Raw genomic sequence first — 72,089 nt, 5'->3', positions numbered from 1 at the left:
CATCTGTATATTCAGTAAACCTGAATGTCATCTGCATAAAAGTGACATGAAATAATAATAAAACAATCTAAACTGCAGTAAAAAAGTGAGTCAAAAATAAAAATGATATGCGCCACGTATCAGATCAACATACTCGTTCTGTTGTACATTTTGAAATAACGCTTTTAGCTTACTGTTACACTGAAATGATCTCAATCTGGTCATTTTCTGTGCCCACTTTTGTACCGGGTCTTAATGAGTAAAGAGGAATATTACATGCAACACTTTCCTTGAGGTGCACCCCTCCAATTTTTTCCCTAAACAGACAAGTGACATAACAAGTACAGAAAACTGATGTTGGGAAAACACTTTTTCTCTGATATCACTGGAAAGCTGAATGCAGTTACTGGTACACGATTCAAAATCCAAGAAATTATTTGCTAAGCACAAAAAAAAGGCATTATTTCTGCTAAATATCCAAGAATGTGATGACACCAAAACAGTTCTAGCAACATATGTGTCACAATATGCATTTTTTTCTTAATCAGGGCAAAAATATCACAGCAGAGATCTGCAGACGCCAAGCCTTAAATGCAATTATTGTCCCTGTGACTCCGATTTGTAAAGCTTTATAAACGCAGGCTCTCACCCTCCATGTGTGAACATGATGGGAAACTGCTGCACGGAGAGGCAGTATAAGAGTAAATTACATTACATATATAATTATGAGAGTTTGTTCAACATCTTAGCTGTAAATCAGTCATTTTGGCCCATGCTGGAGACTTAAAGGGTGAAAATGGACTGGCTTATTAGTTCCAGCGGGACACTGCAACAAGTGAATTGGCCATATGGAACAGTTCAGCACTTTGTTTTAATCCTGTTTGAAGCAACAATTAAAATATCTTGAAATAAATTCCACGTGAACGCCATTAAACTTCAAAAGCGCACACTTATCTGACTAAAAGCAAATTATGCAAAGAAATTAGGCAAAAGAAACCTGGAAACTTTAGATTAATCATCTCTTCAGAAACTGAACTGTTGCAGCTTCATATTAAATGTTTTCTGTTTTAGGGTTAGACCAACTGAGACTTGAGATAATATGACATTTATTGTTTTCTTAGCTGCATATTAAGTCAGACTATTTTATATGCCAGTGTAGGCTGCGCAAATTCTGCCTAACAGTTAGCAGGTGTGGCTATTTTTTAACACATGAAAACTCCTGGTGCCTTTTGCTGACTTAAATCTCTGACATTTCTCAGAACATTTTTAAAAGTGCTTATAAATATTCTGATAACTATTGTTACTCCAATTCCCAGACTTTTAAGTCGCTGCCAGGAACCCACACATTTAGGTCAAGTGTGAAGAAAATCCTGAGCAGATTTTAAAATTCAGACGGTCACGATGATGTGATGTGATGTAGAGTTCAGACAGTGAATCTACATCATAATTGGAATAAGGCTGACTCTCAGCTGGCCATCTTTGCCCCTAACATGCTCTTATTGCTAAACCAAACACCCAATCTTTTTTGACCAGTCAACTTCAATTCTAAGCTAAGACAGGACTTAAAAACAGCTGCACTCGTCTGTGTGGAGCTTAAAGTCAGGGACTGTCAATGTCAGCGAGGTGTTTAGAAATTAAATCAGCTATAAAGTTTATAGAAGCTTCAAGAAAGGACGCCGTATCATCTGCAGAGGCATGTCGTCGTTCAGTCAGTCCGGCACCAACAGGGTTGCTCTTTCATGGAACGTGCAGGATTTAGAAATGTTGGCATTTAGGAATCTCCAAACTGCAGAGCTGTGCAACACCTACTGCTCTCTCTAGCATAAACATTGTGTCACAACGGGTGTCATCTTTTGTTCCTAAATTGATAGTTAATTGTTATTTATAGTAGGGCTTCTTAAGGTTCCTGGATGATAAAGTGAATAATTTAAAATTTTTTAACATCTCCAAAACGCTGAAGCATTTTTCACCAATGTTCTGAGAAGATATGTTCAAACACGTGACAATTATGGTGCACTTCTGGGTTTTGAGGAGTGAAAGTCAGTTTCTTGTAAAAGAGTAAATAAAATATATTGTAATTTTTAGTTGTTTTTTATTTGTACACATTCCTGTATCTAATAACGTGGTGATTAGAGATTTACAGTAAAGACAGAGAGAGAGAGAAAGAGAGAGAGAGAGAGAAAGAGAGAGAGAGAGAGAGAGAGAGAAACAGCTCTCTATGTCTGAGTCAATCACTGATTTGTTTCACAGTTTTGTGTCTACAATTAAATTAGTTAATTTCTTCAAAAACACAATATATGTAAATATATTTAAAAGGTTAATATCTGTACACAAATTGAAATCAGAACAGACTAAATTCAGTATCGTCAGAGATTTACAGTATTGAAGACTGGCCAAAACATTTCCAGTCAGTCCATTTCCGGTTTAGATTGGACGTCATTTAGCTGAGAAGAAGGCAGGAACAGCTCTAGATCAAATATTTAATCATCCTGGGAACAAAGAAGCATCTTTACTGGAATAGTTATAAATATGCTGCGAAAATACCAAATTGGAACAAATCTAATATACTGGATAAAACAGGCTCCGTTTCACACTTTTTTCTTTTTTTTTTTTTTACATGTGGATGATTGTAAGCTTTCATTTTGAGATTCAAAATCCCTGTACTCAGTTGTTGACTCCATTTACTTTAGCTATGTACCATAATCAGGTGACAAAAGCAGAAACTGACAAAGTTGTTTTTGTTTTCCGTGTCGGCGCCCTTCTTATTTTACAAAGGGATTAAAAGTGCAGTAAAGTGGATTTGTTTGGAGAGCACTTGAACGACCTTTCATAAACGTTTCTCCACTTTATTCTACTGTACCTTAGTGCGATCCTGTTAATCAGCACTGACTTGACGCTAACAGGCTCTGACCCACATTAACACCTCGGTTTTTAAAACCAGCCTGGAAACATTTGGTCCTGCTCTGCACGCCCCGTGCAAATCCTCTGTTCAGCAGTCATCGACAACAGCCACTCATAATTTAGAAAAGCTTCAGTCTCTGCAAACGCAAGAACGGCCTGTCAGGAGAGTTTAGTTAAAATTCTCCAGACTGAACATGAAAGGTTGCTGCTGAAACCTGATCAAAAGCTATCATTATTTCCCCCCTCTTTGCTTTGTTACATACCTAACTGTCGGCCGCCTGGATCCTCCAGCGAGAAGCTTTTTGGCCGCCTCAAGAGAAGAGTTGAAACAGGACCAAGCTTTGCCCCAGATTGTTTTTTTTGTTTTGTTTTTTTTATTAGCCTCCTAGTTTATCTCATTTGAATCCTAATTTGTTCATAAAGTCTTACACGTGACTATCGTTGAACACAAAAAGTCCCAGAGCAGACCACAGCTATTAGTTTCCCGGGTCAATGGAAATGGTGAATAAAAGTAAAAGAAAATAAGCAAATAGTAAGTTTGGGTGTGTTAGGCTGGGAGGAAAGAGTGTGATGGTGTAATTCACTCTGTGTCCTCTGCTAGTCCTTCTCTTTGCCCAAACCTCAGTGGCTTTTGAGAAGAAAATCTCTCCAACCACCTGTTGTAATTATGCGCTGCTGCTTTGTTGCAACAACCTGAACCACATAATGGGCCTCAAACCGCATCACCTCGACAGCAATTTACCTTGAGCTGGCCCGGGAGCGTGCTGGCTCATATCCAGGGCGTCACAGAAAGTCACAGTTTGTTTCTAGCGCAGGAGGAAGTGGAAGACGGCTGCACCGATGAGCCTGAAACACTTCGGCTCTTTGATATAATGCTCACCCAGTTTTAAAACTTTGCCTCACTGTCATATCTAACAGGCCAACAGACTCAATTTTTTTTTGTCCAATACATTTTCATAGCTGGGTTGGGAGTTCTAAGTAGTTGTCAATATTTTATGACCTACCTTTAATATTTTCATTTTAGGAGAACAGTTGAGGATTGTTAACCTCATTTTATTTGCTCATTTTCTTTGCCCAAAAGTAACTTATCGCCACAGCATGTAAATTTAAATATCTGTTAGCGTTAGACAGTTATAAAAAGTAAGTTCCAGTCTTTTAAAAATAATGTTGTAACCATGGCATTCAGAAGTAAGCACTGCCATCTTGGATTGGGCATCTTGGATTGGGTCTGGAATCCCTGTCTGGGGTGTTGGACAAGGAGTTTGCATCTTCTTCCCAAACGTGTGTGTGTTCTCTCTGGGTAATCTGGCTTTCTCCACAGTACACCAACATGACTGTAAGGGTATGTGTTGACTCTAAAATTGCCCTCAGGTATGGGGAATAGACTGTGTGACTTATCCAGGATGTGCACTTCCTCTCACCCACGTACTGGTGGAGAAAGGCATCATCCACTACCCTGTAAGGATAAGCAGGAACAGACAATGGATGGATGTTTTGTGCATTAAAAAAAATAAAAAGGTGCAATTCTATTGTGTTTGTTCCACAACCGGTGGGTTTCCAGTTCGATCCCCACTCTGTCCACCCATGTTGTTGTGTCCATCGGCAAGACACTTCACCCATCGTGTCTCCTGGTGGCGCTGGTGCATGGCAGACTCACCTCTGTCAGACTGCCACAAGGCGCCTGTGGTTACTGTCCAAAAGATTGCCACCATCAGTATGTGAATGTGTGAGTGAAGGAGTGAATGACAGAATGTAAAGAGCCATTGACAGTTTTCCAGTTTGATGCTTCCATCACCACTGGTCTCCATGAATGGGTAGTTTGGTAGTCAAGGCAACTTTCGCCAATGTCCTGCAAGAAGAGATCTTATCTGCAGTAGAGATCTTATGTCCCCAAACTCTCTTGAGGTGATTAGAAACCTTCTTGGTAGCAAGGCCTTGGTGGTGGATGAGATTCACCTGGACTTCCTTAAGGGGATAGTTACCCTGGATTGGCAGATCTGGGTGGTGGTTGAGTGTTTTCCAATTGCAGCAGGATCACACTCCTAAGACACCCAGGTACGGTCTCGAAACACCACTTGCCACATGCCACTAAATATATCTTGCATTAATTAGTACCATGTGCTTTTCACCGATTGATCAGTGAAATTGTTGGCATAAAGTAGGTATACCCTGAATGGGTCACTAGTCACAAGGCTAACACATGAACAGATAACCTGAATCGTCATGTCTCACACTTTCAACCATGTCTCTCATCAGCCTAACATATTCTTTAGATGGGGGAGAAACTCGGAGTACCCAGAGAGAACCCTCGTCAGAACGCTTCTGGTCAAGACTGGAACACAGAGACTTCCTGCTGCGAGGAAGAGCCACCATGATTCCCGCATTAGAGTTCTGTTAGAGTCGTCAACACCAGAAAAGTTCAGGTAGAATTCTGATGGATTTTTATGACCGAATTGGGTTTTTGGTCAGCTCCCATGTTCGAATATTGAGTATAAATATTGAGCACCATAAAGTATGCATGAGAAAAATAAATAGTTAGTCCTTCAATGAAATTAGCCAATAAACAAATTGGATTTCATTCAATCAAAACCACGTTTTGTGTTGAAATTTTGCCGTCAAAATGAGAGTTTTGGGAGGGGGAAAGTAACTGTTTTTGTGATATACCACAGAAATGAGGCTGTATAAATGTGGGAAGGTGGAGAGGTTAGACATCACCTGGAGCGCTCCAGTCGCACACACACACACTGGTGGTTAGCGAAGACTGTGTGTGGGTGGTGTCACTCTGCCGGAGCCTGAGAAAATTGTAGCAGTGAGAAAAGCTGGAAAATCCAGCGTTTCAAGCTGCATCTGAAGTACCTATTCGTGTTTGAGCGGCGATCTTGAATAAGTCTCTAACTGGATGAAATGACTGTCTGGGAATGACCTCGGTGTGTAGAAGTGATTAAGGGACGCAGTTTTGCATAACGACTTTGAGCGCGGTGTTCCCAGTGACATTAAAGAAGTTCTGGTGAAGTTCTTTACCAGTTGTCGAGCACACGGACACTGTTTTTCAGTTTTTAGCTGCTGTTTTATGTGCTCCAGCAATAACAGTATCACACACTCAGACTTATGGAACTTAAAAATATAAGTAATTTAGCTGGAAAACCAAAAAGCCCTGCAGTGGCTTCTCCATCGACATCTGGATGGAAAGAAGTGTGTGTGTGTGTGTGTGTGTGAGAGAGAGAGAGAGCAGTTGTGTGCAGCAAAACAAAGCTGCAGCAGAAAGCTTGTCGTTAGCTCACTCTGAGTAGGCTACCTTTTAGACATCTTGGATGTTTTCTGCTGAATTTAAAGCCTTACCCACCCTCTTTAGCGCGGTTTACTCTTGTAAACACGTAGAAAGTAGCATTGAAAATGCTCCAACAAAGTCAATGAGAGCGGACATTGTTAACGTCGTGGGGTTGGTGCCCAACATCAGGTAGCCTCTTCACAGTTCCTCACCCGTCTGTTCGTTCTTACAAATTGTTGCTCTTTTTCTGTCACTTTGTTCAAACTGTGCATTTTCAAGTTTATCTTCATTTTTCTGCTCATTCTAGTGTAATCCCTTCCCCCACTCTTTCTGCCTTTTTTATTTTTTTCATTTCATGCGTTAGGCAGTGGACAGCCAGAGCAATGGCTTTACCAGACCTACCTGTAGGGCTGCTTAAGGCGGCTCTTTCATCTGGGCTCTGGAGAAAGAAGCCCCTGGCCCTAAAACAGCTGTGTGGAGCTGGGAGTGAGAGGACTGTGAAAAAAAGGCAGAAAAGAAAGAAGGGAAATTCAGTGGTCTTCAGGGAATCCTGCCTCCGTATGCCTCTTTGCTCCTTTCCCCCCCTTATTTCTCTTTGAGTCCACCTTTCTCCGCCTCCTTCATTCTTAATTTATATGTTATCTTCACTGCCCAACAAAAGATTTGATTAAACTATTTTAAGCCATTTTGATTCTGTCTCCTGGGTTCAATCTGTCCTTTGGGCAAATGAGATTATTCTTCAGGTATATGTTCCTGGTATTATTTGTTTCTCTCTGAACAAGCTTATTTTACTTAAAAACCTAACATAATGTGCCATTTTATTAGCATTAACCCAAAAAGGTAATCTGGAGTACAGTGAATTTTAATGAGGGCGGTAAAAGAAATATTAAAACAGGTCCATGTATCGCAGATTTATTTGTTTAACAGTAATACTAGAAATACTTAAGCACCACATGTAATGTTGGATACTTAAGCCCCAAATTATCCATGCATCTGATTGGATTAATATTTGAATTTATTGTCATTAAACCAAGAAATCGGTCACTCAAAAGATGACTAAAGCAGTGTAAAACGAGTGCCAGTTTAACAATTGCTAATAAATTATCCGTTTGTATGTCAAAAATTACCATCATCACAGCAATCAGAGCCTTCTTACAATTGCTGATCAGATTTTTGTTTATTGATCAGAAATAATTTTGATGAATTATGTCTGACACTGAGTTTTCTTGCCAACTGTACTTAATTCTACCAGCAGACATTTTGAACGGACAGAGAACACACAAAAAATAAAAATTGATGTGCAGAATTTTCTTACATGATTAACTTTATGCTCACAAACAACTCGCACAGTTGCCGTGGTTGTCGTACTGATGACATAGCTTCCTGTTTGAGGTAACTGCGGGTTGCAAGAACTGCATTGACTTCCGTTCCATTGGTAAAAATAACCAACTATGAAATGAAATCCACATGGATTTAATCGCCACATCTATTGACCAAAATGTTGCTTCATTATTTAGGAAAGAATGTTTTTTCCTATCTGACTAAATGTGGCAGAATGGCTCTAATTCCTCCTACTCTTTGACAACAACCCTCACCTCGGAGTATAAAAATGTAAACCTAATGTTGCACAATAATAATAATAATAAGACTTGGTAAGACTTTGCACTTGCATAAAGCAGTTAGCAGCGTCTGTCATGTAGAATGTAATAGCAATTCTGAGACAATCTACCAAAAATCCTCCGTGAAAAAGTTTTAAAATGGTGCGATTCAAACTTGTTGCTTTTAAAAGAATTAGATCAAACAATCTCTGTTTTGTCCAGAGTCTTAGAAGCCACTTAACAACGGGGAATTTAACAGTAAGTCAGCACTTTGGGATTTCTCTTTGAATATTCCTACAGCGCTGGTTCTTCTTGCAGTTTAAAGCATAGTTTAGAGGATGTAAAAAACTGATCCGTGAACTGCGTGCTCCTTTTTTTCCCCCTCCATTTTTATCTTTCTTCCCCAAGAGAATCGGCAGACAGAAAGAGACTGCCAGACTTCAAAATCTCGAAGAACAGAGTAAGATGAAAAGATGAGAGATGTGGGAGGGAGGGTGACTCGACTGGCTTGGTATGGCAGGTAGCAGAGCGAGGAAACAGAGAAAGGAAAGGCCGCTTTGAGGAACAGACGAAGAAGAAAGTCGGCAGAGGACGTGGCTGGTGTTGAGTGCTGTTGTGTTTGTTTAGTTCTCTTCAAAGGTAAGCCTAATTATTTTACCATGCTGGGTCTGCAGGGACTTCAGGATTCATGGGCTCCTTTCAGCTCCTATCTCCTCCGACTGAGGACTTAACCCTTTGTCTCCCACTGAGCACTGAAAGGGCCGGTCAAGCAATGTCATGTTCAGAGGAGCATAGGGCCTGTTAACTAAATACTTTGACTTTAAGAGCTATTTGGAAATGTTTACTTGTTCTTTGCACATATAATGCTGTGAAAAAGTATTTGCACCTCACACATTTTTTTCTGTTTTTGATTTTTATCACATTGTTTCAGATCATTTAACAAACATAACTTGAGGAAATTCAAAATGCAGTTGCAGTCATTGCTCCATAAGCCTAACGACTGATTGTCCCCTTGATGGCAACAACTGCCATCAAACAGTACTGATAATTGGTAGTCCTCTGGACTTAATCAATCGTATACAGGTACGGAACATTTACCATTTGCTGCCGTTCTTTGGATCATTGTTTTGCTGCCTGATTCAAGTGTGATTGAGTTTAAGGCCACGAATAGATGGTCAAACCTTCTCCCGCAGAAGTTTCTGGTAGAGTGCAGATTTCATGACTTCATCAAACATGACAACTAATTGGTGCTTTGCTACCTCTACTCAAGTAGCAGTGGAAATTATTGTCAAAATGCAACCGATTAATACTGATTCTTGACGACTGAATTGCAGCTGACAAAGATAATTTATAAACTTTACATTAAATTAGTTGAGATCTGCAAGGCTGAGACCAACGTAGCCGGGTTAGCGGAGGCCTGGTGATTGTTTCTCGGTTTATTCCCAAGGTGGACAGCGACGGAGAGCGACGGAAAGGTGAACAGGTAGGTGGAACGTGACGATGAATCCAGGTAAGTGTGAGGAGCGGGAATGAGACTGGAAGGAATCAAGTGGTAGGAGGAGACGAGGAACCAGGAATCCCTCAGGGGAGTCATCTGGCGTTCACCTTAGGGAAGCCGGTCTTCTAAACGTTGCCCCTGATTGTCACCTGATGAGCTCCAGCTGGATCCAGTCCTGGCTTTCACACCCTGCAGAAGGAGAAGGTGGGAGAAATATTCATTCACACACAGGATGCTTACAGCTCAGAGATGCCAGCAATGGTGTTCTTTTACTGAAATGACAAATTTTCCAGATACTAAAAAACATTAACTTATTGCCAAAAAACGTCAGGTTTTTTCTTTCCTTCTTTTTTCCAGCATTTGGACTGTTTTTAGAAACAGACCCAAATGGAAATTCAAAAACATGCAAAAAGTTAATTTTGCCTAATGGATCCACTTTAAACCAAAGAGACCGTCGACACATTTTGACAAAATTAAAAAGTATAACAACATGATGTCCAGAAAGGGCAAACAAGCTTTCAACTTTTACATGTTAATTTGTCCATTTCGAGTGTGTCTCTGTAAAGAAAATTAAATAAATACATCAATATAAGAATATTTTATTTGCTTCATTTAGTGTCATACAGCTCTGGAAAAAAATTAAGGGAACACTTAAAATGATCAGTTTTTCTGATTGTACTCTTTATTGGTAAATGTTTGAACATTGTTCTTTTATTCTATGAGCTACTGACAGCATTTCTCCGAAATTCCAAGCAAAAATTTAGCATTTATTTGCAGAAAATGAGAAATGGTCAAAATAACGAAAAAGATGATGAAGAAAACAACTTCATATTGATTTAGAAGCAACAACACTGATGTTTTAACTCAGGAAGAGATGAGAAATCTACATGTGGTGGAACAACCAGGAGGGTTTCAGTGGGTTCAGCACAGTGGTCTCTTCATTTTTCACTGAGCCGTATGTTAGAATGACAAATATTACTAATTTGGATCTGTTGTGGCGTTTTGTGCCAAACATGAATGTGAACGCGTGTATGTGCCCACAGGTCAGTTCAGCACAGCTTCACCTGTGAATTGATTTAGCAGGAGGTAAAATGGCCTCACCAATTGTTCTGTCACAAACATAAATAAACAGGACATAAATATAACGACTCTGAGCCTTACTGAGGTGCTGGTATGCAGGTAATCAGACTCTGTTTCTGTCACCAGGCCAGGTTTAGCTGTCTTTACGTTAACAGGCTGCTGTTAGCTTAACAGCCTGTTAGCCAGTAGCTAACAGGCGGTAGGCTGTTAGCTACAGAGTCGTTACCAGGAAATAACGACACTAAACCTTACTGAGCTGCTGGTATGCAGGTAATCAGACTCTGTTTCTGTCACCAGGCCAGGTTTAGCTGTCCATTCCCGTTTGTCTGTACGCTAACAGGCTGCTCTCCTCTTAAGCTCCCGTACATCTGAGTCCAATAACCAGGTTCGTCCACATGGCCGAGAAACCAGATTTCACTTTGTTTCAAGTTCTTTTTAATTTAGAAGTCACGGTAAATGCTCACATTTACTAGACGTTTGACACATTCATAACACATCTACGAACATGGAGTTGACATCTGTAGAGCACACTTTCTCAGTACATCTGGACCGTGGCCGTTTAATTATGACAGCTGTGACTCAGCTTACTGCGTGTTTGTAGGAAATTTAGATAGTTCGCGCATTAACATAATTAACTCCGGGAGGATTCAATCTTCCAAAGGGTTTTACATTTGCTCCGGACTCACTCGCCTCGCAGGAACAAAAGCATGAGGATAAAGAACAATGAAACCCACTGACTCCGTCAAATAAATTGTACAGCAGAAATGGTGTCAGTGATCTTGTTTGCTCAGACCTGGCAGGCACACAGCAGATCGGTTTACATCGAATGGGAATGCCACTCACTATAGGAATTTATATGTGTTATTACTGTGGTCTAGACAGTCTTAGACAGATGTCATGGAGATGTCAGACTGGACCTGCTCCATGAAGGGGGCTGAACGTTTTAAAGCAGGTGACAAAGTGCAAACAAAGAGGTGCGTATTTTTTTAAGGAAATTAATAATTATAAAAATTTTAAACAAGCTTACCTTGTAATTGCTAATGCTTTTTTTTTCAGTAGACGTAATAATAAAAAAACACTGTAAAACAACGCTGACAGCTTTAGCAGTAGCAAACAAATTCATTCTCTTAAAACAAAACAAAAAAAACACAAGTCAAACAAGTTTCCCTCGTCTGCAAACCACTTTCAACTTTCTTTTTAAAGAAAAACAATAAGTTAAGGGTCTTAAACAGATTAAATGACTTGTAAGATTTCCTGCGGTGTGACAGCACCTTGGGTCACTTTTCTGGGAATTCCATTTTCTGGTCCATAACTACCAATAATACAGACTAAAGCTTGTCGAGGTATAAAACGAAATAAATACTCGGAGGGCTCGCAAAGTCAAACTTTCATCTGCTGAACAGTTCCAGATTTTACCTCTTAATGGGATCACAGTTTTAAGGCTTTGTGCGGCATTTTGAAGCCATAAAGTTGACATGTTCATTGTCTGGAGGAATAGCTGATGTGGTATAAACATGATATAAACTTAGCAAAGAAAACACTAAAAACAAGATATGAGGTCTTAGATTTAAAATGCACTTGAGACATTTTACTGTTTGCACTTTAAGCTGTATATCCTTCATGAGCATTGGCTTCACCGGACGTTATTTTAAATAAATCAATGTGCCAACAATGACTTCACTGAGGCTGAGCAATGAATTTTGATGAGATTGTCGAGAATAAAGCCATCATTCACAAACCAAATATGTCAAACACATTAAGTAATCTAAATCCACAGATAGATGTGCTTACGGTTTAATCATTCGTTCAGCTCTTATGAAGTTCAGTGTTTACCATGGAGACTGCTGACAGGAGTTATCACTTCCTTGTAGCACCAGTCGGCTAATATCTCCACCAATCTTCAGATTTGTGAGTTTTTAGTCGTTTTAAACCTTCGAGCAGCAAATTAATGTCAATAGAAAACAATAGATTTTTAGTCATGTGATGTTAACCTTCCTGTCATGTTTTTGTTATAAACTGTGAACTTTTGGAATACCTGCATCTCCACCAAAGGATCGTTTACGTCACCATGAACGGAGACGGCTGATCACCAACTGGTCAGCATGGTGGTGGTAGCGAATCGGTGAGAGTCTGTGCTGCTGCCAGAGCTAATATTGGATCGTGCAAAAGGAATAATGAAGGAGTCCAGCCTCCTGTTGATCACAGGAACTGCCTTCCTGTGATCAACAGGAAGGCAGTTCAATGTCGACTCCAAGCCCACTTGGAACTGGAGTCGATAAAGACGGATTTCTCAGGTTTTTGGAATGACAATCCTGTGAAAATTTAAGTTTGCTCCATTCTAGGAAGCCAACCAGTTCACTGTTTTTCTCAGTCGCCTTTTTGTATTTCTCACATCACTCTTTCCATTTGCACAACAGCTAGCCATTTCCCAAACCAACTAGTACCAATTGCAAAATCTAGCTGATACCTCACAAAGCATGTTCAAAGTAAGAACTTGTGACAACGAAAGTGTCGGTGACGACGAAATGAAAAGTCCTGACCGCATTTATGAACAAGCAAGTCGAGTAGCTTGTTCATATTTTGTTATGATAGTTCACTCACTTTTCCAATGCTAACAAGTCAGCTCTTGGTGACGCTACCTCAATGTGCTCATGACGGCGCCAAACATATGAAATCCACAAGGAAGCAGCACATTGCTCTTTTTAGAGAGGTAAACGAGTACAGGACACTGATTATGCATGTTTCACATTTTTACCGGATATGCTCTTTGCGATTGCACTTTGTCCTCACCATTGTACGAAAGCCAATTACAAATTTATTTACAATAAGCACAGGAAGCACCCTTTGGCTAAAGCCGTAAACAGTATTGCAGAACAATCAGCATACACAGTGCTGTGAGTCCTTCTTGGACATCCGGATATTTCTGTCTGTTTGGCCTGGAGTGGTGAATCCACTGCTGAGAGGTCATCATGGCCACAAGCAGGGCCATTTGGGGATGTGTGCGTGTTGGCAATAAACCTTCCTCCTCCTCAGACATCAGAGGTTGCTCTCTGTTCAATGCAGCTTCTTCCACAGCTTCTGTCTTTGGTAAAAACCGACTTTGGTTCATACAGAGGGTCTCGACCTCTTGCTACTCAGAAACGATTGTTTTCTGGAGGTGTGGCCTCTGCTGAGGTTTTAAATTTCACCCAGTTGTTAACATTTGGCCGTGATGTATGTCATTCACCAGTCTGACGCTATGAAGCTTACCGGAAATTGCCACCATCCCCCACTGCAAAGAGAGACGTGCCAAGCCGAACGAGGCTTGGCTGCTAATGCTATTTAAATATCGACAGCCAACATTCAGTGGAGGACTGAACGGTTTGGTTCACTTCCTCCACTGCCATCGCTAAAACTACAGGTAAACTACGATTCTCAAACAGCTCAGATTAGCAAACTTCTCCTGTTCACTGATCAGCCTGGTAGAAATTGAGGTCAATTAAAGGAGGCCCAGACTGAGCAGTAAAGGGAGATGAGAATCGAGGTTAACTGTTTTCCAGATAGTTCACGTTTGTATGTAATGAGTCAAGTGATGAAATGAAGACAAGCTTTAACGGGAATGATAACTCATCACATAACTTACTTTGATATAAACAAATGTTATACAACAGCAGAGCGTTACGTTGAACCAGCTGATCCAGAAGGATTTACAGTTTCGCTGGAAGAAGTGAGAAACTGCTACTATGAGCTTTATTGACTAAATATTGTGGATGTTGAATTGATTCATTCTGATCAGAAAATTGCACCAAAGCAACAGTGAAAAACTGCAGATGTGCTCCACAATTTTTGATAATGATTAAATATCCAGTCTGAATCTTCCTCAGTACTTCTTAATGGTCACCAACATATAAGTGTGTTTGTGTAATTATGACTTTGTGTGGATTAGAAAAATAAATCTATTAATTTAAACTTGCATACCAAGTTCTTGTCTTTAAAACACACTGGAGTTGTTTGTTTCTAACATTTCCAATAATTAATTAAAAATCCACCAATTATTTTAACTAGAACTGCTAATCATTGCTGCTTTCATTATTGTTTCCTGTTTTGTGACGTCTTTTGTTGTGAAAGGTGAGCGTTCAAACCCTTACTTTGTGTCGCTAATTGGCGACAGTCTGAAAACAGAAAACCTTATGAAAAAAGGATTTGAACATTTGTTTTTATTTGACACTTGACAAATTAAGAACAACTCAATTTACTAAAACTTAAGAAAATACCTAAGTAAAGAACAATAGAATGACACGACTAAGTAAACCAAAATTAGACAACGGCATCAAGCTAGCGGTCTGAACACGGCTATTAACAGTCGACCTTAACTTCGGAAAATATTCACACATGTGGGATTGACGTCCATCGTCCACCCGATGTCTGAACAAATCTCTAATTTCTACAAAACAAACAAAAAAAAATGAAACGAGAACCACTCCTCCTCTGATTCCACTTCTCTACCATCACTCCTCTTTCTTCTGTTGGTATATTTTCTGTTTTCTTTGTTTCTATTTTTCTCCTTTCTGCCTCTACAGTCTTTTGACCCCCGCCCTCCCTCCCCTCCCGCTCCACTGACCCATCCTTTTCTCCGGCGGTCCCTGTCTTTGCTCTCCAGTCTGCAACCTGTGGAACCAATTAGACCTTGTAAGCGGAGGCCTTTTGCCCCTGTCGTGTGGTCTGTTTAACTTGCCGCTCCATAAGGACCTTTCCTCGTAGCGTGACCACCACCTCGCCTGCCTCGGTGGGTGGGTTTCGGGGGCTTTGGGAGGGGGCCTATATGTCACTGTAGGATGCTGGTGGGGGACCACCAGGTCTCCTTTGAACCCCCGTCTGATTGAATAAAAAAAAAAAAGCAAAATGCAAGTATTGAAATGCTTTCAGCGTCATATTGATGCATGCTTCTTGTACGTGTTGGTTTATTTGCGGGCATTTAGGATGTGGTTCATCTACTGTAGGGGCAAACAAACTCTTTTTTTTTTTGTCTTTTTGTAGCCCCAGAACATCTCCTTTTACCCCCTTTTCGCCCTCAACCCCCCAGCTGCCTGGAATGCTTTTAACAATTCACTGTCAGACACGGAGCAACATGGGACGCTGGGAGATTGTCACATTCCAAAGCGGGGCATTTTTTTTAGTTGCTCTTCACGTGTCAATCACCGACACTATCTCCTTGTCACCCTCAGCACCCCTCCAACACCCAACCACCACCCACAACACACACACACACACACACACACACACACACACACGCACACACACACACACACACACACACACACACACACACACACACACACACACACACACACACACACAGTTTGCTTTACTGCGTCTCTCTTTTAAGGACGCAGTCATCAGCACGATAAGCACCTAAAAAAAATTTTTTTTCAGCACACGCAAACACCGATTTATCCGACTTCAGAGGAAAGGCCTCCAACATCTGTGTTGTGGGTCACCGAGGAGCCCCTCTCTTCTTTTAGTGACGCAAACAGAAAAGCAGCGAGTTGAGAAGAGAGAGGAGGGGCGGGGGGGAGAGTATGCATTTCAGGGCTCATAACTCATCTCAACTCATTTTTTTCCCCCTCAGCTCTCTGACCTTTTAACTTGGATAATGTTTGTGTTTCTTCAAAGTTCGACGACTTGCCGCAACAAAAAAAAAAAAAAAAAAACAACAAAAAAAATCCCCTTCACAACCGCACAGCTGAAGAAGCCTACAATTTCGTATCTTGATCCCAAATGATAAGCTGCGAACTGGGTCAGAGGGGTCACGCACAAACTCCCACAACATACGGGCCAACTTTCAACAGATCTTAGTCCAACACACACCTACACACACACACACCATGGGCTCTGGTGAGATTCCTCGGCACGTTATCAGAGCGTTGAAAGCACCTGCCTGGTATGTGACAGTGGCAGTTAGTGACAGCTCTCTTTTAAAGCTGGGAGGTGGTGGAGGGTGGAGGGGGCTTTGGGAAAACAGTTGATCCATTTGATAGGAGTCCTGCCGGACACTTGACAGGAGCTGTCGGTGAGTCCAGGACAGGGTGGTGCTTATCGATCAAACGCTCCCTCCTATCTGACCTTCACGTCCCAAAGACAGGGTGGGGTGGGGGCGAGGAGGACGTAACATGAGCCCAGAGGCCGGAGGAGGTGAGGAGACGTTTCAGGATTAGAGTTTAATTCATTTAGAAATCGGAAGAATGGGGTGGATTAAAATAAAAAAAAATAAAAAAATACAAGCAATCATACAGCTTTTAAGTGAGCCTTATCAGCACCTCTCAAGTTCTCCCAGCAACATTATCATCAGCTTACACCGCTGACACCAACAAAGTCTGTGGAAGATTAGAGCAGCGGTTCCCAAAGTTTGGGTCGGGACCCCACTGTGGGCCGTGACGCTTTTCAGGTGCAGGGTCAGATATTCTCAAGGACTCACAACTGCATTTTAAAATGATTGCCAACAGTCTGTCTTTTACATAATTGTTATAAAAGATGACAACCTTAAAGGGAGCGCTGCTCTCGTGTTCTTTGTAGTTTGGATTGGGCCCAAAATGATTTAAATTAAGATTTTACTGCTTTCGTTTTTAGAGGATGATTTGAGTAAGTTGTCCTGTTTTTAGCTTTTCGTTTAGCATCCTCCTGCTCCCTTTTGTAACCACAGAATGAGACAAGTGTAAATCATCTGGGATGTGTGACTGACGGGAGCGGAGCTGCATAAATATTGTGAAGCTTGCTGCGCTTGTTACAATCTAATGAACATCTGCACCTTCATTTATTTTCTTTTCCTCCACAAATCAAACTGCATACTCATCTATTTAGACTATAACAAGTAGAATAACACAACTTTATTTTGTGTATTCTCGTTTAGTTTTCTCTGTGCTGTATGGATTGCCAGGTTATTAAACACACCACTGACTCCCGACCATCAGGCAAATAATTTTGGCATGACCCAGCACACATTTCGGCTCGTTGTTGGGTCATAAATCTAAACTCTAGTCCTAAACAATTGCAGTTTTTTCTTTTGCAGGCCTCAGAGGTTTGTCAGAAAACATCAGTGAATAAACAGGATCGTGAAGATCAGGGAACACAGCAGTGAAATGTGTGGAGACAAACAGCAGAAAACCAAAACTGAGCATCACTCTGAACACCACAGTCCAACAGTGAGTCACAGTGGTGGCAGCGTCATGCTGTGGGGAACCTTTTCCTTAATGAGTCAGAGTTAAATGAGTGAATTAACTCCTCGACAAATCCCAGCAGAACTCTTTATACAGACTGTGAAAGATTTACGACCGTGGAGGACGTTCACCTTCTGGCAGAACATCCCTGAACATGCAGCTGCAGCAAAGACGTTCAGATCAAAACATTTCCACGTGTAAAAATCTCCCACTCAAAGGAAACGCGTAAACACAGTTAAGAATTTGCAGCAGAACTTAAATAGTTATGTTTCCTTTGCATTCAATCAGATTGAATTTGAGGTATTTTGCAAAGAGAAATTAGAAAAAAAAATTCTGCTAAAAGCTGATGGAGAAACGACACAAAAACGTCCTGCAGTTTTAGTTTTCCAAAGCAGAAGGGCTGAATTGAAGTTTACGTCTGGCTCTGTGAGTTTTATTTCCAAAACATCTCATAATAGATATATTCTTTATCTGCTTAACAGCCATGCACCACTTTTCTTTTGGTTTGTAACATCAAATTCCAGCGAAATGAATTGAACAGCTCAGGGGAAAACACTTTGTCGGATCACTGAAAGACGAAGTTCACCTTCATTTTAAAACACACCATACGTTTCTGCATGGTGAAAAGGGAAAGTATAAGCTTGTTGATAAGCAGGTTATCAGTACTTCTTTTCTTAACATTGTTTTGGTGGAAATATACACATTTGATGTTGTTTTTGACCAAAACAAGCAGTTGTATGGTCATGCATGGCTCATACAGAATCCTTTCACGTTATTGGCACTTTCACATCCATATGCATTAATGAAACCAGCCACCAATAGTGTTGCCAGTCTTTAATGATTTTTTTAATCACAAATAAATAATAAATGATGATATTTATTAATCCAGACAATGAAGTTGCCCTTATTTAATTTATCTAAATCAGCTGTGGTTCCCCTCTCCATCCAAGCCCATCCTGGATGAACTCAATTTTATCTCTGCTGTGAAATTTCAGCTGCACATTTAGATCCTATTTTTAATGTGGTGCCATAAAGCAGGCAGAGACCACAAACATCATAAAGAGCATTAAGATTAGGATTTTTTTTAATTTTTTTATCAAAAAACTGTTGGAAAATAAATTTATCAGAAATATATATATATATATATATATATATATATATATATATATATATATATATATATATATATATATATATATATATATATGTATATAGATAGATAGATAGATAGATAGATAGATAGATAGATAGATAGATAGATAGATAGATAGATAGATAGATAGATAGATAGATAGATAGATAGATAGATAGATAGATAGATAGATAGATAGATAGATAGATAGATAGATAGATAGATAGATAGATAGATAGATAGATAGATAGATAGATAGATAGATAGATAGATAGATAGATAGATAGATAGATAGATAGATAGATAAACTTGCCATATCCCTTTGCAAAATTCATCCATTTCTTAATATCAGCTTATTTGAATGTTGAAAGTACTAATATAAAAATGCCTATTAAAACGTTTTATATCTAATTTATCTGCTTTTCAGTTACATACACAAAGTCATGTTTCATGTTAATTCTATTTCTACAATCTCTACTTAATGAGAAGTAATATTCAATGTTAAATTATGCAATATATTCAATTAGGTCTAACAAAAACGACAATTCTCAAATTTTGAAAATTGAAGAAACGGATGAATCAAATGGTTATTTAAGCCTTGATTCCAACAAAAAGTAAAAAAAAAAAAAATCACACCTCTGGATCCAGAAAGAAAAATCCTCAAACCAATGAAGCTCCAGATTAAAAACAAACAAACAAACAAACAAACAAACAAACAAACAAACAAACAAACAAACAAACAAACAAACAAACAAACAAAAAATAAATAAATAAAATAAACAAATAATAAAGTCTGTTTGTATCCTTATTGTTTTTGATTAATGGTGTAAACTAGTGTTTTCTGCATTATATATATGCTTATATTTCCCCTCTGTTTTTCAGATTGTCATCAGGTGAAAGCTTAATTCTCCATGTTGATAGTCAGTTTAGACTATCAAAGTTAATCAGAGTGAAGCTTCTTACAAGTTGTTCTGTCTTCAGCAGCTGAATCCTTCCTAGCACTGCTTTTTCTTTTTCCTTAACCTCTCAACAAAAATGTGTAATTTAAAGTCAAAACTGAAACCATTGTCTGTCAAAATATGAGCAGACTAACAGGAATTGTTGTGATCCTGAAAAACATCCTCACCAAGTTCAGTTTTTCTTCAAAATCTGGAGCGGTGCCACAGTTTATTTTTGCTGGAGAGGTGGACTCCACACATCAGACCTGCAGCGAGAGGAAAGAAAAAAAAAAGTGATGACAAAGGACACCTAGTCATCTTGTGGCTGACCGTAGTCAGTGTTTAGCCTGGATGATCTTTTGCCACTGGTCATTACAGCACCATGCTGGACTCACTGTAGTGTTGTCCAAACACTGTGCTTGGCGAGAGCTGCACACAACAACAAAACGAGACTGGGAAATGTGAGTTTAAAATGTTCAGTTTGGCTTAAAGGTTCCATCCTCCTGCAGATGTTATTTTTATTATTATTATTATTATTAGATGTTTGATTCAGTAACTGCAGGGTTGGGGAAGCAGCTGACATGTTTCAAGCAGGTTTCAGTGGATGTTGGTGAAGTGAGAGTGTGAGATCTGATGTGTGGTTAATGGGCTCCCTCTACTGTTTCCTCCGTTACTCACACCTTTACGCATGAACCCGTAATGTCAATGCAGACTGACTGATGGTCCTAAACCTGCAGCTCACATACTTACAATGTGACCATTTCTGGGCTTTCAATTATTTATTAGAAACTTGTAATGAATTTAACCCTTTCATTTATAGTGGTTGTTACGGAGTAAAGCTTCTGCAAACAAGACGGAGGCTCTGAACCTTTCTGTTCAGTTTTTATTGAAGAAAAAAACGGCAACAGCTGTTCGTAACCCAGCAACCCAAAGTCAACAAAAGCAAGATAGTGACAAAACAGAATCAGATCCTGTTAAGCATTCTTCAAAATAAAATACTTCCTCTATTCAAATAAATCATGTCTCACACTTAAATATATTCCACTTCACCTTTGTAATTATATACAATCATGTTCAATACAATTAATAATAATCATCATGTAAATTATGCTTAACATATAATTGTAAATCAGTCACTTATCATGCAAAATATACTGAACAACATATAAGTGTAAAAAAAGTCACAACAGTGGTCACTACAGTGGACAGCTGTCTAAAAGCCATTTTTATGTTATAAATGCACACAGACCACTGAAGTGGACACTAATGCATCATAAAATACACCATCAACTACTGGCCATCAGCTCCAAATGCAAGAAATTATTTTTGTTAAATCCAATATGGCCGACAGACAAAAGAGCATGCCGACCGACCCGGTCCCTCCTTCTGCTGTAGACGTAAAAATAATACTGTGACATCAGATAACCCCTAAAGAACAATACTACTGATGTATTTTTCAAATAACAACTTTGTATTTGGAGAAAATTACAACTGATCACCTAAAAAAATTAAAATAAAATTTTTATTTTTATTTTAATCCTTTTTTTATACCTTAAGAAAATAAAAAAAGGAAAAAAAATATCCTGACACAAAGGATCATAATTCATGCATGAAAGGGTTAAAACAATCTGGATGCATTGTCAAATGGTTTAACCATAAACATACATAAACCTAAATGTTTTTATTTTATTGGTCCAGATTGGAGGTGTGCCAGAAAGTGAACAATTAGGATTGTCACAAAGGGTCTGGGTTGTTGGCTGAACTTAATTAACCCAAATATATATTTAATGAAATATTATATTTATCACTTTTTTGTAACATGAGCGCTTTCAATTTATCAGTAAACCGCGACACACCATACCAACAGCTGAACATTTGTCACAGCAAATAACTTGCAATGCAGATGTCTGTAGCTGCGTTTCCATTCACCGTATGATTCCACAAATTGAAATTACGAAAATAAATTAGCTTAACGGAAACATAGCAATTTTGAAAAAAAAAAAAAAACACTCATGTTTTTGCGCAAGAATGAAGAGCAAAAAACTGCTTCAGAGGGAATTGAATCGTAGTTGGTGTATTTTGTGAAACGACAGTGGAAACACCTTTTTCGCATCACACCAGTCATATGATCAACGACTAGATGATGCTACTGGCAGAAAAGACAGAAGAAGACAGGAAGTGATAGGAGGAGAACAGTGCGGCACGTTCCCACCTCAATCCTTAGGAAAATGTATAAAGGCTTGTTGATTGCTGCAAAAAGTGTGTGGTTTAGGTCCAAACCACACACCAGTATAGGTGTATGCCTACTGAACTGTGAGAATCAAACAGATTTGATTCTTTATGGATTCAAGGAAATCTGTTTCAGATTATATTTACTCCCATTAACTTTGTTTTTAAACTCATTGAAGTTGTGTAAACTTTCCATCCTAGAGAAGAAACAGTTTCAGGGTCTTTGAAAAGTCTTAAATTCATATATCTAAAATAGTGTCTTAAATTCACAAAAAATGTCTGTTGCCCTTAAATATGTTAATCACAGATCTCACATTTTCTTGTACATTTTGTCTCAAAGGACTTTTCTGTTGGGCAAAAAGTTTGAGTCGCACACAGACATCGTCGCTCTGTCCTGTAACTTGGGGCGGTTGAGGCTATCGCTAACTAGCTGCTAACTTACCGTTGCTAGCTAGCTAGACTTTTTTGGGTCTGTCATGGGAAAGAGTAAATTTATCGCCGGTTGGCTGGATGGCGTTTGCCACCGGCTCACTTCTGTTGCTAACGCTTAAGATGCTGTGTGTGGTCTGTGCACTGCTGCACTTTGTGAAATTAAATGTAATTCATAATGGTCTTAAACTGTAGTTGGTGAAACTTACAGAAACCATGAGTTCAGAAAATCAGTAAGAGCCACAGGTTAATATAATTAAAGCTAAACGGTAACAGTGGTTGTGGTATATATCCCCTCACATCTGAGTTTCTGTTTGGAGCACATCCTTCCTCCTCCGTCTTCCCTTCCCTTTTCTCCTTTCTGATCTATAAATACTCCGTCATCAGTGGAGGTTGGCTGTGAGAGGCATCGACCCCGACCTCTCTCCGTCCAGCAGAGCGGTGATTTATGGGGCCTCAGGCTGCTGCTAACCTTGCACTTGAGCCCTGGCAGTATAAATGATAGCAGGTCAGTGGCACCGTGGATGCTCCGTCTCTCTCTCTCTCTCTCTCTCTCTCTCTCTCTCTCTCTCTCCATCTCTCTGTCCTGTTATCATCAGCGTGATGAAGACATCATCATCCTCCTCGCCGTCTCCTGCGAGTATAAATAGTGCCAGATCAGGTGACAACGCCGGCCTTGGCCTTTGATGGGAGCTTTAATTTCATGCCTAATTTCTCTCGGCAGAGCGAGGATCGATGCTGCCCCGCTCGTGCTCCCTCTCGCTCCGTTCTCTCTTTGGAGGTGCAAAGGCTGAAAGCAAAGAAAAGCAAACGTCCGCCCGCTGAATTATATGCACACATTAAGCCGCGCAGTACATCAGTGAATGTGCATTCCTATTGACATCCTTCACAGCAAGCAAATTACAGACAAATGGAGGTAAAGAGGCGCATAAGGAGACTCGGATTTCTCCAGCAGCACGGATGACTTAAGCAATCGATACAGCTGAAACAAATAGCTTTGGAAATAAGAGCAACAAGCAAAATATAACTACACAGCAGCTACCCACCTGAGTGCTATGTGTGCTACACATCGCCACGGTGATAAATATGAGTCCCCGTCTGCAGCCCAGGGGAGGCATTGAACTCTAGCCCCTTTATAATGACTTTGTCTACCTATCGATCCGGCTATGATCCATGTACTGTAATTCTTATATCATCAGGCCTGGCCTCAACTATAACTCCCAGTCATATTTCGGGGCCTCCTGTCCACTTGACAACTTAATGATGCAAGGGGTCCTTGCCAAGTTTGGATTTTTACCCAACTCAGCTCCCTCTTCCTTTCTCCTGCAGGGCTTTAATTTCTCCTTGTTCTTTAAGACTAACATCAGTAAAAGCACCCAGAGACCGTTCTGTCCAAGGGTTTCTTTCTTTTACGCCACACACCCTCTCCTCTACACCCCCCGTCTCTCTCTCTCTCTCTCTCTCTCTTTCTCTGCGGTACAGGACAGGGATTTTGTTTTTTTCTTTTTTTGGCTGGTTTGAAGCGCAGCTCCCTGCAGGCTGAAAGGGAGACTCAGCTGTCCCTCTTTAGTCCCTGTTCTTCTTCTCCTCCAGTGCCAGAGCCATATTTCATTGTCACTTCAACCCTTTCTTTCTAGCCCGGGTGTAATAGCAAGAGATATATGGGGCTCGGTTCTGCAGCCTTCTGAGCTTCCTCAGTCTTCGATAAAACACTGTCAGAGTGACAAAACAGTGGCCCCTGGGTATTCAGGCACAGATGCCCCCCTCATCCAGAGGCAATTACTCAACACCCTGCGCTGATCCTTTTAGTAACAACGCAGCGTCTTCGGGAGGGAAGAGTTCGAACAGTCGTCAGCCTTCCTGTTCATCTCCATGTCGTTTAGAGACGCTCACTGGCCACTTTATTAGGTACAAGGCTGGCACAGAAATCTGTTTTTTTTGTTTTTTACATGTTTGTTAAAACTGACATTATGTGGTGACAGTATGAAACGAGACAGACAATCAAGCTCCTCTGCCTTCTCCCGTAAATTTATTTCTCTGTCAAAAACAACCAATCACAGCCAGGAGGAGGGTTTTAGCGCTGTGAATCATGCTAGTGTATGTGCGGCTCACTTTCTTTCTGCTGGTTCACCACAACAGAGGCTGCCACGAATGCTCGGGTTAGTTAGGATGGCCAGCGATGACGGTGGAATCGGAAGTTGTCGTCCTTTTGTCTTCAGGCAGGAAACAACAAAGTTACCTTTACAGTTTCCATGTTGATTCAAATCAAGCTCATGGGATGAGTTACACTAAACCGGTGGTCTCAATCTCAAATCCTCCAACTTTTGCATGTGTCTCTGCCTCAGCATATGTGGCTTCAACATCAGCTAATCAGCAGAGCTCTAGAGATTGACTGCTATGCTAACGAGGCAGTTTTGCCATTTAATTCAAGTGTGGAGGAGAAGGGACACATCTAAAGGTTGCAGGACTTTGGCCCTCGAGGCCTGCAGTTTGGGACCATTGATCTAAACACTCACCATCATTCATTATGGAATCAAGTAAAGCAATGGCCTAGTCAAATCAACTCTCCCTCTCATTGGAAAACCAAGTAGAGCTGAGATGAGCCCTGCTGCGTAGTTATTAGTGATTTTGTTCATTTATTTCAATGTAGACACGGTAATGCAGTCAAAGGGGGGATTATATATATATATATATATATATATATATATATATTTTTTTTTTTTTTTTTTTTTGATCTTTGCATCATGTTGTAATATTATTCACTCTTAAGAAAACATGTCTCGATTCTGTGTTGTCTCAATTCTTCTGTGCATGTCTGAGAAATCCTTGATTCTCCTGTGGCAGCCATTCAGGCGTGCCTAAACGCTTTCTCTCACAAAGCGCCACACACTTCCTCCTCAACTAGTCCACCGCTGTACAAAGAACTAGTTACAAAGTGTCAGCTGTGAGAGAGTTGGGAGTCCTGATTGCGACAGAAATTTCTACAAAATAACAGATTTTTTAAATTTTATTTACTCTTATAAAGTAGAAGCAGAACTTTACAGTTTTATACGATCAGGGAAAATGAGTGCTTCATTTTTGTAAAAAAAAAAAAAAGAAAAAGTCCAACATCACCTTATAGTGACAAAATATTTCCTAGTGATGGCCTTCCATACATCACATGCTAGAGCTGTTACACCTTATTTTGTGCCAAAAATGTCATTTGAGCCAAAAGCGTGTGAGTCTTTAAACTGCACGTTGCTCAATAAATGCATGACGTTATTATCTGCCTGTTAAACCGCCTTTGTCCAGCAGGGGGGGTTTGTGTGCACATGAAGCCAAAGAAGTTAGCCTTTAGCCACCTAGCTCTCCTCTCACTCAAGCAGCATCCAGTATGATACAGACAGGCAGAAGCTGCACTGCAGTTTTATTTACAAAAAGCTGCAGTACAATAAGACGTGTCACCATGAGACAGGAAACCATCTTAAATTTGTATTCTTAAGAGAGTTTTGTTTTCTTCAAATGATCCTTATTTAAAACTTAACGAGTTAATGTTTTTTTTTTCCTGCTCTGTTCCATTCTTAAACACAAATGAAAGCAGACATGAGCACAGAAAACACATTTTGGGAAAAAGAATGAAAATAAAATGCCTTTGGCGCAACGACGCCCAAACATTTTGTCATGTGGGAAATGATGATAACGTAGAAAGCCCTTGTGGGTCACAAAAAACAAAAACAAAAAAGAAAAAACTTGATTTTTAAATAAAACCATGACAACTAATGTAAACGGGTTGGACACCTTACTTCCCTCAGTAACTTAAATCAATAATAAAATAAAACCGGCATTTGCTCAGCCTATTTTTGTAAAACTTGTTTCAAAAACTGGAACACTTTGTGACAAAAGGTCAACCACAAACAATCAGCCGAGCTGCTGAGGATGTCATAAGATGCTAACGTTCCTCCAGATTGAAATCACACAAAGGATTTAATGAGACAATGCTCTATTTCCTTCCTTCACTCTTCAATGAGAATGAATCTGGAAAAGTTGTTGTTTCGCTCTACCTTCACATCCCTCACACTTCCTTCCTTACGCGTTCTTTTCAGTTTCCACCTTTTATTTTTCTTATCTCACTTTCCGTCATCGCCCCCGCCGCCTCTCTCTCTCTCTTTCTCTCTCTCTCTCTCTCCCCCCTCCCAGCCTTAATTGGGAGTCAGGCAGAGCAGTGGAAATCGCATTAACGCGGGCCCGCCTGGGTGTGCCATCCATCTTCTTTTTTATTACGCCGCGCCGGGGCTGCCTGGGCCGCTGCCGTTCGATTTGTCACCGGCCTCGTTCGCTGATAACAGGCATTTGTCATCGCCTTGCCTCCCTGTTAATGTTATCATCTCCTCCCTGACAGCCGCCCTCCGCCGGGGAGCGCCTGCGACAAAGCACATCCGTCAAGCGAATATTTCCACGGCTAAGGGGACCGCGCTCTGCAATAAGCCACATTAAAGCACTTATGAAGGGTGCAGGCCGAGCAGCTTGTGCGAGCTGCGCATCCCTTTTTGTGTATGTGTGTGTGTGTGCGCACGTGCGCGTGATAAACCTTTAGCGTGCCTCCTGATCGCGCACGAGCTCGGTGCGCATCCGCACTCTGGCGTTTCAGGAGCGCGTGGTGCTCCTGTCAGTGTGGTAAGAGAGGCGAGGTGGGGGCCGACAGGGAGAGGAAGAGGTAATTTGTTGCAATTAATTACGCAGTGAGTGTGGCTTTGTTGTGTGGGAGAGCATTTTATCTGTTGGAATGCTTCCTTCGTCAGGGTGTGATGCTATTTGTTTGATTTATAGCTTCTGCCAGCCTGAGGCACAGCCGACTGTGTGTGTGTATGCGTGTGTATGTGTATGCTGTGGCATTATCCGCAGAAATATACTGTAGTCTCTGTGACAAGGAGACCTTTGTTTGAGACTGATGTTACATATGAACAGGCCACTCAGCCCTTGCTGTTGGTCCTCTGCTGGGACCGGGGACTCGGCCGTCCATTTGTCTTTCAGCAGCAGCTCCAAAGGTTGACCCTCCATCACGAGCCCGCCTCGCCTCTTTATAAGACAGGCGGTCGTGTCTGAAGTGTCGAGACCACTGCAGCATGCAAAACCCTCGCTGCAAACCCGCACATGCCGAAGTTCAACTCTTTTGTTTTTATGAGGACGCCGAGAGATGTGACAGCATTTATCCATTCTGCCCCAGCTGGGGGTTGCGGGGCCCTTCTGCAGGCGCTGACAGATGGATCAGCCAGCCTAGAGGCAGAGGGAAGAGATGAGAAGGGAGCGGAGAGGCCTTCCGCATCGCTCATGCAGTGTGAGTCGTGAACGCTGCGCCGTGTGTCGCATGTGGTGGCGGGGCCTCAACCTTCACACAGCACCGGAGCCGTGAGGATGGCGGTGACAACCGTAACTGAAACTCGCTCCGCACTCTCGACCGCACACGCAAGCAGTTCAGACCAGATCGGAGGGGATCGAGAGGACTCCTTGGTATGTCACAGAAATCACAGAAGATAGACAGGCGGGTAAGAGGAGCATCGGGTGGAGGAGAAACCAAGAGGCCCGTGGTAACTCTACAGGAGATGCAGAGTTCCTCAGCTCAGGTGGGAATCTGTTGTCATGGTGATGGGTCCATAAAATTGGCCTTTATGGAAGAGTTGCAAGAAAGAAGGCCGTAGTAAGTTCTGCCAGTCATGTAGGACACCGCAAGCAGGAGGAAGAAGAAAACACAGCACACATAAAACACCTGCTTAAGTGGTCAAATAATTAATAAACTGTTCTGGCTCATCCTTAACTGTCCAATAATTGAGAAAATATTCATAACTTTTGTCATGTTTTCTGATGTTACAGCCACAGATTTTTATAGATTTCATTGGATCTTTACATAATAGTCTTGCCAAATTGCCAACTTTAGGAAACCTTAGGAAAGTGGAATTACATTAATTAACTTTTCTGTTTTTCAGGTGGCGCAACTTATCGATATGAGTATTAGTTCTGTTCGTGAAGGAGTGGCAACAAGAAAGCCATTTTTGAAGGAAAGCCTTGAGAAGTCCCATTTGTGGTTTTGTTATCAGTCAAATAGTGAACACAGCGCACATGGAGGAAAGTGTCCAGTGAAATTATACTAAAAGCCGAGCTTTATGACACCTTTTCACCGTGAACACACAATCTCCTCCACTACCTTGAAACATGGTGGAGGCAACATTATGCTGCGGGAATGCCGGTCAGATTCGATGAGGAGGAGCTAAATGCAGTGGTGACAAGGGGGGGAAACCTGTTAACTTCCAGCAGGACAACACTGACCACCACTAGAGCTACTAACCCGTATTAATACGTTTTAGTACTGACTTAATGTGTGGTAAGACTTAAAGATTACAGTTCAAAATGTTCTCTAGCCAGTCTAAGCTGAAAAAAACAGAACACCTTTCCGTTTTATTTTTTTTTAAATTTGTACAAAAATTATCTCCCTTCAAACTAACAACGGGGCTCTACTGTGAGCTCAGCGACACCAGAAAATCCCAGTTGAAATCCAATAAAATGTGAAAAAGTTCAAGGGCCAACCCAGGGCCCTCTAGTTCTACTTACTTATTGTTCAAAACAAATCTGAGGAGTCACTGGTTTTAGTTTCCAGTGGTTTATCAATCCTCATCGCCGCATATTAACATGAAATCCTGCTTACAGGTAGCTAAACATCTGTTTGGCGAATAATCGGTCGAACGAGCCTAACTCTCAACAAGTTAGTGGTTTTGAAAGAATCAAATGGCTGAAAACATCTGAGAGAAAACTGTGAAGTCTCCACAGTTCCAACAAAAGGGCCAGGCAACGGTGGGAAATCGATCCGAATGTGACGAACGGTTGAGCCGAGGCACATGACCGTGGACACCAACATTTAACGACACACAATAAACAAAAACATCTCAACAAAGCCAATATTTTATTATACTTTGTGTACATTTATGTCTCTTAGACTTGTTCAAGTAAAGCAGTCAGTCTCGCGGCCGCAGTTTGCCATCGTACTCGTGTTTTGTTTGTCTTTTTACAGGAAGTTATTTTCCTCTTTCACTTTTCGTCATGGAGCCTGAGTGATCCGTAGCCGTTCATCAGCGCCAATTTCAGGTGACTGTTTGGAGTCGGCTCCTCCTTCTGGACGCTGCTTTTGGCTGCAAACATCTGGCTGATCTCCAGGAAGGTTTTGTTCTTGGTCTCAGGAATGACCCAGATGGTGTAGGCAGCCACGCCCCAGCAGATCGCGCAGAAGATCAGGTAGCAGTATGGGCCCGTTGCATCCTAACAAGGGGACAACGCAAAGTAATCCGAAAGGGTACGGAAGCTGACTTTATTAACTTAAATAACATAACAATTTGTGCTTAAGCTAATTTTTCAAAAATGTGTTTGATGGTCATTTTTAGATGTTCAAACCAGGTTTGTGTTGCATGACATCACATCAATTTTGTCAACCTAAATGACATTTGGAAATTATAAGTTTACAGTAAAACTGTGAAATATTTTGCGTAAACAAAAAGTACACCCAGTTAGCAGGAAGGTTGGGATCTATGAAAAATACATCAACAGAAAGTTAAAAACCTGCTCTTTGGAGACCCACAAAAACAAATCCGTTCATCCATCCGCCCACCCAATTCTTCTGGATCTGAAGGAGTTTGTTGGCCAGAGGAGATTTATGGCCCCCACTTCAGCTGAGTCCTTTCGATGCACGGGAGCAGCTCACTTACTCGAAGCTGTCTTTCAGAACAACCTCATTTCTGTCACTTTTAAAGTGACTGATTAACTTCGCGTTCGTCAGGAAAGTATTTATGTCTCTCAGCAGTAGGTCATGGTCGCAGCAGAGACGGATCGGTGAAGGAAAAGGCCTTCGTTACTACAAATGAGGCCCTAATCTGCACCTTTCACTCCATCCTACCAAGACACAGAGACTCTTGAACTCTTCATCTGGTTGAGAAAAACACATAAGCACCAGAGGACTGAGATATTCTCGGTTTAGGTGGTCTGGCATATCATTTGCAGATGAGCTCTGCTTTCTCCACTTTTTGATGAACAGAGCCGAGTGAGATGTTAAAAGCTTTACGTTTTAAACTTTAAAATTTCTGCTTTAAATTTCTCCACATCTTTTTCCCTAACCCATCTTTGCTCCTACTCGGTTCACTGATGTTCTCTATCAAACCTCTGAGGCTTCTACGGAAACGTGTTTCAGATATGAACATATTTATAAAAAATTACATAGATCTGTGCCCTTAAAGTTCACTAAAAGTGCTAATTTGTGTTCATCTTTCACGTAAAATCCCAGTACAACGCACAGAAGTTTATGGTTCTTGAATAACAATATATTTATATACATACATAAAAAAACACGACAGACCATTCTGGCTAATAATAAGTCATCAGAATCTTGTCCTCCAGAATAGAAAAGTTTCAAACCATGACTTCATCCGAGGAGAACTGAAAGACCTTTGCATTATTAAAAGTTCAGTCTCGGTTTCTGACCTCGAGGAAGGGAAAGACGAAGCCGATGGTGAAGTTGGACAGCCAGTTGAGGCAGCCGGCCACGGTGTAGGCGGACGGTCGGTGCGACTGCTTGAAGAGCTCGGCTGTGATCAGGAAAGGAACGCCGGCTGGAAAGACGGGACGAAAAACGTGGCCGTGTTAAAGTAAGAACCAGAACCGCTGTGTCTGTTTGGGGAAATTTATAGGCTCGATCCGACCGAGCATCCAGTCATCGCACAAATCCAGTTTAATTACCCGGTGCTGTTATGAAATTAACACCAGCAACTTCATTCATCAAGTAGTTTATCGATATTCCCTCTCTGGCCTATTTACTAGCCTTCGCTCAAAATTAATAAATGGTAACAAAAGCCAAAGTGCTATTAAGTTACACTCATGTATTTCATTTAGTGTCCGTTAGGCAGGAAGATGGCCGACATCGTCTAGAAGAGGCGGGCAGTAAGTGTGAAAAGACGGCAGCGATAGCCGGGACGTCTACAAGTGTCTGGGTGACATCAGAGGGCGGCTCTGCTTTAAACATTTCTCATTGTTAGATTGTGCCTTAGCCAAAGCTCTAATGATCATCTTCCAGAATGATGTCCTCATTATCTGTGGCTGCTAACAGCAGACAGAGAGGTTTAGTACTGTCAGATGAATAACTATAGGCCATCATTTGTCAACATGCTCTACGTGAGAGCAAGGTTTCCTCCGAAAGAAACCGTATTCATCACAGGGAAGCTTGTGAACAATGAGCCATTAAAGGTCTAATTGCAGGAACAGAGATCCTCCTTCTTGTTCTGTGGTATAGATTTTTGCCGCGTTGATGAATGACGCTACGTACACCAGATTTGGCCCGATTCATCATCCTCACGGGTCCGCTTGATGTGGTGGTAAACCAACGCCTCGTAATTCTCTTCCCTCGTCTCATCTAAATGGCTACAGGAATGGATGTAGTGTGGCAGCGCAGATTTCCTAATTTACAAGAGTAATGAAATACAATATCTCTTCATGCTCTCGGAGGGAGGAGGGGGGGAGCAGAGGCTGAGTTCCTGCTGTTCCTCCAGCTTCCAGTAGGGAGCAGTGTCACCTTAAACTCAAGGGCTGCCTGTGCTGACGGAGAGGGTTCAGATTGAGGTCTGGGAGTGTTTTCTCCTTCTCCTGTGAAGTAAAAATTGGAGGATATGATGGAGTTTTGATATTACCTGGACCTATGCAGAAGCCAGCGATGATCCCCACAACGCAGCCCACACTGATGTAGCTCATGAAGGGAAACTGCGCCTGCAAAGCCACGGAAATTTGCGCACTTTCTAATGACTATCCATTTAATTGCACTCAATCATTTTGATTATAAGATACCAGAAACATAATTTGTACCATGTGGTGCTCCTTGACATTTACTTAATATGACACATAATTACTTTCTTGCTTGTATCGTTATTGTTTACAGGCGCAAACAAGACGGGGGAAGAGGCAAATTATAGATGTCTGAACTTACCGACTCCAATATTCCTGTTTAGTGAAGAGCACACTAAAGGTTTTTTAAGACGCAGTCACTGCAGACGTACCTGGAGGAGGACGGACACGGTGATTCCCGCACAGCAGAGACCCATGAAGAGGAACCCACCGATAATCAGAGGTCGTCTGCCCACACGCTCGATGGTGAAACACTAAACAATGTAAGAGGAAGTGGTGAGTGGCTGCAACCGTAGACAAATACAAAGGGCAGAAACATTTTCAGCATTCGTCTTCTGTGTTTTAATGTCCGCTTTATAGCACTAGTGTTGAGTTAATTCTTGAATTTCTCTGTGTTTACTTTTAAGAAGTCAATTTTTTACGGTGATGATCTTTTCTTAACTTTTTGGAAAAATAAGGCATTTAAAGCCTTTTCTTTGGACTTTGGCTGCTCTTTTCTATTCCTTTTCTACAGCATCAGACCATTTTCAGAGGAAGGTCATTTATTCTCTAAACTGTGCCTCACCTAGACTTACTCAGCCACAAAAAAAAATAAACGTTTAGACATTTTACCAGCAATTACAGCTCAGTTTGTTTTAACTTCTTCCACCTCATCCGTTTTAAATAAAGAATAAAACAAAGTTTGATTGTCTGAAAAAATAACATTTTAACAACAAAACGGGATTTGAAAGAGCCATTAGATGAAATCAATAGACGATAATCAGACCCACTCCCCATCCGTTATCCCTCAGTTGAGTAACAGTTTTCAAACCTGTATAGTACAATAATAACAAACAAAAATTAATCTGCAGTTAATTAACGGGGTTTCATGTCAGCTGACAGCCTAACAGAGGTGCTGCTCGTTGCTTTCTTTCATCTTGCAGTGTTGGTGTGTGGCGCTTCTTCAGTGTCCTCATCACGACTGCCATTGGTTTTTTTTATTCATCATTTGTCTTTAGCGTAATCAGAACAAAGTGGATCAACGTTCTTTCAGCCAGCTGACTTGCAGTGTGCAGCAACACGTGGACAACGTCGCATTATTCTACATTCCAAATGGCCGGAGAAAAACTCTGTCACTCCTTCACCTTTTATGGCATCTAGTTAAACGTCTTTGAAACAATGAAATGATATAATTGAAGATTTTAGCAGTTTTTAAACACTAGAGAACACTGGTACCAGTAACTCCATCCTGGATCCAACACTGAGATCAGATCAGATCAAAAAACTGAGACTTTTTGCTACAGAAAAAAATAAACGAACAATGGAGAAGACATTACTAACAAAAACACAATGAAAGGTATTAAAAACACAATTTTAAAGCACTTTCTAGTGGAGTTTTTAAATCAAGCCAATGTCTGTACACTTGATGAAGAATTATTTGATTAATCATGCTGTACAATGTTGTGTAATAATTAATCAGACTTTTTAAAATAGCTTTTTTTTTTTTTTTACAATTTACTAATTAACTCTCCAGTGAACGTAATCAGAGGAGCTGACTTCGTGTTTCAGTCTTGTCACGTCGAAATGATCTGCGGCTCAATAAAGCCGATCACAAACCGATGAACGTCGCATCAAAACGTCCGCTCACCCCCAGCATCCCAGCGAGGACCTCTACGGCTCCAGTTCCCACCGTCGTGTACTGAATGTGAGGTTCTGGGATTCCCGCATTCTTGAATATTTCATTTGTGTAGAACCAGATCTGAAATTCAGAAAAAGAAACAAAAAACAAACAAAACAAAAAAAACAACACAAAGTTTATCAGGATGAATCTGACGGATTAGAAACTCAGAATGAGATTATCTCGTTTTCTAAGGAGCCAAAATGCCCGTCTTGTTACTTTGCGCTTTCGCTTGATTCATTATGCCGATCGCTTTCATTAGTCCGACCATCACTTATGCGTTTGAGGTTCTGCGTTTCATGAGCGTGGATTGCTGACAAGTGCTCCCCTTGAAATTAATTTGTGCGTTCTCATCAATCACATTTTACCGGAGCGGCATCCATCATTGATGAGGTGAGGACAGGATGGTGATCGGCGCAGTTCAACCCCTGTCTCGTTGATTTAGTAACCGAACATGTTGCATTTCATCAACATAACTTTGAAAACATGCAGGCACGTGTGTCTGGTTACAGTGAAATAACATTTCCTCATGTGGTTTTTAAAGAAAACGTCTTGTGGTTCATTTGCAAAATCTTTATTTTTTTTTCTTCCCCCAGCTATTCTTTTGTATGTTAGTTTCTGACGAGTTCGGGACCATTTTGCTGTTGATGATCCAGTTTGGGTCAAGCTCAGAAAAAGTCCAAATCTGTGTTTGTTGTTGTGACGCAACAAACAAACCTCATATATCATGAGGTTTGTTGTACAAATAAAAAGTATGACATGCATGACATGCATCTGTTTTACTGTTTTATCTCCAAATATAATCCAGCGCAACAAACTACCTAATTAATAAATAAAGTTGTGGAGAAATTCCTGGTAAATTCATATGTCTGGGCAAAGAGATCGTTCATCAGAAAAGCTGCCAAATTGTTCATCCAAATTTTGGTCTGAGGTCAAAATCAAACTTTTCTGCAACTTTCAGATCGCCCACTTCCTACAATGATGCCCTTTTTTGCCATAAAGAAAAAAAAAACAATTGCCACATCTTTTATGCCAAAAGATGATTTAAGATTAAAAAAGAAACAAAAAACATTTGGCACAAACTGACTCAGGCCATTATTTTAGGAAGGTAGCAAAATGATTTTTAGGCAGAAAATGAACAGCCTGAGCAAATCCCCACAACCCTAAAAACTCATGGTGGCAGCATCATGCTGTGACGACGCTCAACAGGGGCAGTGCTAGGGGTCAGAGGTCATTACAGGGCAATCATAGAAGAAGACCTGCTTCAGACAAGAGCAGCTGTTCAACTTGCAGCTGGGGAACCACGCCTCAAACCAGCCAGAGCTACAACTTAGTGGTCCAAAGTGTATTTACGTGTCAAGACCAAAACTGAATGGAGGCGATACCTGAAAACTCTCCAGCCTGTCTGACTGATGTGACTTATTTCAGTGTTACGATGTGAAAAGCTGGTCGAGACAAACCCCAATAGACCTCGTCCAGATTTATGCATCTGTTGGCTGAAAGTGTTGGGTTCATTCGGATTTAACTTTGAGAAATGTTCTGCCGTTTGCTTTTTACTTTCTGTTCATTTAGCATTTTTAACTGAGGCCTGAAGAGTCTGAAATGAAGCTCTTGATAAGCAGCAGTAACTCCCACTATTTCCATCCTAGCATTGTGTTAGCATCAACCTGTATGCTCCAGAAAATGCTAACATTTTTCTGAGTGATGCTGCATTTTACTGATCAATGGGTCTAATTCAACATTTCAAATATTTTCAAGTTATATTCATTCCCAATCCGGTTCCACGCAATGAGTAAGATACGCTGATAGTTTCCGTCCTAACTTTAGATAAGAGCAGATAATAAATCATTAACTGAAATACATGTTTTTGGAGTTTTAGCCTCGTGTTTTTATCTGCGTTTGTGAAGCCTTGCAGAGTTCCTGCGTGGAGCAGCGGGGACCGAGCGGCCCAGCAGGAGGCCCCCGTCCTGCTGGGAAACGATGCCACCGTGAGCCAGCAAGCCTGGAGCTCCCATCCACACGAAGCAACGAGCACAAAGATGGGCTCCACTTTGTGTTCAGATGGGTGGACCTTGTTAGGTGAGGTTGCAGTGAGAAAGATAATGAGGCGTGATTGTGTCGCCCTCAGCTTAGTTATTCGGCGGGTGTAGTAGTACTGTGCGACTCTGTGATGTATGGACAGAAGGAAGGAGCCCAGCTGGGATCTGCAGCAGTTTGAGTTCTCGTTTTTTTTTTTTTTCTTTGCGTGAAGCGCACAGAGCGTTGCACTTCATCCAAAATGAAAACAAAAAACACAACGAAGCCGCTGCTCTGTTCCCCACTCACTGCATCGATCCCAGACAGCTGCATCCCGATGTTGACCACCACGATGGTGAGGACCTGCCAGCGGACGGAGCGGTCCATGAGCAGACGGCGAACAGAGAGGGTCTTGATGGAGGAGAGCGACCGTTGTTCCTCCTGCATCTCCTCCACCTCTGCCTGGATGTTTCCTTTTTTGCGGAAACACTTGAGGGCTGGAGAACAGACGCAGCTTCTGAATTGTACAGCACACGAAACTGAAACGGCAGAGAAAAGAAGTGCCGTCTCTGACCTGACACGGTCGCGTGGACATTTCCCTTCTCGATCAGCAGGTACCGTGGACTCTCTGGAAACCATGGCAACAGCATCAGCTGGACCAAAGTAGGAAACAATACGAGGGAGAGGAGCAGCGGCCAATGTTCTTCCTGTGTGAAGAAACGCCAAAAAAAACAAAAACATTTTGCTTTGTTTTTTTTTTTTAACTATACTGTTGTTTCCGTAAGAAATACGTAAAAATTAAACACACCGACAAACGAAAAAATACTGTTTTTCATTTTTTTTCTATGCAGCTACTCAATAACTGCTCACATTGGTGCTCAGATTGAAAGGCCTGAAAGTATAAACCAATATTTTTGCTTGGCCACGTGTCGTGAAACTCCCCAGGGTCGAGCTCAAACTTGAACATTATCTAATTATAGATCCGTTTGTTTACATGCTTCACCAAGCAACTCAAGCACATTTTTAAGTGATATGTAAACACGCAAGCCCGCATACTTGTTTGTTTCAGTGTTGTGAATTCATTATCTGGATAGGTTTGTTTAGCTTTTCCTGTCATTTGCAAAGTTCGGAATGTCTTTAAGCAAGTTTCAAGAAAACCAACGACAAATTTATTCTTTTATTTGCTGGATCTGGAGGGCCGGAGTTCTGCGACTTTTCGATGTGTTTCTACTTCAACACACCTGAGTCCAATAATAAGCTAATAGGACTCTGGAGAACCTGACTGCCAACTGAGGAGGTGATTTAGACATTTGATTCAGGTGTGTTGGACTTGTAGAAGCTGCGGGACACCGGGTTTGATTGTTTTTAATCCCAGTTTTTAAAATGTTCCGAAAGGAATAAGAATATTAGGAAAAAGAATAACAAGACAGGCCGACTCAGACACAGTGCACAACATTTGGTACCTTTCCCAGTAGCTCAGAAAGCCCAAGAACCTGAGCACTGAAGACTCCCAGACAGATGTGGATGCTGGGAACAAGGCCCAGAAAACCACGTAGGTTCTTGGGGGCGATCTCTCCGAGGTACATCGGCACCACGCTGAGAGAGATCCCTGAAGAAAAAACAGAAAACATCGGATCGATGCGTCGCACCTCATGCTCATGAAGTGAGCGATCATTTCTCAGCATTTTGAAAGTAGCGGCTTATAGTCTGGAAAATACGGCAAATATCTTCTGTTTTTGTTTGGGGTAGGCCTACCTGAATGGACCCCTGTGATGTAGCGTCCTGCGATGACCATGAAGGGATTCCTGAACCATCTGCTGAAGCCCATCAGAGACCCTCCGATGAACACCAGCACGGTGGACCGCACCAGAGTCCCTTTTCTGTTCAAACACATCACCTGTCAGAGCTCATCGCTCGTAATTACTCAGAGGTCTTCAAAGACCGTCAGCGAAAGAAAGAGTCATTTTTACAGGCAAAACAGGCAAGTAATCCATCCACATCCACTCTGACCTTCCATATTTAGTGACAAGTTTGCCCACCAGCAGCGCACCGGTCATCCCGCCGATGGCAAAGATGGACACAGTGAGGGAGTACAAGATTGTCAAGAAATGCTCGTCCGGGATCCAGTGATGTCGCTCGGTTAGCGTCTCGTTGTAGAAGGCTTTGATGTACTGGGAGAAGAGAAATCATTTTTATAACACTCCAAACGGCACTGAAGCAAAAGAATACACGGTTTCATACCAACTTTTTAAAGAATCGAGCTCAAGTCTAATTCATTTCTGAAACAAAGCTGCCAGATTTCGGTGAAGCATAATGTGATAGGCTAAAAAAAAATAAAAAAAAGGTCCAAAATCTTTCACTCTGTCTAAAATTTATTATGACGCCCTCCAGCATTCCTCAGATTTTATTCAGTTTTAGCTGAAACTGCACTGAGGAGAAATGAAACTCAGTCTAGTTTTACTCCAGAGATCCAAACGATTTATGTGGCATCAATATGAACAGAAGGAGGAAGACAAATCAGCAGATCATTAGATGGAGGATATGTTATATAGCATAACATGTTTTCTGTTCAGTCCATAAAATAAGAAATGTGTCATAAGACGCACAATGACCTCTAATTGGTATCAATATCAATATCAATATCTTTTTTTTTTTTTTTTTTAAAGAAAGTCAGGATTTTAAATTAAAAGACGACATCATAATTCTCCAAGTTCAGCAGGGCGTTGTGAACTAGTCCTGCTTCAGAACGGGGTCATCCACGTCAAAACAGGAATGCTCACAGCTTAGCCGCAGCAAATCAGACGGACAAGGAGCAGAACAGAACCAAAGATGGATTAGGAGCTGAGGAGCATCAATGACACGCTGACGCAGCCACATGAGGAGCACGTTACAATCCGCGTTACGGAAGACGATCAAAACATGATACTTTTATTACAGGGACGAGTTAATGCCAAAACCTTTGGTCAAAATCTTAAAAGTTTACGTATGGTTGAAAAAAAATTGTTTCAAGTCAAAAATGAAAACAAAAAGAGAAAAATTAAAGGAGGAATAAATATTTAACTAAAATTAAAGTCTGATTTGTGTGAAATTACAGAAAGGCTCTGTACACCATTGTCTGTCTTGCCAAAAGGAAGGCATACAGTTTTACACTGCAGAAACTCAAAATCTTATCAGGTGTTTTTGTCTAGTTTCTAGTTCAAATGTCTTGGTGCACTTGAAATAAGACAAAACTAACTTACAAGTAACTTTTCATCAAGAAATAAGAGCTTGTTTTAAGTTGATAAATCATTAGTATTGTTGAAAAAGCGCCAATTCCACTGCCACTTTTTAAGCATGTTATAAATGAAGTCGTTAAGGAATTATTGATTAAAAACAAACTCATATCTTGCTGAAAAGTTACTTGTAATTTGTCTTATTTTAAGTGAGACATTTGCACTTGAAAGAATATTTTTTTGCAATATAACATTTATTGAGGTCACCGTCTTCTCTTTTCTAACCCTAAAAAATATTTTAGCCTGTTCCCTGCAACAACAACAACAACAACAACAAAAATGCAGCATTTAACCAGTTTAATGACTGGATGTCCCCACATCTGCCTCTGCTGCCAGTCCAAATCTGTAACACTGTTGAATTGCAGTCGGGGGCAGCATGAAGTCGTCGTGATTGGCTGCACTTTTCAGGGCCTTAAATTAAAATCCACTGACTCAAAATCCTGTGAAAGTTTTGAGTGTTGTGAGGACGATGCAGAAGCTCACCTCTGCAGGCGAGTTGACGACGGCCAAATTGAAGCCGTAGAGCATGGAGCTGCCGAACGAGGCCAGGAAAGCCACCGCCAGCAGCGACCATGTGAGATGCTGCGGAGAGGAGAGCAAAGAAGCAAATGAGGAACAAAAACAAACCCACTGTGACCTGCACTGCGCATTTTCCAACATGGAGAGAACTTTTACAGCATCATGTGGCTGCCAAACATCTGACCTTTGCAATTATTAAAGCGTGAACCAACAAAACTTTGTGTCATTTCCATGAAATAGATCCTTGTAAAAGATCAGACAAACACTTATGAGCTTAAAAAGTTTCTGTTGTTTACGTCTACTCAACACTCAGCCTAAAAATAAGACATGAAATATTTTCTGAAGTTGAAACTTTTGCCCTCACAGAGGCAAAGGCCGCATGTGACGCTCTCTTTAGATTTTGAAAAAAGACAAAAATAGGTCAAAATCTGTAAGATTCCAACTTTTTCCCAACCTTGCATGTCCATCCCTTCAGATGTTGCAGAATGACACTAGTATGAGTGTGAATGAGGGAAAAGTAGGCCGAGAGAACAAAAGCTGCTCAGTTCTTCAAATTAATCTAATTTGGGTCTAAATTGAGGAAGTTTCAAGCTCTGAAGAGTTCAGCGGAGACAACGCTGAGCAGTCAGCATCAACCCATGTAGGTTTTACTTTATCTAACGTTCAACCCCTCGCCTCACGACTCCAGCCTTCCTCTTCCAGTGTGAATCTCTGTCACACCACAAGCGACTTACTATTTTTGAGAAAATACGAGGTTAGAGCGACGAAGAAGAGTGAACTCACCCCACTGATTTTTGCAGCATTTTCCTTTAACAACTCCTCTGCCATTTATGTCATGAATAATTCCTCCTCCGCTATAATCAGCTCGACGGAGACGAGGAGCAGCTCATCAAAGGGACTCGTGAAAACTCCTCGCTCCGTGTCCCATTTGTAGATTCCTCCCATCGCTCATGTGGCGCAGAGGAGGCGCTTCCCGACGAAGGGCGGAATCGGCCGACTTATTATCAAACTCCCGATCCGTTCCCAAACCAGCTGTGAATTGGTTCCACCGGATCCGGTCCATTAGAGATCACATGAGCCCTGTGGGTCATCCTGAAGAGCAACGCCAGCTGGTAACAAACAACCAATGATGGAAAAGCTTTGAGTTTTTAATAAACATTTAAGGAGGAGAATCAGCAAGAAAAGATGCAGCAGAAACTGTCAAAAGTTAGCAAACGATGAACTCTGAGTCAGATTAAATTAAAGTGAATTACAATATAAATCACATTAACTGTGATCCCATATTTACTAGTGTCATTATTATTCATTACAACAAATTATATATATGTGTATTACTGAATTAATCTGCTATCTTAAAGTGCTACTGTGATTTTGTTTTTGTTAGAAAAAGCACATTTTTCTCTGAAATTATAGTTTATTTCACCTAAGTGTTGGGTTTCCTCCACCCAAAACCTGTAAATGAAGTGTCAGCACATCACCAACCTGACCAGCTCTGAGTTTATTTGTCGCTCTTCACTCTGAGGAGACTTTGGTAATAGTCTCAATTGCCTCCTACATGATTCTTGCACTGCACTGAAGTTTATCCTTCTGATTCAAATATGTGACTTCAAATCAAATACAGTGTGTTGAGAACAAACGCTGCACACATGAAACTGCATTCGACATGGTCTTTGGGTTTTCCTCACATTTATTTGAATTTACAGCCGTGAGTTTTACGTTTGTTGTAATAATGTTGGTTCTCGTGGTTTTTATCCTGATCAGTCCCCTCAGTCTTTTCTAACTTTTCTCTGGTTGTTCTTTAGTTTTTCTTGCTTCCTGCTCTCCTCTCACACCTGGTCCTGCCACACCTGTTGCTCATTTACAAAATTACTCCCCGTGGTTGCAAAACAGCAATTTTTTTGTATTGCTGAATAAACATTTGCTTGGCTCTAATCAATCTGCTTGTCAGAATTCAGGTTCTTTCTTTCTGACTTTTGCATTTGCATGTAGCTTCTTGCAACAGGTGCTGTCATTTGACAGAGTTGTTTAACTTATCAGACGGTGTGAAAACTTCAGCCGCCACGGAAATCTGGGGCGTCGTTTTGGTTTTAACTTTAGGATTAATGGAGCTCAACATGAGAAATCAACTTCGCAATAATGTTCCTGGTGAAAGGTTATTTTCCAAAAACGTGTGAATTGTTCAGGTTTTCCACAGCTTTTGTTGCTGAGACGTTTTATACGATGTACCAGCAGCGGTGGCCCTCCCTCCCAGAGGAGCGTATATTTTACTGTCTGTAACTCAACAAGATAAACCGAGGTCTGAACTGTGAGATTCAAAAATGTTGGGAGTCACATGACTTTTCTTTAAGTTGTTCGAAAGCTCACGCTGGTTAAATGTAAAACATCAATTGTGCTGTGAATTATCGACTTTGCTTAGACGCTCCTGCAAAGGGCCTATGATCCCATCCAAATCAAATCATTGACCAAAACTTCAGCTCGGACCAAGTTTTCTGCCTGCTCATTTTGGATCATTTTACAGTGATTGTTGTTAACACCTGCTGCTGTCGTCTGATAAAATTCCTAAAAAGAAAAATACCAGAACGTGGAATTTAGGGGAACGCTTTGATTACTTTTTAATGAAGGAGGATCAAACTGATATTTTCATCTATCAACAAGGCCCATTTAACCTTTGAGCAGTCAGGATGGGCTTGTGGTCATCTTGTCAGGTCTATAAGAAAGACCTAAAGTACACACAGTTCACCACTCCATGGTATATTAATCCCAAAGTGTAAAAAGGAGCAGTGCAAAGCTCTTCATATATATTTTTTTTGCCTCCTGCAACAGCTGCTGTAATGCAAAGTGTGTACATCATAAGTTATGAATCATAAGTGTCAATATGCTAATTGATTACACTTCACCTTCTTGGTATGTAATTATTATTATGTATTATTTGCCAACAGTGAGGGTTTTTGATAAGTTTTATACATTTATCTTGTCCTTTTTATGTTGTCTGTGAGAAGTCCCTCCTCTTCGCTAAGAAATGAACGTATTGTTCTGGATTCATGGTTTTCACGTGACATCAGATCCTCAAGCCTAATTAGGCATTTCCTTGGCATTATGCAAAGGGTCCTGCATTAAGAAGTTCTGCATGTCGTAAAGGACCAGGACGTTTGCATTTCTTGCACATTTCCTCAAAGTAACTTCTCAAACTGTCAGGCAGAGGAGCTGATCAGAGATTTTTCAGTAACGATAACTCATCTGTACTTATAAACCATGTTGATGGGAATAAAGACAATAGAAGGCCTGACATTGCTCTCTAAATATATGGTGAAATAGAGTGATAATTAGAAGATCATCACAATAATCATAGCCTCTAAAAATGTTAGCAATAGACTGGTTGCATCTTCATCTACAATGTACCTACAGAGCTCAAACATGCTACTCTGTGTTTTTAAATTAGAGACCAAATTGACATGACTCCACCTGCCAATCATTCTTGCGGGTTTGTCAGCAACAGACCAATCAGCGGTCGCAGTTTGTCCCTTAGCACAAGCACCGTCAACATTTCTGGGATCCGTCATCGCTAACGCGCTGCCGTCATAGAGATATCGAGGAAAATAGTAGAAAAATTATGGTCCAACGTTGTCAGCCGATACCCAGTGAGCGGAATACGATTTATTTAATTTCCAAAACCCGAACGGAGTCTGGAATGATGCTGGAAATGGATCAAGGCCTGCAGCCGACCTCATGTCCAGAATGAACCTGCGATGGTCAACCACATGTTCGTCTGTATAAAGGTAGCTGGTGGTAAAACATCCAATTTTTTGCCATAATAACACTTATTGATAGTCAAATCAAAGGTTAATAAGTGAAGGTAGTTATGTTTGATTTTATGTGTGTAAATTCCAATGCTAGCTCTCTGCTGCTGTAACTGTGATATTTACATTATAGCACCTTTTTTATACTAATGTTTATTTTTAAGCATTTTCTTGAATACAATTTTTTTTACAAACCGGTATTATTTAAGTCATTACTCACCCGTTTTGTATGTGCAAAATGCGTCCAATACAGCGTTCACACTCATCCAATGAGACTCTGCCCTCATTTTCCTCTGGCTACTGACTTGGGCGCTAATGTTGATTTCTCTTTTGTGTCCCTCAAATAACCTTTCAGACCTGATGTAGGACTCATTGGAGAATTTTCTCGCCTGCCGTCTTTGCCTTTAGTATTGGCTGATAAAGCAAAAATGTCTCGGGTAATGTATTGAGCTTCACTACCATTGCCATTACAACGCTGTTTGTCGAAGGTTTTTTTTTTTTTTTTTTTTTTTTACTTCCGCGTGTGGGCGGTTCAAAATGGCGTCATCCATCTTGAATCTCATTTACATTTGAGATATAAGTCATGGCCTGAATATGTTGCTTTTTACTTTGTTTTTTATTCTATTTTCTTGTCTTAACTGTCTTTTGACCTTTATTTTATGTTATTTTATCTATACAGCACTTCAGACCACGAGCTTTAGAAATAAATTTGACCTTCAGTTCTCTTACTTTGTGAGCTGAATCATGACTGAAGGAACAAGACCTCGTATACAAGCAGCTGCAGTTAGATTGTGACATCAGGTTGGTTCATTCAGTGTTTGAGAAAGTCAAACCAAGGTAGATCCAGTCTCTGACCTGTAACAGCTTTTCTCCCCCCTTTCGATGTTTCCTGTGCATCCCACTCGGAGTGGAATCTGTTCAGACCCAGAACTTGCTGAATGACTTCATCTCCCATCTGGGAAACCAATACCTTCGTATTTCAGAAAAACAAAAAAAAAAAAAAACTGTACTGAACTTTTTGAAATCCATAACGCATGATTGTTAGCAGAACTAACATTTTGTGTGTTTTGGACTCCTTGCATTGATTTATTTTTTTATTTTTATTTTTTGTCTAGTTGATCCGTTTTCCATCTCACACACAATTTGCAATCTTGGTGACCGTCTTCATTGCCTGACTAGACTGAAAATCCAGAGAAGGAGTCAGGGATGTTCGCTGCAAGGACATAATTTTTCCATAACTTACAAGAGGGACATCTTAAGATTATAATCAGGATCTGGAACTACATGATTTAATTTCCTCTCAGCAGTGGATAAGGTGTCATTTGATAAATTACCCATCAATAGTAGACAGGGGGAGGAGAGGGAAGACGGTTCGGGTAAGCGGTGTGTGGGTTCTTCGTGTGTGTCTGCGTTTTCCATGGACATGTCTCCCCGGCGTGCTCGAGCTGCTGGGTCAGAATACCCTCACATTAGCAGCCTATTATTTCAATAAACCTCCTCTTGCATCCACTTGACAGATCATCTGCCTAGAAAAGCAGATATTGCGGCCTTTAATCAGTCAGCCCCCTCCGAGCCTGAGGAGTCTCTTGTGCAGTATTTAAATTCCTCATTTACTCTGTTGCAGGCGGGACGCGCCTGTCCCCTATTGTTCGCTCTGAATAAACTGGGGGGCTGATCGTGTTAAGTGCGGCCGTGATTGATGGCTGCTGATGAAATCTAATATGCTCGCCCCATGTCATCGTTTAGCAGAAATAAGATTAGAGACGGAAAGAGAGAAACGGGCTGAGAGAGACGCCGACAAAAGGTGGGAATCTGTTTAATGCAATGAGTGATAAAAGTGAGGATCGTTGAGCGAGACCAGGATGAATCCGGGACGTTTCGTCTTGTTTTAGTCGTACGCGGACACAGGCGCAACGACAAAAGCTACAAACATTCGCAAAGAAGCGGCAGCCCCAAAAATCTATATTGCAATATGCATATAGAAGAAGAAGAAGTATTCATCAGTTTATTTCACTTTTAACATTTGGGGAAAAAATCTCTTTTTATAAGTGAAATAATCTGCTGGTGGAACTGGTACTTTTAAAAAAAATCAACATTAAGAAATTATTGACTTATGACGAGCTCTAATCTTTAAGAAAAGTTACTTGTTAGTTAGCTTCGTCTTATTTCAAGTGTGCTAAGATATTTGCACTGCATATATAAATACTAGGTGAGATTTAGTGTTTTTTACAGTGTTGGTTCCACTGTTGCCACTGGAAAAAAAAAAAAAAGAGCTGTGTGTCGGGTCACAGGGCTCAGTTCGAACATTTAAAACCCATGAAGTGAACCGACTGTCATCAGCCGCGCTCATTATTTACACAATTGTCATGGCAGCCATTATCAGCTGCTCGTGCTCTCAGTAAGGTCAGCAGCTGATGGCAGAAAATCCAGCGACTAAAGGCTCATGATTCTGTGATCTGGACGCTTCACTGGGCCGCTGAACGCTTTGCCAGACAGAGCGCTCGCCTCTGCGGGAGGCTGAGGAAATGAGGTTTTAGTGACCCCTTGTGGAATGAGAGCGCCACCTCAATATGGAGTGATTAAAGCCTGACAAAAGGGGGTGGGGGAGGACTACTTCAAAGGTTAGAGTCTGGATGTATTTAAATAGAGAAATGTGACACACACTCCAGAGTCCACTTAAATAAGTCATACGTCTCATAGATGTCATCCCCTCTTCCCTCGGTCCTCCTCTGCTCTCTGTTTTACCCTTCTCACAGCTACATTAGTGCTTGATTTGGGTGTTATGGATCCCCCTCCTCCCTTCCCGCTCCCTCTCATTGGCTGCGGCTGGACTCCAGCCCGGCCCACCTGCTCCGCCGCCTTCTCCTTAATGCGACTGGCCGAGGATGATGGATCACCTCCTGTCACTTTCGCCTCCTCCTCCAATCAACAACCGGCCATGGAAATTGATTGTTCTAATTTGCTCTCATTATTATTATGATATTAAGCACAATATACAGACACAGCTCACTGTCAGATCCGGGCAACGCCGTCATTAGTTACAGGAGCTGGAGAATACGCCTCAGTGGGGTTTTTCTCCCACAGATGCCAGGATGTAAAGGAATCAGCGAGCGTTGGAATAACGCAGTGCTTTTTCTTAATAAGATTTGCCACGCAGCCCCTCACTGAGGTGATGTAGCATCTAATTAAGTTCAATTCGGTGCATCTGGGAAAGAGAGAGAGAGGGGGGGTGTTTAGGGTGGTGGGGGGGAAAGAAAAAGGAGATATGATTAAGTCTCCCCCACATCAGTAGCAGCGTGTTCACGTGCGAGGAAATAGGGAAGTGAGAAAACACTCATCTCAACATCTGCAATGACTGCAGACGATAGGAGTCTACAGTTATTAAATGCTGCTAGAACATGCCATTTAGATGCGTCGTACATTTACACAGAGCGAGAGGTGCTGAATATCAATCGGTGCATACAGTGAAGGAACCTGCACACAGAGATGTGTAGATGATACTTTAGGGGGCGGGCTAAAAGACAACGTATTATACCAGGACTTATTATTTATTTATGTTTGTACAGTATCATCACCAGACTTGTTAGAATTTCCCACAGTGGGGAAAAAAATTGCTATTAAAGTTAAAATGTGAGAGAGGATTTAGGTCAAAGACCTTGGAAAGACCAAGCTAGCACATACGGTTTCTCCAACTTGTGTAAATTAATATTATTACTATTTCAAAACTGGTTTGCCAAATTCATTGTATCCTGATATTTGGTGTACATGACGGTCATCAACAGTGTTGGTTTTGATATGGATGATGTGGCTTTGTGCCCTGGGCTGCACAATACAAAGGGATGCCACAAAGAAATGAAAACAAAACTAACAAGACAAAACGGTCGTATGGGACCTTCATGTGTTGTAAGAAAACATTAATGCAGGCTGCAGCTGCTTGGAAACAGAGAAGTTTGTATGCGAGTTCCAACTTAGATTGAAAGCACATTTACAGGATATTTTTGACCATCTCTGATTCATAATGTTAAATGTTTAGAGTGGTCAGAGCGTTACCGGATTTTTATGCATGGAATGGACATACTACAAGACACTGAGAAATATGAAACATTTATCTGTGAAATGACACACAAAAACCCTGTATTTTCAGTGCTTTCACTGGATTAAGGCCACCTAAGATTGAGATTAGCAGGAAAAGCACAATATACAGACAAGTCAAAGTGGGACTGAATTATTGTACAATGATTACCGTTGCTTCAAAACACAGTTTGTGAAACTATGCGAATGTAAATGGATGGTTATTTTTCTTTTTTAAAGTATTTGTGGTATTGGTTGTATCTAATGGACAACCGAGTTACTCAGTAAAGTATCCTTTATATACCAAATACTTTTTTACTCTTACTGGAGTAAATTTCTGGATGATTCCTTTCTACTTCTACTTGGGTAAAAATATCCTAAAGTACTGCCAGTACTTCATTACTTACTAGTACTTACTTGAAAACCTTTGGGTACTCTACCCACCTCTGCATCCAACTAAAGATGAATTTACAGAATATTAGCCGCTAAGCAATGTGTGTTATTTCCCACTGGCTGCAGTGAAAACAAAGACGCCTTTAAAGTCATACTTAATCTAATATGCAGTTCACCATTTATGACTTGGTACTCTTTGTAGAAAAATCCCCACTTTCATTATCTTTTGCTTTGATAGTTTGATAACTGGATATAATTTTCAAGGTAATTTAATTTTAAAATGTAATACTAACTAAATAGTATTTATAAATTGAAAGATGTTATAAAAATGCCACAAATTTCTAAAGAATTGAGCCTAGGAAAGCATAGAAATGCTAATGCTCTTGATGAGACCAACAGTAAATAAATGTTGATGTTATATTAACGTGGCAGCCTGCACAATGATGGGGACGACTGCTGACTTGGCATTTATTCAGCAGGCGAGCTAAATGAGGTCATTGCTAAAGAAAAACAGCTGTTCATGAACTGAAAATGGAAAGTTGAGTGGAAGAGAAAAGTGTAGAGCTGCAACTAATAATTCTTTTAGTAATCGATCAATCTATCAATTATTCTGATGATTAATCACATTAAAAAAAATTGCACATTCTGTTGATTTTATGCTTAAGTCTTTTTTTTTTCTTTACAATATTACAGTACATCGAAAGATGCTCTTTAAAAACCAAAATATTTTTTTAGTCTAAAATACAACAGCATCGCTTTAGTGAACGCTTGATCATTTGCAGCTAAAAAACCTCATAAATCAAACATAAACATGTGAAAAGATGAGCGCTTTCTGCTTCACTCGACATTAATACCGTGTAAAACTGAGCTGTTGACTTTTTTTTATTTTTGATTAACCAAAAAATAATTGGACAGCAAAAGGCAATTTTGCAATATCAGTAATCAATTCATCATGATTAATCCAGTTGATCGTTTCAGCCCCAGAAAAGCGTGCGACAAAAATGAGGACGTGTAAATTTTACCGTTGAAAATCCAACTAATTTCAAGACAGATTTATTTAGCTTTGTTGAAGTTTATCACCACTTTGTTTTCACCGACTTCTGCGTGCACTTGCAGCGATTAAAAACTGTTTTTTTTTTCTGTGTGATAATAGAATACAGTTTTATTATAACATTTATTTTTTAAACAACAATTATATAAATGTCCTTCACCCACTGAATCCACACAAAGACGAGGTGGTCGGTGCCTTTCTCAAGCAATCACTGGGTGAATGAGAACGGTGATATTAACCAGACATTATTCCTTAACTTTCCCATGGTTTTCAGTTTTAAAAAGTGATTGTTTCCCCCCAGCCGAATCAGAACCAGTTTGCAAAGCTGAAGGAAGAAAAGAGAGATTGGACGATCTCCGTCAGCCTGCCCTAATCCTTCACAGTCCTTTTACTGACCGTTCCTAGTATGAAAGTAAACTTTTACTGTCAAAACAGCCAAGGTGTAATCCTGCTTGTGTGCCTGTTTAATGGGTTTGTTGGCACGATTCCCTGCCTTTTATATCTCCATCCATCTCTGCATGCATCACCATGCCTGATGAGGAGAAAGAGCCGAGGTAAGCAGATTATCGCTCTGCGTGGTTATCGCCTTGCCTTCACAAGCCCAATTTGAGATGGTACAAATGAGACTCCAAAAGGCCAAAGCAAATACCATAAAAATGTGCTGATCCTGATATTAGCACAGCAGCCCCTCCAGCTGTATACCACTCCTCTGTTCCCTGGACCAGAGTGTCTCCCCAGCCACGCCGTTATCAGCCCAGAGTATATTGGATAGTGCTTACATTAACACACAGTGTCTAACAAACCGCTTACGCTCCTTTAATTGGATTACAAGGAGAGCTGCATTCCCATTGGTGAGATTAGGAGGGGGGTCCGGGCACGGCGCCCGCTCTCCCCCCTCCGTCGTGTGAGTGAAGGATCTGATTCGCCGTCGTCCCTAACGACCCGCAGATGGCAGATGTTTGATTGGTGGAGTGGAGCTGGCGAGGCTGTTTATTGGTCTGTGACGGTGTAATAAGAGGGGGATGCCAAGTCAACTGTCAGGGTGTTCAAGTGTCTTCTCTGATCTGGAGGTGATTAATGAGGCTATTTATTTATTTACTGGCCTTAAATACAGCTTGTGGAAACACAGTTCTCTAAATAGACTTAAAGGTCAGTTTGCAAAACCATTTCAGGGGTTTTCTTTGAGGTAAAAAAAAGGGTTTTTAATGTTATTTTAATCCTTCAGCAGTAATTCAGAATAAATGTTTAATTATCAAGTTCCATCTTTGTTATTGTGTCTTATTAGATCTGTGGGCGTTTAGGGAGGGTTACACTTTCTATATTAAGAAGATTCTACACTGCTTCACATTTAAGTTAAAGTAAAACACAAGTATGCAAAACATTAAGTGGGAAAATTAGGGGACATTACATTGAATATGTGACTTATTACATTACATTTACAAGTTGTCTTTTCTACATGGATTCCAGGACTTTTTCCACACGCTACCAGTTAAGCAAAAACATTTAAAACATTTTTTTCTGAAACTAATTTTGAATTATGTTCCCAAAGTCATAATTCTGTGTCTGTGCAAGCAGGAGAATAAAGAAACTCTGAGTTTTTTATGCGAACATTACCAAGCCCAGTGTGCTAATTGAGAAAGATTGAAAACTGATAAAATAGAGAATGACTTTTGTAGTATAGAATAGTATCGGGTATAAAGATTCACAAACACAACAGTTCTTAGGGTTCTTACAAACAATATACAATATAAAACACAAGATTGATAATATACTGTAGAAGACTACATCAGCACAGAACATGCAGCCTTTATGTTATCTGCCGAAAGTCTTGCTCTCTCCTATTTGTTGCAGCCAGAACAAACCAGATGTACAATCACAAACTTATAGCACATTTCTTTCAAAAAACAAACAGCTTTCGTGTTTCTTTCCCCCTCATTTTTAAATGCTTCACACCTCATGCATGTACTCAGGTGAAAACATCAAATGTTAAAATACACACACATACTGCAGCTGCAGCACTTTTGGTTTATACCAACAAAAGAGGAAGATTTGAACAAGTAATTTAAAGCTCTTAAACCCAGAGCTGCTTTAAAGACAAACACGTGTCAGTGGCTCAGAATTACACTTGCAAGATGAATAAAAAGATTTAAGCTAAAACAGAAAATATACATTGTGAAATTAAAGCAGGAACTAAGTGATCTGTTGAAATTTTTTGGTTCTCTTCATCAAAGTTTTTAAACTTGTAGACCTTTAAAAGTAGACAATGTCACCGCATAATAATCCAATTAAGCTTAAATTTATTCAGATTCAAACTACTTTATCAAACCAAGAAATGTCTCTCAGGTATCTCTGCACAGATAAAACATTGCAAAAGAGTGAATGATCTTGAATCACATACTTATTTTTTTATTCTTTTTTTTAAAGGAAAAAATACCATTTAGAAAATTTTGAAAGTTGTGTCTCTTTGGACAATTTATTTTTGGTGCTGAGTGTTGGAGGTTGGGAGGCCTCCTCACCATCACCCTAATCTTTAGCTTCCTCCACAGATTCCCTGTCAGCCTGTCAGGACTCTGGTCTGATACAACTTTAAACCTAAATCTGCTACAAGTATGAACTATATGTGTTTATTTCCACTTGCTCAGTTTACTGTTACAAAACAAAAAAAAAATATGAGTAAAGAAGCTCTAAATAATTAAATCAGACCAATAAGCTGATCTAAACACAGAATGCATTTTCTGCACAAGCAAATCTTGTGTGGAGTTTTAAATTTCATCCACAAGTAGAAATATACTGTAGTATAATTTTAGATGACAAAATTTAAGTAACATGAGCAACAACACAAATGCGTTTTAAAACGTGGGTAAATTAACCTTGCAAGGTTACAAATAAAATTCATTTGGAGTGGACGCTTTCACTTAAGTGCCCAATAATGAGAGCTTGACCCTCCGTCCTGTCAACCTTTGACGTCTGACCCCTAAATTTGGACATTTTCAGCCTTTTCTGCACACATTAACCCAAACCCCTGACCACTAACTTATGGGGGAGTCGTCGGCACAAGCTGCTGAAAACCTGGCAGCTGCTGGCCTCCTGTGAAGCCGGACCCTCTCCATCATGACGGTGACACCTTAACTGTCCGGCTCCGGCTCAGCGAGGAAGGCCCCCTGCCGTCGGACTCACACAGACGCTGGGCGGCACACACTTTCACTTGTCTCCTTGGTGGCAAAAAAAAAAGAGGACAAACACAATGAAACAAACGGTGCGAGCGCTTTCTCCACTCGGAAAAAAAAAAAAAAAACAGGTGCAAATGCAAATTGGCTGCTAACAAACGCGCACTGTCTCTAGAACCGTCATTAAATCACCTCCTCGGTAGAAACAATTCTCCGTTTCTCTGTCTGCTTCGCATCCCCACACAAACACTGTGTCGAAGTTTGAACATTAGGCCTAAATGTACTCTGGCCCTCTCCCCGCAGGTGACCTGACCCCTTACAGTCCTGACTGAGAGCGAGGGGGGGAACCCATTCAGGCAGATGGCAGAAGAGCCGACTGTTTCTGAACAACGGGTCGAGTTAATGTGTAGCTTTAACCATTGTGTCCTCCACCTGACAATGGAGAGAGGTGGGGAGGAGCGCTCGCCGGAGCTGCTGGTGAAGATGGACTCGGTGTGTATTCTTGGTGGAGTTAATAAAAAGTGAGCTAAAGCCCACTTGATTCATCACTGTCTCATTTGGGCAGGAAAGCAAAAGGACAGAAGGAGGAACGCACCGTGCTGGTGAAAAAGTGCAAAGCGCATCGGTGTAGTGTGCTCGCGTTGCAAGCGGCGAAACCCATTTGTCAAAGCCCATAAAATATATTGAAATCAATGTTCTAATTATGCTTCGGATTAAACACAGAAACCAAGATCAATGGATTTTGTTTGGCTTGGAAAATGCTGCAACAGTGCTTGCAAACATCCCCATTGTCCGCCTCTGCTTCTTGGCGCTATCACTTTCCTAAAGATGAGGGTAATTCTCTATGCAAATGTGTCGCCATCATTGTCCCCGCCTCGTTAATCTGGGCCCGGGCTCCTTTGACAAACCCCTCTCTGATTGATGAGGCCCTGACAGCTCCAATGTGTGCGTGCATTTTCACAGATTGACATCATCATTAAGGAGCCTGAATCGCTGCAGATTTACTCACCAGCACGCACCCGCAAAACGCACGGCCGTGCACGCGAGCCTGTGCGTGGGAAAACACACGCAGCAGCAGGAGGAGGAGGAGGAGGAGGCGCCGCCATCCGTCTAACAGCTGAGGTTCCCCCTTCTGCACCCGACGGAGTTGGGGATGCAAAGCGCTCGCTCATTGGCCGCCTGAATCTGTCATTTTGAAGTTAATTGGTGTAGGCTTTAAGCAAATTTCCAGCAGCACCCCTACCCAGTCACCGAGTCACTTGATGGGTGAGCTGCTGTCATATGGCACCTATCGATTCACCCAGGGGATGAGATGAGTCCCATAAAACCCGCTACGTCAGTGTCAGCCTCTCGGAGAGCGGCCGATAGCCTCCGTCCTGCTTGTCTGTTGATGTAGATCTGGGACGGGAGAGTTTTAAATCATGCTTTATTCATATTCACTTCGTCTGACGAGTATCCGCAGGCTGGGTTTTTAGTATTTCAATCGGCTGAAGTCCATTTTAGAGTTCATTTGAAAATGGGAAAATCGTTACCTAATCCTATTGCTTTGGCCCCGAGCTACAGCATAAGAAACATGGCGTGTGCTACAGCAGAGCGGGGCTGGGTTGGGGTGGCGATGGGGGTGGATAAGAAAATAAAAAAAGACAAGAGACACAAACCCTGACATAGCGGAGGCAGCTGCAGATGAGCAAATAAAGCATTCAATATTTATGACTGAAATTAAAACCAGATAAAGATGTCCCGTATTACCGCATCGCCACCCTCCTCCCTCCCAGGCCCCTGGCCCTGACTCCGGTGCTCACAACTCTCCGCTCTCTCTCAGCGCAGAGTGAAAGAGAAGCATTATTCCTTCTCAGCTAAATGTCTTCAAAGACAGTAATGAATGCAATGCAGTGACCCAGAAAATGGACTTTAGAGAAGGAGAGGGAGGGGAAAAAAAAAAGCAATCTTGCGTTTGTGGCGGAGTATTATCACTTTACTCCCCTCTCCTTGTCTGCCCCCCACCCAGGCTCCTTCACTTTGTGTGCACCTGCCATGATGTGTGTCTCTGAGGGCATGTGCACCTTGCGAGTTTGTCCACACTTGCTGGCACACGCGTGTGTGTGTGTGTGTGTATGCATATGTGCACTAAGAGTGAAGTCTCAATCAAGTGGGAATGGGTGCGGGCTGACAGGCGGACCCATTGTGGGGTTAATTAAACACTTCAGGTTTAACACCCCGTCTCTGTCGTTAACCCAAACACTGCCTCATCATTCATCCCCGCCACACTTCAGTTGGAGAATAGAGAGGGGAGAGGGAAGGGACAGGATGGGGGGGCAGAGGGCCCGTCACAATGGGTGGGGATCTGGTGGTCGCAAGATCTGAGGGTACAAGAGACGACGGAGGTGGTTAAAGTTTATTTATTTAGCTTGGGATAATGTGGTTATTCATTATGAAAAAGAGACGATAGAGAGAGGTAGTCCAGTTGTTTCTTTAAGTATCTCCTTAGGTGCTTTCAAACAACATATTTAATCTGGGATCATTGCTCGATACTGCACAGTGTTTTGTCAATTGCACACAGCAACATAAAATATGGTGGAAAGATCAAAACATGTCCATTGATGTCTGAATGACTACCCTGGTAAAAACCAGCCCTTTGTTCCACCCTTCACTTGGTACGGATGTTCTGGACTCTACGATATTGAGAAATGACTGTTTCCTGGAGGCGTGGACTCTGTTGAAGTTTTACATTTTACCCAAATGCTAACGTTTGTCAGTGATGTATGTAATGCACCAGCTAGACGCTAAGAAGCTTATCGGAAACAACCATCCTTCACTTCAGTTCAGTTTATGTATATAAGCTCCAACTCACAACAAATGTCTTTTCAAGGTACTTTATAAAAGTGAGAAAATGGGGAGAAATGCCAAACTTGGCTGTCAGCTTTAATCCAAAAGTTGGAAGTGTGGCCAACACGGACAGAACGGCTTCATTCACTTCCTCTGCTGCAGAAAACAATTAAAATTTACTTACGATCTTCTGGCCCGGTTGAAATTCTACCGCAGGAATCTGCTTCAATGGAAGAAATCCCTGATGGAGTATTAAGGGGAGATCAGAATCGAGTGATGTGTGCAAGAACCAGGCTAACAAACGGGCTAAACGGATCACATTTTCAACAGATCCGTCCTGAAAGAAAAGAAGAAAACTTTCTAAACTATTAGTAAGATTAGCCGTGTAGCGTATTTTCTTGTCTTATACAGATCAACATATCTGCCTTACTTTAATTGTATGTTCTCTTATCTTTCCCATTTTGAAGAATGAGATCAGAAATGGTGTCGCATCATAGTTAAAATTTCTCCAGCTTTCTGATTAACATAAAATGTAAAACACGTCTTCAAACACATTTGCTATATTTATTTTGTAGGGCATTTAAATTTGCCTGTCTAATAAATTAGCTTCAATTACAGGTTTACTTTTTGCTGTCATTTTTGCACAATGTTTTCTCTGCAGCAATGAAAGATTATATTTTACTTTAAAGCAATTTTCCCCCCATATTTAGTGGCAATGATGCAATTCGGAAAACTGTTTTGTTCCTTGCACTGGCTGTCAGTCAGGAACGGGGGGCGGGCTCAGGGAGCCCAACAACCAATCACAATACCATCATGTTTCCTCTTCTGCCTAGTTTAAAAGAACGAAAGGAGTCTTTTATCTTCCTTCTGTACGTTTTTATACAATCTGCCACCGAGTTTAAGTTGGTCAGTCCTTCTCATGGAGCTGTACTTGGAGACGCTTCTAAAAAACAACAAATCAAACTGTATTTTAATACCACCGGGAATTTTTGACTAATCTGCCGTGTTTACCAGCTTCTTTATCTACTTCTGTCAGATCAGCTGGTTGGGATTTGCCGAACGTTAAGAAACGCGCTTGTTATTTAGGATAATTAAAGCTGCTGATATTAGGGCATCTGTTTGTGGTGACACTCGGATAAATAATGTGGTCTGTGCAGATGTTAAAGGCACTGCAATCTTTCACAAAAACAATAAAACTGGCAGCAGATCAAGCATTTCCTGGATGAGGTGTTGGCAACAACAAACTGGCTCTCTGGTTGTGGAAAACCAAACTGGTTCCCCTGCTGAGGCTTTTTAAGAAGTGACTTGGTTAAGCGCTGCATCCAAATTTGTGGAAAAACAAGCAGCATTTTTTTTTTCTATCATTTGCCATTCTTCTCGTGTGTATCTGCTTTGCTTTACACACACAAAAACACATGTTCTCCCATAACTTTAGAGGAAATCAAAGCAAGAATTTGGATTTGAGACATTAACTAAAGCAGAAAAAATGTTAGTGAAGCGACTGCGAGACGATGCGTTTGTTTCCCCTCAAACGAACATGGCTTTTGAGTCTGGTCAGAGAAACTACATTGGCCTGCAGTGCAATGGATTCTCACACCACTAGATAGCAGTAGTTTACACCTCTGACAACTTAACCAGTCCACCCAGTTCCTGCAGACCAGTGAGACGAGCCTCTGAGTAAACAAAGAGACGAATGAGGGCGAAGTCTTCATCTTCCTCGACTACAGTTTCCCTCGTATATGGAGGAGGAATTAATGAGGTGGAGTCGGATTTAGGTAATTTCATCTATGAATTAATAGCTGCATACAGATAAAAGTAATTGTTGTTAATGACATGAGAGGATTAATCAAGCTCATAGTTTCGGTGAAAGCTTTCATTCCAAACTTTAAACTGAAAACATTATTTTTATGAGTCCGACGTTTAACTTTTGCACAAATATCAGCGTTTCCGCTTCCCCTAGCATGTGATATTAAACTGTTACAGACAAAAGGATTAGCAGCTTTGCTACTTGAAATCTGATTAGATTTTTGACATGCAGTGGATAGATACAGTTTGTAAATTGACCCACATATCCCTTCATGAAATGACATTTAAATCTGTATGTTTGTTTCAGGAAATGTATGCCTACCTACTTTTAAACCTAAACCTGTGAAAACCATTTCTCACCATAGTTTTAACTTTTCTAGCATAAGTGAAACGTCAAAGTGACAAACCCTTTTTTAGCCTTGATAAATATTTTGTTCATCCACTTTATTCCTGGTGTTGCTGATTGATTACATAAGCAGCTTCCAGTATGATGGCCGCAGAACAGTTGGTTATTTTCATTCAGAGTATTTATTTTTTTAAGTAGCTTGACTGCAGTTTGGCCAAATTGAATTAAAAATGGGCCATTCTTGCTGTCAATAGATGATTGTCCAACTGTTGCGACATGAAGAGGAGCAAAGAATAATGTGGATCTAAAGTTAAGCTGACCACTGAAAGCGCCTCAGGTGTGCTCTTCTGACTCGTAAGACGCCCAGAGGCGAGGAAAATCCTTACCTCCGTTATGTTTGGGTTACTACAAACCACCAGAAAATTAAAATACGTTTCACCTCTGATTTTCTCCATAGCATTGGAGATGGTAAGGCAAATAAATATGCTTGTGTACGAACTCGGAGACAATTTATTCAGGTTATCCTCCCGTTCTGGATGAAAACAAACAATGGCTGGTAAAATGAGATTAGCCCCTTTAAAAGTTGTAGAAGCAGATGTTGCCACATTTTTATCCATCGCTCTGCAAAAGACCAGTTAACATGCAAAAATGATCCGAATCCGAAATTGCTGGGAGAATACACTTCATTTACTTTACCTAGGCATGAGGGTTTATAAGTCACTACATAACATGCGAATAAATACGCAGAAAATTAAAAATGAACCAATTCTCAACACCAGTCAATTGGTTTTGATGAAGCTTTGAAACGCAAGAGAAACGTTTGGTCAAAAACTTGCAGCACATTCCTTTCATTCTAACTTCTCTTAACTTCACCATGTCTACACATTTGATCACAGGGTTGACAAAGTATTTCTCATTTAAAATTACAATATTAAAACACAGAAGTCGATAAAGTGAAACAATCAGTCAGTGAATGAATTAATTTATTGACTGCAATAGTCTTCTTAGCTGCAAACATGTTTATTTTTTTAAGTTTTTAAAGATCTAACACCTACATCTGTGGTTAAATCTCAGGTTTAAATGTGGAGTTATGACAAGTGAATAATATAAAGCAGTTCCAGTCAAACGGACCGGTCATTATTGATATTTTCATTAATTTGTCTTCTTTACATGGAGACTCATGATGTCCAAGAATTTTGTTTCTACGGTTCAAAGGTAAGCATGACGTCATAGCAAATCAAAAATCCAAAGGAGAAGTTAAGAAATTATCAATTTATCAGCGTTAATTTGCTGGACCTTTTTGACGCTCGCAACACAGTTTCACGTAGCAAAACGGCTAGCTTCTCTGAGCCTCGTCGTGCATAAAGGTTTTGGTCAAACTCGCTGTTTGACGCCCCGGATTAAGTTAAAGCAAATAAAAATGTGAAGTAGTCGACAAATTCAAGTGAAGTAATAATTAATGTTGTTTTGATGGACTTTTGTAGCATAGCTGAAACGGCCAGGCATATGCTCGCAGCGCAGTTTTATGCGGCTAACCGTGGTCTTTTCTGAGGTTCATTAACGATGGTGCAGTTTTTGCAGCCATGTTGTCGTTATGTGCCTGTTGTCGTGGAGGTTTGGTGAGACGGAGCCGGTGCCCATGATGCAGTCTCTCCATTAGCCATTAGCCCGTTAGCGCTCAGGCTGTTGGAACAGCTTGAATGTGTGATGCTAATGCTTCAGGGATCCAACCCAAACTGGAGCCTTGGCAAAAGGCCAAACAGGAGGAATGGTGGAACAACTTTCCCTACCTATCCTTCCGCCGCGCTCTCTCCTGTTATCACCTCACATTTGCTTTTTTATGGGTTTGTCTTGCTCGTCTGCTCTGAATTTGAGCGCTTTAACATCTTTAAGCCACGTTTTTTCACCGGAGGAGCGTCTCTGCTTCATTCCCGTGGCATATGTTAGTAAACAAGACTAATGAACATGTCTATCCAAATGTGGTGGAGACATTTTTCTCCTTCAATTCACCCACCGTTGCCCACTGCAGTTTATCCCCGGTTTGTTTTCCAAGCATTTCTCATAAAAGTGATTTATCAAACGCACTTAATGCCGAATTGCTGATGTTTCGTCGTGAATGATTCCAAAGCCTGCCGAAGCTGGTGGTTTTTATGGCTCGGGCTGAAAAGGCTACTTCTTGGGGGCATGTTGTGTTTGCTTCTTGTAAAGCAGTTAGACGCACACACAAGCGCACACGCTAACCCTACCGTAGTCGACTGGGGATGGGCGGTGAGAAAATGTCAGGAGGGATAGAGGTCATTGCCTTCCAAAAGGATAAAACACACATTTCACACAGCTCCCCCGCCGTGTTATCATTTACTGCCCTATCGGACACATTTTGCCGCCTCTGAATGTATTTATATTTACAAACATATTCTTTATTTATTTTCTCTGAGGCCACTGCGCCGAGGAAATGATTCTGAAATCTAACATTTGGAGAGCCATCGCGACTGCCAGGAAGCAATTTGTGCTCTATCTCCGTGGAAAAAAGGGGGCCGAGATGCCCCGGGGCGGCCATTTCGTTCCCTGCAGTGACATTTTTAACAGGGTGCCTGCAGGACACTGGGACGCAGTCTGAGCCACACGCTGCCTCGTCATGGCAGAGAGCCCGCACGCCGCGCTGTGGACACACTGTCTTTGTAGGCCTCTTTGCTCGACTCTAAACGCTGGAGCAAAGTTGCAGAGGAAACCTAAAAGATCGCTTCGCATAATCTGTACGGCAAAGACATGAAAGCAGACAATCAGGTGCATATCTGTAGATTAGCTACCAGATCCCCATCAGCAGCTACTTTGAACACTGATGTCGCTCCTGTCTAGATGTATCAAAGCAACATTAGGAGAGTATCAGCATCAATTTGCCGTCGTGAAGCATGGAAGCTGCATTCCAGTCATGTGTGACCATTATACTAATGAGGTTAATGGTTCAGCTGTGCTTACTAAAAGATGGATGCCTCCCCCCCCCCCCTACAATGGAACATGACCCCTCTGGAGAGACTTGGTGAGCTCATTTATATGCGTCTTTGCTTTTTGTGTTAAATCAAACAAAAACCTTCATTTAAAAAAAAAAAAATCCCAATAATTACGGGGCCACCTCCAGAAAGTTTTGTAAGGGAGAGCCAGACTCGTGATTTAGGCTAACAGAATTTCAGATGCTGAATTTAGGTAGAATATGAAACTGTGAGTTTATCTCTTCAAGCACTTAGGTGCCACAAAATCATCTGAATAGAGATTTTAGCACATTTAAAAAAAATCTCCAGCAGGATTTTGTTCTTCTGATTCTAAAATGCTTTAACTCTGAACTTATTTACTTATTTTTTTAACCTAGATTTATAATTCTGATAACTTCTGAGGCATTGCTGGAATTATAGATGCATAAATGAAAATACTCTTCATGTAGGCTTCATACAAACTCTTATGTATTTAACACTGTCTGGCCTGGTGAGGGTTGCTGCTTATCATGTTAAAGACACACCACAGCAAACTATTGGGAATTTTATTCAGCTATGTTGTAAAACTTGAATTCAGGTTCGACCGAAAAATAATTTTTAAAGCAACCTAATAGTTTCTAAGTTCACATTTCCTCATGCTAAAAGTGAACTGATTTGATTTGTTAGAGCTCATTAAAGAAGCATGTGCTAACGCACAACAATTTTAAAATACTTTAATTCTCCAATTCTTTTCTTTTCACCTAAATATGGGATCTCGATATCGAGAAGGGCCGGGAGTTGGCCAGATATTTAAGAAACTGACTTAAAGATTCATACAAATAAATAAATTAAATGTTCGACCCATAAAAGGTTGTCAATTCGTCCCTCAAATTTATGCATGGAAAATAGTCATGTGAATGTTTGTTGTTTCTCTTTTTATGCTGTGCTGCCAGTCAGATCAGTTTAGGTTCAGGGGATTAAAATAAGAAAACAAAGTATATATGTGCATATATGTAGCTCATCTTTCCCAGTAACAGGTCCAAGTGAAAACTTGGTGAGTAAACTGGAGACGTGTGGTGCCGTCTCCCTCGTCTTGAACTTTTCAGACTAATGCGACCAACTGATCGCGTCTCGTGGGTTTATAGGAGAGGGCAAATTACCGGTGTCTATTTTTGCTAATTACAAATGGTAAAACCAGCGAAGCCTTTTATAAGCTAAGATACTGTTTATTCCCTGCCACATGCAATTCGGTCTAAAAGAGAAACAACCCTCAGGATTAAGATTGCACCATTTCTTTAACAGATGGGATGCCCCAGCCATCTGTATTGTTTTTTGTTTTTTTTCCCAGGGATTTAAACGTGTTTAGGTTGAACAACGTTTTTTATTTCAGCCCCACTAAGTACCTAAAAACAGCTTTAAAATAAGAGAGATCAGCAGTATGGGTCCCAAAATTCAAACAAAGGGAGCGAAAAACATTGATTCAACTCATAAACTTCTTTGTTATTGATTTTAATGCCTTGACCTGAATAATTATCTGGGTTGAGGGTTGGTTGTTTCTAATGCGAGTTTCCACATTCGTCTTGGTGTCGGGGGCCAATACTTGTTTGCACACAACCTCAAAACCGCAGTATTGCTTCTTAATTAGATTTACAGGATATTAAAAACACAGTAGGTGCTTCTAAACGACGATCACTGGAGACGGTGTGGAAATAGCATGCTGTCACGCATGGTTTTTTATATTGCCTGTCGAACCGTAACAATATCTGCTTTTGGATTTTATAAATGTGTTCAATTACCACCACGACTCCTCCCTAAAAAAAAAAAATAAAAATATCAAATTACGAGGACAAATTTAGAAGCACAGACAACTGAATATTGTCAAGGGTTTTTTTTTTTTTTTTTTTTCATTTTCAGAATGGCACTTTAATGAAGAAAATGAAGTTGGCCTCATTTACCGTTAATGCAGTCAAATGCCTTTTCTCAGTGGGTGCAACCCAATAAGCTGAGGAGAGGAAGGGCATTGGGTCTCTGGAGGGGTACAACTTTAATTGGATGATCTCAAAGTCCTTTTCCCCCCAATTCCAATTGTAAACAAGGCATGTCATGGCACATCTAACACCAAATGAAGAAACCTTCGGAAAATGCCTCTCAGACCTGCATCGCTCTCTTTCTTCGTGTGTGTGTGTGTGTGTGTGTGTGTGTGTGTGTGTGTGTGTGCGTGCTTGAAATGTTTCTTTATGGTAGCATAAGAAACAGGACGATAATACTTCTGAGTTTTTTAACTCGTACCTTAAATAGCAGTGAGGTATGACGTGAAAGGGAATGGATAAGTAGCGGTTTTTCTAGTGTTGCTGTTTGCAATCAGCTGATATTCATATCCCTGATAGATTTATATTAGAAATTATTTGCAATAATTCAAGAGGTTTGTTTCTCAGACAAAAGACAAAGAAATGACAAGAAGCAGAATTTTTTCTTAATGTATTTTTATTAATATGTTGGGGTGTCTGGCATGTGTAAACATTTTTGATACCCTTTCAATAATCAATTTACAGGCATTCCAATAATCAGACCCTTTTTATAATTGCTTAGGAGCTTTTGGCACATTTCCTCTGGTTCTTTGATGATTTATCCAAGTCACTGAGGTTGGAACGCCTCTGGCCCATCACCCTCATCTTCAGCTCTCACCACAGATTCTCTATATATGGCATAAAGGCCAGGTCCCTCCATAATATCAGTATTATTTCCAGTCAGAAGAATCATGTTGGTAAAATTAAAAGCTCACATTATACATGTGACGACTATAGGTAGGCAAGTGCTGGCAGGTGATGAAAAAGGTAAACATTCAAAGTTTATTTTCTGAAGTGATCAAAAAGTTTTCAACAAAAATAAAACTGAGGGTGAGATGTCTATTAATGGACTATTTTCTTTACCTATAATTGCTTTAAAAATGAAAGTTAGAACTAAATAAATATCAGTGTAGTTTGGGTCACTGGAGTATAACAGTAACACGTTTATATTATTTATATATATTTTGATATTTCCTTCTATGTTGTCGTATGGCCTAATTTAAAAATGATTAACTCATGCATTCAAAGTTAGTAACTTTAAATTTGCGTTTTTGTGTATCATGAAGATAAACCAACATTTTTTTTTGGCCTGTAATTACTTTTGCTGAAAATGTTTTCAACAAGATGAAGCATATCATCGATCTGCATATTTATTTATTCCCGTATCATTAAACCTTTGTTCTCAAACTCCAGACACACCACAGGAAGTATGTTCCAAAATATATTTCAGTGCAATTACATTTTTTAAATAACTTTTTTCTTACATGACCGTAAAGGTGAAATATCCCAAATACGACACCAAAATAGTGAAGAAAAGACAAAAGAAAAGTGTAATTTTAGTTGAATTTTTTCTTTTTTTGTTTTATTAAAAGCATCCATATACATGCATGCATATAAAAAAATTGGTTTATCTCAAGCAGCATAAAACAGCATGTCATTTATTTTAAAGTAAACATACGATTCAAGGTTTTTCTCTTTAACTCAAAGACACGCAACAACCCCCCTGCTCAAATCTGCATTCGCCTTGTTCTGGCCGATCGCGCTCCAGCGTCATTTCTCGCTTTTTGAGGTTCAAAATCGAAAGTTCGCCTCTTCTTCGTTGCGATAATCAAATGTATGTTTGCACACTTGAAGACGCTTTTTCCCATCCAAGGCGATTTTTCAAGTTCAAAACGAGCCCAGCAGAAGTGCAACGTGCGAGTGAAACAGCTTAGTGTTGGCTGTTATTAGCTGTAATGACCCACATGTATTATGACGGCGCGGCAGAAGATGTGTTGGTCGGCAGAAAGCCTACATTACACCGAGGATAGCAGCAAATGTCTCCCGTGCTGTTGTGTTGCTCTCCTCCTCTACATATGGGTGATAATATTAGGCCTTTAAGTTTGTTTCCCAGTGCCTCAGCGAATGTTTGAAGAAGCTGAACTAAGGACTGCTGAGGCAGTGAGTTAGCTTAGCCGACCCTTGGGCCTGTAAACCTGCTGAGCACAGCACAGCACTTTGCACGCACACACACTTTCACAGCCTTGATAGCACATAAAAAGTTTTCAACCCCTGAAAACACTCATGTGCGCCCGGTTCCATCTCAGCTGAGTAATTTAACAAGACTTATATCATCGTCTCAAGGATGTGAAATATGCAATCGACAGGCAGCCTGTTCGACTGGAAGGAAACTGTTCCATAAAGTTTGGAGTCTGCTTTATTGGCTCTTCCAGGATCGCTGAAACTCGCAGCCAATGGGAGCGCTCAGACACAGACGGCGTATTAATTCATCGCTATTCGTTAGGACCTCCACATGTGCTAAAGACGGTAATCTTTGGTAATTTGTTAGTGCTGCATCGGCGCTTTGACTTTTTAGAGAGCTACTTGACAGCAGTGTTAGCCCCTGGGCTCCTGTCTCCGAGAAAGGGGAGGGAAAAAAAATGTTGCTCCAATTTGCAATTCATACACATTGGGGGAAATGTTTAATTCCATGGCCGTTATTCAACTCAGTTCATTAATTAAAGAAAAAAAAAGAAAAAGAAAAAAAAAACCCTGCCATTCTCCTCTCTGCTTTCCCGCCATCTTTTTGATGAGCTTTCTTCAGGAGTAATTGAGTCCGTTAATTAGACAGAATTAGGCTCTAATTATTCCAAAGGCCCAGAGCCGGGGGAGAAAAGAAACCAAATGTGCAATATTTCACCGCCTCGCCACTCCTACCGCCCTCGCCGAATCCCTTTAACTCTCTTTGATGTCCCGTACACCGCCGGTTTCACAGGAAATGGATTAGATATCAGACCTCTTAATTCTGCCGCTCCGCTCGGCGGGAGATCTCTTTTGACGTTTGCTCTCACTTCTGCCTGATTTCAAGCCTGTGCTCCAGTAAATGCACTTCATTACAATGAGGTGTTTTATTCTCTCCAGCTCAGTTTTTATGTTGCATTAAAGGGGACAGACATCCGTCTCCTTTATGTCCTCCCTCGGCCTCTCGGTTAGCGGTGGGCCTTTTTTCGCCATGTTGAATTTTTACAGCCTTGACTTTAAACGTCTCCATGTCGAGCCGTGGCTTGGATTTAAAGGCTGGTAGTTCTTTGAAGAAATATTAAAAAGGTGAGCTTTCCATCCACACATCACCAGCACCTGAGCAAATTCTGCTTGGGCAGAGAAAAGATGTTGGTGCCTCATAACTGAGCAACTTGAAATTATGGCAGACAAGTGAAAGCTGAAAAGACATCCATAAAAAAAAAAGAGGTGGGTTAAATTTTTGGGGGATCATGTGTGACTTCAGTTATCATAGATGGGGTCAATACAGGATAAAAAAAAAAACACGTCACCTTCTCAACATATGTTTCTTAAAACAAGGACAGGCCAGATGTAAACCGTAAAAAGTGTCCATGTCGTAGGGCAGACGTTAAAGTTTTCAAATCACAACTCTCCGTACTCGTTACATGATTTATAAAGGTCGACCATTTTACAGGATTTTGGTTTAGTGGTTCAGAGTAAAAGGAGTAAAATGCACAGGAACGTTACATTCTCTAGATTCGTTTCTGTAAAACTTTCTGAAAGCCAACTTTTCACAGCTTCGCTCTCTTCACATAAAAATCTGTAGTTTTCTTTAAATGTCCCTGGCAGGAAAATGGAAAATCTGGCGTGGTTGAGGCTCATCTGATAAACTAACCAATCCTGGCTTTCTGCAGCTCTGCTTAGGCTTCAGTTGGGTGGGAGCAATTGGTTAAAAGCAAAGTTTCCAACGCAAAATAAAGGCAAAAACTGTGTAGTCTTAAAATGTTTAGAAGAAACATGTAACATATTTTATCAGCGATATCAAAGTGAAAAGGTTTTGTGTTTCCTTCCATTTCACAAATATGAAGCACTTTGTGTGAAGTCAAACTTTTAGATTTTTGCAAAACCCAGAGACCTTCAGGGGAATCAGAATAAATTTGGCTAAACAGAAATGTACGCCACATTTTTTTCCAGATTTTGATTATTTTTTTATTTTGAAACCCATTTCTTGAAGGTTCAGCCTTCCGCCTCACAACTACGGACTATTTTCTGTTTGCTGATCACATAAAAACTACATTTCCTTTAATTACCCTGACAGGAAAATTAAAAATCCATCTTTGAAAAAGTTGTTGGGGTTTATCTAAAGGTCTGCCTTTCATCATCTGTGGCTGAACCAAATTCTTACAGGACCAGTGAGCTAAAAAATATTATTTTCAACAGAAATACTATAATAGAACATGAAAGTTAAGTGTTTCTTCCCAGAAAGTTGATCTTAATAAATTAGATTAATTCCAATATTTCTTCTGGGCTAAACAAGTAACGGCCTTAGTTTTACAAAACGTTGCCAGTAGACGTCAAGTGTTCAGAGGGAAACATTTCAGAGTGATTGAACTAAATTAAACATAAATGGTTTATATTTATAAATTAGGCAACTGTGGAAGGCAGCTGGTTTCTCTGAATTTTATTTAGGGGTATCAGAGCATATGGTGTTTGTGGAATACCACATCATTCTTCTCCTCACAGTTTTTTTTTTAATATATATTAAACGCCTCTATAACATCTTAAGGTCTGTCAAATTCTCATTTTCAGTGTCTTTGTTCAGGCAAAGTTTGGACAGCATCCACAGATTGAATTGAAAGTTATCCAATTTCCAACACCTAGACCAGGTGTGGCCTACCTTAAATAGGAAAAGACAAAAACGTATCCAGTGTTTGGAAGGAAACCTCTGAGTTGCTTTTATTCTGAGATTAAATTGACTTCTCAATTAGATAATTTCTCAAGGCTGCTGGTTTCACTAGATTTTCTTGAAGGGTGTCAGAGTAAAGGGGAGCTGGACACAAATGGACATCACATTTATGAGCAGCCTTACTTTTCTCTGCCAATCACACAACATCCCTCCAAAAAACGACCGGCCAACATTAAGCAGCAATGAAACAGGCATCCACGAACGTACCTCGTTTTGAGTTGTAAAAGAAAAACGAACATTTCTCTTTTTAAAGGTTCTAATTGAGTGATGGGGTTTGGTGAATCTTGGTTATTTGACTTTTTCTTCGGGGCATGTGGGCACTCATCAAGCCGAGTCTGGAAACCTTTGGAGCGACCGTTGCAATCAGTCAACCTTTGCTCTCGTGCAACTATCGATTTCCAACACAATAAATCTGAAGGCTCTGGAAAACGGGCCACTGTAATCCGCTCCCCCCTCCTCCATTTGTATCAGTCTAAGAAATGCATTATTAATGCGGCTATATTGTCTCCACTCCGACGACGCTGCAAACACAAGCCGGAGCAGCTTTGAGCACAGCTGCTCTGCCGGAGTCTCTTGTGCAGATGTTGAATTGGACAGACCACCCTGAAGCACCGGGGCAAACCAGAACCACGAGCCCCGTCGCCACCAAACCCGTTGTGATGGATCGGCCCCGCTCTCATGCCAGCTTCGACGAGCGAGAGGCGGCCCCGCTCTCATTGGTCCGACTCCAAGCGTTAATGGTTGTTCCCAGATTGTAGCGTGAAAAAGGCCCTTTAGCTGCTCTCATAAATATGGTAAAGAGGTTTGTAAAAAAAGAGCGGGGCAGGCGGGGGCGACGGGGGCGCTTTTCACACGCAGGCTCAACAACAAGCCACTGATGATGTTTTTAAGGATTTGTTGTATTGTTTTGAGTAGATTTTGCCATTTTTTTTAAGAAAACAAAAACCTCTGCAGCCACAGTGATGAGTGTATATCAGCCAGTTTAGTTTCCTGATCCAGGCCTTTTCAAGGGTAAAACTGTCAGCCGGCATGAAAACAGCCATAAACCAAGCATTGTTCAGAGGTGTTTTTCCTCCATTTTCAGATGCCAGATGCTGCATGTTATATGAAATGCCCCCGCCGTATTTTTCACCGTGACAGCGTCATAGCTTAGTCTGAGGGGACCGGGGTTAGTTTATCCTCAACTGGTGTATTACTCTTTGAATGTCTCTAAGTTAAACTGCTGGTGACAGCTTATCAGTCAATGTAATGCACAATGCCTCTACGTGCGCAGAGCAGGGGAGTAATTCAATATCCTTATATGATTCAAGGCAAAAAGGAGGGGAGAGGAGGAAAAAAAAGAGATTTATGCCTCCTACGGTGGCAGGAGACATTAATGTTGGCGGAGTCTGAACTTCCCGCAAGAAAAATCTATCCCAGGCAACAGTCTTCCATTTGTAATTTATTCTAATATTAAATTGTTTTTACCAGCCAAGACAAATGACGGGACTCGAGGATGCAAATCCAGAAAAGAGCGGGGACAAAGAAATAAGGACAGTAAATATTATTTGCATTTTTACTACTGTGTTGAGCTTTTCTTCTTCTTTTTTTTCCTCCCGGTTTCTTGTTTTGCTCTATTCCAGGACTTTTCCCCCCACTACCACCACTCTCTGGCAGACGGAGCGGTCGATTTCATGTTTTCCTCTGATGTTGTCGTTTGTTATTCCTCTCTGTTTGTCCAGGGTTTCTATTCTTTGTTTTTGCACCTCTGCGAGGCCACGCTCTCACAAGAGGCCCAAGCTCTTTTGGCTATGAAATCCCGGTGTCCTGACCTCTGACCTCGCAACTAAGCCCTTTCCCCAACACAAGCTCTGATAACAAACATGAGTATCAGGGGGCACATCTCTGAAAACTGCATGTGTGCCGATGCGTTTACGGCATGCCTGCACACTTTCACGTTTGTCTCTGTTCTGCTGCATGTAATCCGATTCATATATTGTATAAGGAACTTGGGTGGGGGGTGAAGGAAAAAAAAACCCCCACAGCAGACTGAAATAGCTCACGAAGGCTCGTCTCAATGACCCAAACCATCTCCATCACCTTCATACGTGAATTTTTGAAATCGCTTTTAATCCGCGGCACCTCCGGTTTACGACCCGTTTCTGGGTCGTTCGGCTCTCAGGGCCGACCTCATCCCCTCTCACGATTTCCGACTCACAGAAAGCACTCGGATGTTGCCACTCTTGTTTAAACTCTGCACCTGTTCCACCACATGCACGAAAACAAAGATCTGATTATCTATTTTTAAATGCAGCACGCAGATGATTCGGGCCGTTTTAACTTAGTCGAGTGCGCTGCAGCTGTTAGTGGCTGATCAGAAATTATTTGGCATTTAGGTTTCACTTTGTCACAAACAATTGGCTGAAAATGGTTGATTGTCAAAACATTGTATTCAAACTTAAAGCTGCATTTTGAGAAAAAAGTACTGATTTACTATAGTCTTCATACCTGATGGCAGAATTGAATAAAAAAATGTCAATACAATATTCAAACGGTAGAAAGAAACAGTTAATCTAAAAAGAAAAAAAAAAAGTAGGAATAAAAATAGAAATGTACAAACGCTAAACTGAAGGGGTGAATCTCAGGTAAAACCAGCTGGTGGCCTAACAGGATGGGCTGCCTATTTATGCAGGAGAGTTGATTGCTGAAGAAGGAGCAGGTGGGTGATTAGAAACTGGGTGCAGCTGTGAAGGAATGCCAGTAACTCACGCGGTGTTGGTCTGTCCGCAAAGCTATTTTGTCATTCAGGCTAGGCGTCCACATATGTTGGGAGACCAGAAACAATCATTTTCGCAACGAGCATTTTCGAAAATTCCAAAACGGCAAATTTATGTTTCAGTGTTGTGGAGAATTTATCCGTTCTCCATGCTGAGTTCTTGATGTATGAGGCTGAAGAAGAGTCGGTGAGTTGAATTCATGAATTCCATTTATTAATACCGAAATACAGCTGGTCCATTTCTCATGCGACTTTTAGGAGCCAGCAGGACAAAATGGCATCAAACAAAAGTTTTCCATTCTCTTCGTTAGCCTCTATCTAAGCTTCGCCCTAAACAGGGCGTTCCCTAGTGTGTCATATCCTGTAACCTTAGCTTTGAGGGAGTTTCCTAACATGTCATTTTCCTTTAGCTTTAGCTTTGCAACTAGCTAAAAGAATGAAAACGCAGAATTATTTATTCTCAACAATGTGTGCATGCAAGTTGTCTTTTGTTGAAAGAACCAGATTGTAGCGTTATTGCTCTCTGTAATCTGCATGTGTTTGTGGCGCTTCACTCTTTCAAACCAAAACATGGCAGCGATCAGTGTTGCACTTACGTCACATGACTTCTTTACTCATGCCCTGTTTTCTTTGTGTGTGTCATTCTGTGTTACAGCACTGCCAGTTAGCTCAGCGTTAGCCTGGCCATTGCCTTCCTTTGCTATGCTGCTCATTTTTCATCTCCCTTCAAAGCACAGTCTGGGCTTTTCCCCATTGACTTGGATTCCTTCACAATGTTGAACTGGTGCATTGCTTCCTGGACAAATGTTAGTGACTGGGCAACATTTAGGACTTCAACAGAGTCCATACTTCCAGCAAGCAATAGTTTATTGATAGTTGAGGGTCCAGACTCTCCGTATGAAGCGAAGCCTTGAACAAAGGGCTGCTGTTTATCAGTCTAGCCCATCATTTCTGTCAGGAAGTGGCTATAATTGAAAGAACCACCATGTATAGGCCCAGCAAATATTTGGTACTCTCGTCAGAAAATAACCAAAAAGTAACTTTTTAACACACTTGCCAAATGCCGTGCATTAGAAAATTGAGGGGTTCAAGATTTAACAATAAGAAAAATACAGGAAACTTACACAATTACTATAAGTACACCTTGATGATCCTAAAGCATTTTGGAAAAAACATCACGTGAAACTGATGAGACCAAAGTTCAACATCTTGGAATATTGAGTCCCAGAGCTACTTTTGTAAAACTGATGCAGCATTTCAGAAAAGAGCGTCTCACTAATGGCTACACAGGACTGTGGATGATGTGAAACTGTTTCTTCTTCAAAACTTATTCTCACCTCTCCTAATTGATGTAAACATTAATTTGCCTGTAGCTGAAAATCTGAACCATTGTTGATGGTTGAAATCTCAAGAGCATTTTGGTTATGCAGTAGAGCAGCGGTGCCCAAACTGACATCCTGCATGTTTTAGTTCTCTCCCTGGTTGTAGTAACAACCTCCTCAGCAACTCAATGTTCTTCTTAGGCTTTCTAACGAGCCATCATTTGATCCAGGTGCGTTAAACCAGGGAGAGAGCTAAAACATGCAGGATGCTGGCCCTCCAGGACCCACTTTGGGCACTGCTACAGTAGAGCAACAAAGCACAGGAACTAGTCCACCTCTGAATGTCTAAAACACAAACAAAAATAATTTAGGATGGTCTTAAAAAAGTGAGAGCGTAAATCTGATTGAGCTTTTCCACCACGACCTTTTAATATGTTCAGAAACCATCCAAAGGAGGAAGATGCTTCTATTTTCCTCTTGCAAAGTGTCTATTTAAAAATCTGCTGCCAAGCACTTGTTTTGGTAAAAGTGAAAAAAGACATGTTAAAAAATCCTGACGCATCAAGAAACCTGAAAACTTGATTCTCTGGTGATGCGGAGGCACTTGAACGCACCACCCACCCAGTGAGGCTGCAGGTGTTTGTAAGCTGCGTGTTTCTCCTGAGCAGCTGACGAAACATGGCCCACCACCTTCATCCAGCCTCAGCGATGAGCTCATGTAGGCAGCTTCTCCTATCTAAACATCTACAAGTGTTGCCGTCCTAACCTCGGGCCACCTCACAGCCTGAGAAAAATCAACACCCGGGCTCAGGTTCTGAAGAGCAGCCATTGTCCGTTTACAAGCCGTTTAAAATAATTGTGCTCGATGCAGATTGTTTCCAATGGAGGCTTTTGGACAGCATGCCTGCAAGGAAAGCAGATACTCTCTTAATCCAGCTGCCACAGAAGCCTCATTAATTCCCTTAATGAATCCGTAACCCGAGAGCTGGTAACCTGTGAACTCGTCATCCTGGACACACATTTCCGAGCAAATCGCACCAAAAGATAAAACCGGGGCTTATCGCTCATTTGTAAGAGAGTGGCAGCGGACCGGCTTGGCTTTCCGGGGGGATATGAGCGCGGCGCGGTCACACCCGTTAGTGGAGGCATTAGCAGAGCGCCGCAGCCGGGTCACTTCCTGCC

The 72,089-nt window shown here is 41.0% G+C and overlaps 1 protein-coding gene across 1 annotated transcript; it reads right to left on the bottom strand.

Moving 5' to 3' along the window:
* Positions 1-29,159: 29,159 nt before the first annotated feature.
* Positions 29,160-44,435, bottom strand: slc2a15b (solute carrier family 2 member 15b). Its single transcript, XM_015013190.2, has 13 exons — positions 43,633-44,435; positions 40,399-40,724; positions 39,580-39,678; positions 37,835-37,995; positions 37,580-37,704; positions 37,288-37,433; positions 36,399-36,531; positions 36,134-36,321; positions 33,779-33,889; positions 32,304-32,405; positions 31,941-32,016; positions 30,742-30,869; positions 29,160-29,529 (listed from the first exon to the last, which is right to left on the bottom strand). The coding sequence occupies exons 2-13, from the start codon at positions 40,441-40,443 to the stop codon at positions 29,302-29,304; spliced, it is 1,542 nt and encodes a 513-aa protein (XP_014868676.1). The 5' UTR covers positions 40,444-40,724; positions 43,633-44,435; the 3' UTR covers positions 29,160-29,301.
* Between the last annotated feature and the right edge of the window lie 27,654 nt (positions 44,436-72,089).

Source organism: Poecilia mexicana, unplaced genomic scaffold, assembly GCF_051168715.1.
Source record: "Poecilia mexicana isolate PSO_F unplaced genomic scaffold, ASM5116871v1 scaffold_1, whole genome shotgun sequence".
NCBI lineage: Eukaryota > Metazoa > Chordata > Actinopteri > Cyprinodontiformes > Poeciliidae > Poecilia > Poecilia mexicana.
The sequence above is the reverse complement of the archived record's forward strand: the minus strand, read 5'-3'. Positions and strand labels throughout refer to the sequence as shown.

What these genes read in the sequence shown, in the direction of transcription:
- slc2a15b (XM_015013190.2), bottom strand. Translation starts at nt 40,443, where the DNA reads ATGGCAGAGGAGTTGTTAAAGGAAAATGCTGCAAAAATCAGTGGG. An exon ending in CATCACAGGGGTCCATTCAG is followed by an intron (nt 37,434 to 37,579) that starts GTAGGCCTACCC and finishes TTTTTTCTTCAG; the next exon opens with GGATCTCTCTCAGCGTGGTG. An exon ending in TCCTCGCTGGGATGCTGGGG is followed by an intron (nt 32,406 to 33,778) that starts GTGAGCGGACGT and finishes TACATTGTTTAG; the next exon opens with TGTTTCACCATCGAGCGTGT.